This window comes from Canis lupus, chromosome 1, assembly GCF_048164855.1.
Source record: "Canis lupus baileyi chromosome 1, mCanLup2.hap1, whole genome shotgun sequence".
In the NCBI taxonomy this organism is placed as follows: domain Eukaryota; kingdom Metazoa; phylum Chordata; class Mammalia; order Carnivora; family Canidae; genus Canis; species Canis lupus.
In genome coordinates, this window is record NC_132838.1 from 26,792,491 (window position 1) to 26,864,579 (window position 72,089).

Consider the following 72,089-nt stretch of genomic DNA (forward strand, 5'->3'; position numbering starts at 1 on the left):
ATTCCATTTTATGTTTTTACTGTAATAACTTCCTCCTTCAATTTCTTCTATAAAGACAGAAAACAGTTACCCCTAGAAATTTACATAATTATAAAAGTCTACGCTATTGTCATTATTATTTATTTACTCTATAGCTATCCATAGGAAGTTTTACTTTAATGTAAGATCACATAGACTACTTGAACATTCTGTCTTCTGGAACAAGTTTACATTGTGCCACATGCAAAACAGTGCTTATTTATGTTAAACTTTTTATTGCTGATAATGATGACTAGTTTTGAGGTTCAAAATATTTGCTGAATTAATAGTGGTTGTGTTTGTTACTAAATGCTGCAATAACGTCTTATAAAGTTGAGTTATAGTCCTTATAATCTTTCAACATTTTTATATTTCTAAAGACTACATTAGGGATGGATATTGTTCGAGTCAATTCTCCATGGTGTTTCTACAGGTCGTGTGACAGCTTTTACTTCATGCTATATTTTTAGTGCTCATGGCACAGCACTTGAAAGAAAGAGATCTTTCTGGAATAGAGGGAGGATCTGCTTCCTGACAAGAATGATAAAGATAATAGCTGTTTCTGGAAAAGGTTGGGCAGATATGTTTAGCAACTCCTTGTAAGACTGGGGTTTCCTGAGCTTAGAATTCTCCAGCTGTGATAGATATCCTTAGGATGCAGCACCCACTTGGACCACTTTCATCACGCCTGTGGGACCTGGGACATAAGAGGAACCAACATGAACTTGAAGCTCATGTTGCCTGCTGTGCTGTGTGTAGTAAAGTCTCTCGTCTCTGACCCAGGAATCTCATGTCTTCGAAGAGCATTTATGACTGTGACAGGCTAACTTGTTAATTTACAGGTAAACGTCATAGTCTTTCCATAGTTCCTGACATTTCAAAAGGTGACATCAGCACCGTCATTTAATAGCATTTAAAAATGTGGAGCACTTTTTATTTATTTCTTAGAGTTCTGTACTTGCCCCTAATCTTTTTTTCCCTTTTCTTTCTGTTTTATTATTTTTAATTTCCAGGATTGAATTTAAACACCAAGGTATCTCAATCAACACTTAAGACATACAATGTATTTAATAGCCTTTCAGTAATAATATTTAAATGTTTGACTTTTAAAAATGACTTTTCCCCCATTTTTTTTTAAAAGAACAGTTATTTTAAGAAGATTTTTCTTCTGGGTGGAAATAGTAATTGTTTCTGAGTCACGGCAAGCAATAGATTGAATTTTGAGCTCTGAAGATCACATTCCAGCTAAATAATTTCCCAAGGAATAGAAAGCCCAAATCCTTTCCTAAATATCAAACAAATGAGAGCAGTAATTGGTAGAGGACTGCTTTGAACTGAAGATGGAGAGCAGCTTACTGTGGTTTACCAAATTTAGACTTGGCAAAATAAAACCTAGTAGGTAGAGGCAGAGTAGACACCAGGGTCAGTTGACGGGGCAGGCCAGGGAGAGCCCAGCTGGCTTCTTTCAAAGACTATATCCAAAAAGAGGGTCTTGGAAGTCATCAAAGAGTGAGAGACACGAGCAACATAAAATACTCTAGAGATGGCAAGGGAAAATTGCATCCTGTGCTTTTAGGATGGCAGGATGTGGGCTGACAGAATCAAGCATGGAACTTTCCTACTCAAAATGAGTCAGGGGATAAGACTGGTGATCAAAGGCAGGAAGTAAATAAAGGTCCCAATGCAGCTGGGACCCATGATGCATACTGCACGATGAAACCCAACTGAATTATTTCCCAACTGGTGAGGAAACATCATGAAACAAATGAAAGCATGCCTAATTCTGGAAAATGTGGTGGGTCTGAAACATCCAGATTAAAACTTTATCAGATATAATTATTAACTAATTACTTAAATATGCAAACATTTAAGGAACTCAATGTAAATTTAAGGAGTTAAAATTATAGATCATTAAAATATTTTTTTTATTGAGCCCATTTCTAAACAAAGGTGTTAGGAATGGATTCAATTTATTTTTAAATTTTTATTTATTTACTTATTTTTAAAAGTAAACTCTGCCCACTGTGGGGCTCAAACTCATGAGCTCTGAGATCAAGAGTCACACACTTTACTGACTGTGCCTGCCAGGCACCCCTGTTAAAATACTCTTGTTGTGAAGTGTACTAATTCAGTAATCATTGTATTAGATTTCTTCCTAAATGCATTAAAGTAAAAAAAAAAATCATAGATATGATAAACTTTTATAAGTATTATTTTTTTCGAGTGGGGATAAAATGCCAAATAAAGCTATTCTGTTGTCTTATTTTTGTCCCTGTTTATTAAAGGCATGTGGCCTTTGAGATCTAGTCTAGATGATGCTAGATGGGTACCTATTTTCTTGAGAAAGAAGTCAGAATGGATCGTTGGTGATAAAGTGTTTTTCCTTAATGCCAATTTAAAGGAGTTACCAAAAGAATCTTGATTTCAATTTTAATTCTCATGTTTATAGAATGTTGGCTACCCCACCAAAATAAATTGCCCCCAGAAGAAACGGCAATCAAATAAATGAGTGAGCTTGAAGATGAGAAGTTGTATGAAATTTGCTCCATATGCCATTTATTTAATGAATGTTTAATGCAAGACAGGTGCTTATCTATCTGTCCTTATGGAGCTCACATTCTGGCAGAGGGAGACTGACAACCAACAAATCAAATAGTATGCCAGGTGGTGATAAGTGTCATGGAGGAAAATAGAACAGGGGAAAAGGAGTGAGGGACGCCAGGGGTGGGATAGGGATGTTGTCTGTCAGATATTTTGAAAGCACACATCTGATAGCAATGTTCCCATGCTCAAACCTTTCAAAGCCACCCCATTACCTTCAGCACCAAGATCACACTTCTAAGCCTGACATACTCCACCGTGCATGGTTTAACCCTCAACATATTCTCCATTATCAATTCCTGCAATGCTTTCAGGCACACTCTTCATTTTGGCTGTTTTTAGTTACATAAAATGCCAGATTAGGCCATGCTATCCCATGCTTCCATGACTCTGCTTGTTTATGCATCTTAAAACACCTATCCTTTCCTCCCCAGTTCTGCTTACCTAGTAAACTTCTTCTTAACCTTTAAGACTCTATCTAGTATCATAGCTTCTTAGAAGTGCTTTCTGATTCATTGTTCTGCTATCATAGGTCAGTGTCAAGACCTTCCTCTGTTCAGGGCCCCGTAATGGTTCACCCCAGTTACACAACCTGCTTAAAATTCCATAACACTATACTCAATGCGTCTCTGTTTTAACAACTTTCACACCATTATATACAGAAGTTTAGAACTAGGTGGGCATAAGTAATATCCTCACTCACTTGAATTGGTTTTCACTGCATTATGTATTACTTGAGGATGGGGTTTGTGTATGTTTGTATCTGTGCATGATCACAGTCTCTGGCACATGGTATGCATTTCATAAATGTTTGTTTAATCAATAGATTTCATATGTCAACATTCCAATCAAACTCTAGATACTGATTGGTTGAATGGCAGAGATCCTCTATAGTATTTTCTACACACTAATATCAAGGTATAGTAACATGAATATATCCACCCTAATTTCTTTCTTTTTTTTTTTTTTTACTTTTTGCTATTATGGATGCCATGTCATATTCTAAGGATATAATAATATATAACATTCATTGAACTCATACCATGAGCCAAGCACTGTTCTAAACATTTTCTTGTAACAACTTATTCATTCCTTATGACAACCCTAGAGATGAGTTTTATCAATTTCCCCATCTTCTATGGCCACAAAGTGCTTAAATAACTTGTCCAAGATCTGTCATACAAGGAGGTTTCAAACACAGGTGGTCTGACTCCCATTCTTGTGTTTTTAACCACAACACCATGTTATCTAATTTTTATTAAGCCTCAGAAAGTTAAATTATTCATTCCTTAAGAGAAAGAAAATAAGCAGCTGAGAAATATTGGCAGAGAATTTGAACTACTGAAATTTTTAAGGGTTGTTTGGAATGGTGTGGAGGGTGCAAAGTACCTTAGGAATTGTGCCAAAGCTTTGAACCTAAGCCTTTAGGTACAGTAAATTAGACACATGATATTCTCGTCATCTGCTGTCTTCAAAAGTAATTCATTTAATCCAGTGAAGGATGGTAAATGCTTTGGAATAAATACAAGATGCTGTGGTTTCCATGGGGTGTAGTGAGAAGATTTAAAACAAATAAGCAACTCTTTGTAGCCTGCAAATAGTTTTCCCACTGTACCCTATCTGTCCTGTTGGTATAATAACAACAAACATTTGAGGTGCATGCTCACATGCCCTGTTTCATTTGATTCTTTCTACAAATATCAAGGTAAGTAGTGCATATATGATTCATATCTTAGGCAAAGACTCAAAATGTAAAAAGCATGAATGAGACATATGAATTATGACTCTTACTCATTTTTCTCTCCTCCTCATCCTGCTTTTTAAAATTATATCATATAAACAAGTTGAATTGCAATGGATGCAATTGCAGTTGCAACTAATTTATCTGAAATATAGTGATATCAAAATTAATGCTAAGAAAATGATTCATTGAGAAACCATCCCTGAAGTGATAAAAATGGATATATACAGGCCATATGGATATAGTCTCTTAATTTAAACTTTTTTTTAAAGATTTTATTTATTTATTCATGAGAGACATGCAGAGAGAGGCAGAGACATGAGCAGAGGGAGAAGCAGGCTCCCTTTGGGGAGCCTGATGCAGGACTCAATCCCAGGACTCTGGGATCATGACCTGAGCCAAAAGCAGATGCTCAGCTGCTGAGCCACCCAGGTGGCTTTTAGGAACTTTTAATTGAGGGTCTTACCTACCCTCATTCCAGCTATTCTGTACCCATCCTTGATAGCTCCTGCCTGTTACATTCCTATTTGGAAAGAGTCTGGAAAAACTAGGAATGGTGGTTCCTGGAAATCTGCATGAAGGTCTTAACGATACTTTAGTGATAGTGACCATAGTTCTCTAGAGAAAGTAAAATACTTCACATAGAATCATTCCAACAACCCTTTTAAGGTTGAATATTCCATATAGGTTTATAGATGAAGAATTAATTAGAATAATGTGACTCTATATTCTTTTTAACAGTTTCTCATTGGTCTCTCCATATATGCTTTTGTGAATTTAGGTTTGCTATGAAGCACAAGAAAACATTGCTTCTCAAACTTATCATTTCTCACTTTTCCTCATCAAATAAGCACTATTATTTAGTGCTTGAGTAACAAACTTAGGAATTTCTCTCTTAGGAATATCTCTCTTTTCCTTCTCCTGACATCAAATCCATTGGCAAGTCCTGATGACTTTATTCTAAATTGTAACCCAAATCTGGGGCTGTTGGGTGGCTCAGTCAGATAGGTGTCTCACTCTTGATTTTGGCTCAGGTCATGATCTCAATGTTGTGAGATGGAACAGGATAAGACAGTGGGTGGGAAGCATTCAGAGGGTGCAGGACAAGGGCTGCTTATCAATCAGTGGGGCCATATTTCAGTATTTTAACAACTGAACATTATATTATGACTTTATCTCCATATAATAAATATCAGTTACCATTTGGTCTAACCTAACATCATTGCCTCCAGGGTTTCTCAGTTTCCAGTAGCACCTAACTTTTATAGTGATGCTTTTAATGCAGTAGTCAAATCAAGTCATTCCCTTGTTTAGAATCCTCCAAAGGGCTTTTCAATACCCTTGTAGTAAAAACTCAGCTTTTTTTTAGCCTTACAGATCATTTTTTTATTCCTTAGTTCATGGTCCTTCAAATAGCTATTTCTCCACAAATCCTCCCATGACTGCCTTTTCTTAATCATTTGGGGAGAACTGAATGATAATCACACTCCTCTGGAGGGAACTTTTTTGACTACCCAGGATTATAGAGCTTTGCTGCTCATTCTCTTCTCTTCATGGGACTCCTTGCTAACTATTGTGTTTATATTTGTCTTTTCTGTCTCATTCTCACCACTTAAATTAGTCAGAGCCCTGGAATTTTCTCTCTCTTGCTCGTTGCAGTATCTACAGGACCACCTAGAACAGGACCAGGCACGTAATAGGCTCTTAAATATTTGTCTTTTGATTGAGTGAAGGAAACAGATATGCATCATGGGCTAGAGTGCCAATGAGTCTTGATAGTACCATTTCTTAAGTTTTAGGAGCTATTTGATTTTTAAAAAGAATTATTTCTTTTAGAGGAGTGAGAGAGAGAACAAAGTAGGAGGGAGAGAGAAGGAGAGACACTCAAGCAGACTCTGAGCTCAGTGTGAGCCCAAGGTGGGGCTCGTTTTCATGACCCTGAGATCATAATCTGAGCTGAAATCAAGAGATCCACGCTTAACCAATTGCACCACCCAGGCACTACAGGAGATACTTCATTTTTATTAATGTGCTTATGGACTGAATAACACAATAGAAGAAGTGTATGTATATACATTTGGAAGATGATCCTGCCAATAATTTGTTAATACTGAAGTATTTTTTAAAGTATGAACATATTAGGGAAGAAGATAAAATGCTTCTCTTATAATAGAGGCAAATTTTTACCTGAACCATGTAGTTTGGGAAATGTTACTGAAAAATATAAAAGATATCACAATACAAAGATTAGGAATATAGAGTGCTCTATTGAAATAAAGCAGGAAAGAAGAAGTCTGGTACATTTCTTATTCTATTTTAATTTCAATTTTGTAAATTCCAAGTGGTATCAGACAAGAGCGCATTATTCCTTCCTAATCCAGCAGCTTTGTGATTTGTAGACTATTTACTACATTTAAAAAAGGGCGAACAGGCAAAAAGCCCCCAGTGAATGCTGTATTCACATATGAATGTGGAACTATTACGACTCTGTTGGACTTGACTTGTCCTCAATTCCTCAGGAATAATCAGTTTTAGAGGGTCCGGGGAGAGTCTTTCCTGTTGAAGATTTTCTTTGTCTGTTTCCGTCAGCTGTATCAGATAGGAGTTAGTTTAAAAGTGAAACATGACATTCTGACAGTGAATCCAGCAGACAGATTCTTGGCTGCCTTCTCAGCTGCACTTGAACTTCTGCTAAGCATGTGATGAAAGAATGTTTTCAACTGCACCAGCTGTGGAGAGGTTAATAAAACAAAAGAGAAGAAACCAAAGTGTTCACTGTAGAAAGCTTCTGACTTTGCTGATTTTTTCTGGTTACAAACAATATGTCAGAGAGCTCTAACTGCTGCCTCGTTTTAGCCTTGAAATCCTTTGAAACAAGTTGGGCTTCTGAACTACAAGTTCAAGGATGATAAATAAGTCGCGCATCAAAATGCAATTTTACATATTTTGATCTGGGAACTCGAAACTTCTGACTTTGTCACAGATCCGTGGAAATTAGGAAAAATGTGTTTATTTTATTGGCAACCTCAGTAGCTCCTCCCACAAATAGAAAACTGCACATAGGCTTTCTGATCCTCAAGATATGTGGGAGCCAAGGTGGTCTTGTCTTATGGCCTGAGAACAGTGATTTGTTTCCTGTCCCCTCTTCCTGTGTCCTACTGCTCCAGGAGAGGTCCTGGAAAGTGGAGCCTTGCCCAGCCTGTGTCTCAGGAGGTGATTTTGCAATCCTGTCTTGTGCAAAGAAGGTCAATTGCTGACCCAAGAACCATTTAAGCTGGGAGGAAGAATTAAACAATCCCCCCAGGGGTACTGACTGCAGAGACCTTTCCCGACAAATTAGAGTGCAGTGTGCAGGACAGGAGGGCTGTCCACTAAATTTCCCAAATCCTCCGTAGGCCCGTTGCTCCTCATAGCTGAGGTCCAACACTCAACGTGCTAGTTGAGCTCATCTCTGATGAGCTCATCTCATCTCTGCTGTCTTGTTGCATTCTCCTGAGCTGAAGGGATAGGCTAAGGAGTCCCATCCCTTCCCACAATCATAAGGGTTCTATCAGGAGGAGAGACGTAAAACCAATCTTTTACTATTGATTTCACTCCTGGCTGTCAACCTGGAGGCCAATTACGTAAGTGTTCGAGGGTGCAATGAATGTGATTTACGTATGTTATCTGGGAGACATGGTGTTTATGTTTGTTGGATTAAATGGGGGCAGAAAAAAAGTACAAGCATATAAAATCTGTAATACGTGAGAGAGGCTTTGGAAGGTATTTTTTAAAGTGATATTTTAGTTATATTTTTAGTTGTATAGATATATTTAAAGTTATTCCTGTCTTCAGAAATTGCTGTCTTCATCGTTTCATCCATCAGTGATATGAGAATCAGAGAATTAGAAACCTCTGAGATACAACTGATTGTGTTGGAGACAGTTTCTGAATAGCTGCAGGACTCCATGCAAGTCCTAATGCTGTACACCTTCCCCTCCTTCTCCTGACTCCCAGAATTCTAGTTGCTTAGCTCATCCATCCTCTTTTCCTTAGCATCTTCTCTCCATTGGACAGAGATCCTCATGGAGCCTTCTTGGTGACTCGTGGTTTGGTTCTCTCAGGCACTAGAGCATTATGACAGCAAACATAGGAAGCAAATAACACCTCTGTTCTGCACCAGAAGACAGTCAGCTGTACCAACATCTTGATATATTGGGTTAATAAGTTAGGGAATGATTAATTACAGCAGTAAGGAATTTGTCCTTCTAGGTTGTATTTGCCACAGGATAAGAAATGTGATTCAATTGATGCAAATGTGATCTGCAGAGGTCTGTTTGGGAGTACTTTCAGAGCAAAGTGAGGTATCCTTTGGATAAAGTATTTGAAGAGGAGTGGAGCAAATGTGGGAAGGTTTTGAGATGGTTGGGACAGTACGTGGGAAGCTAAGTTCCCCCACCCATTCTGTATAAGGTAACCATAAAATTGTCAAATACTGATTTGTATGTCAAGACCATGGTAATTTTCACTTTGTTTTCACTCTTCAGCTAGCCTACACAAAAGAAAGCAACATGGAGAAATTTTTTCAACCTCCACCATGCCCTCAATAATCCAAATAATCTGGCATTTTACCTGTTCATGAGAAATCACTGGCAAATTAAGAAAAAGAAACAAAATGACAATTTCAGGTGAGACATCTTCAAAGATCTCACTTAAAGCATTAATCTTAGCTTCCAAGCAAACCTGTATTTTTAATGTGAGTAACTTATTTTTCTGGACCTCAGTTTTTTTATGTCTTAAATAGGACTAAGAGTACCTGGCTAAATATAAAGAAAATAATTTAATATATGTGTAATCAAGTTACCTAGCAGAGAATACACAAACCAATTTAAGCTTCTGCATCCTTCCATATAAGAAATATAACACTTACCGAAGTTGATAGCAGAGGTAAACATAAATTAATTCTCATAAAATAGTCTTTAAAACACATATAATCAATGAGTAAAATCAGCTTTGAGGAGACACCTGGCTTCTAATTCAGAGACTACTTCAGCTGTGCATTTCCTTCAGAACTTTTGGAATGTGTGAATATGTTCAAGTGGGCAATAAGCAAACAGAAGTTTCAAGTCTTTGGCCTGGTTTGGAAGAAGTAGAAATAGCTAACTATTGGCCCTGAGACTCTGTGGCTTTCCCAAGAGACAAGATGTGCTGGGCAAGGAGCCTTAGATTGTGGAGGGGCAAGATTACAGGGCTTGGAACAAAATATTATTCTACATGGCCCGACAAGACATGTTATCAGATACTTAGTACTGGCTGCCTACCTGGGCAGTGCACCAAAAAGGAGAAGACTGTGGGGTTAGAGGAAATAATTATTGGCGGCTGTTATTCAACACTTAACAATCCACGTGAGGGAGCCAGGGCACAGATCCTCTTTTGCTGCTGTCTGTAGTAAGATGTTCGCTTCTCCCATCTTCAGGAATACGTTGATTCAAATGATTATTTTAAAATTTTGAAATATTTTAGCAAATATTTAGCAAACAGGAGAGATCATCTCCGTTCCTGCCAATGTCAGCCACTGAGAGAGGACTGTTGAGGGTTGAATCAGGGAGAGGGACAAGAGTCTCCTCCACCATCCAGCCGGGACTCCCTTTCCAGTGGGCCCTTCCCCCGTGAGAAGTGAGTAAAGCAGGGAACACACAGAAAGAGGACTAGCCACTGGCAGGTTACCTCTGGCTTGGAGCTAAACAAAATAAACAAAACAAAGGGCCCATTGCAACATTTGAGAACTTGGCTTTGATAACCGAGAACCTGGAAAAATTTTGCCAGACAGATTCACCAGTTCGCTCTCCTATAAAAGCTTGCCTGCCGGCTTCCCTTAGTGTGATTTTTGTTTGTTCTAAAATTGTGTGTGAGCATAAACATTTCTCAGTATGGACCATGACATACAGAATATCTGCATGTCTTGGCCTTAGGGTTCAGATTGTTCCTGGAATATCTGCTGTTTAATACCACAAAACAAATACAACACCGTAGAACGAAACCTTACAAATAACTTTCTAGAAAGTACATTTGGAAGCATATTTCTTCTTTCTGGACTGTCTGCTTCTTTCTCAGAAGCAATTTTAAATGGTGAATTTTTAAAAAGGTTTTATGATCTCTTAATCATGTACCAGAAAGAGAAGGACATTGGAAAAACCAGCTTTACGATACGAATAACTCTCCGTAAAGTTCTGTAACATTGCTCTTAAAAACTCCTTATTAATTCAAGGCCAAACATAAGTAAAATATTTATAGACTTGTCAGATTAATTTCTGTGGGTCTTCTTTTAAGAGGAAAGTTTTTTTTTTCTAGAAGACTTATTTATTGAATAGGCAATATGATTTTTAAATTGTTGTTACTCTTTAAAATTTTTAGTTATAAGTGATTTTGTGTCAGTTACATCTGCTATTAAAGTTTTCTTCTGCTCCTCCTTCTATCAGTAAGAGAGCTGGGTAATATCCTTACCATTACATCCTCCTCCTTATCACCATCCTCTTCAATGCCATCACCATCATCATATCACTCACTAGGAACCATTATGTGCCAGGCACTTTGCGTGCATTATTTCCATTGTCAAAATAACCCTGTAGTGTTTACAGGTAAGGCTCAGAAACTTAAAGCTCCAAGGACCCAAGGCTAGTAAGTGATGATTCTAGTAGAATTTGAACTCAGGGTTGTCTCTTTCAAAATTCTTCACTGTCCCTAATTCTGAAATATGTAAAATTCTCAAAAGCGAATAAAATATTGCCTCTTTGAAAATGGCAATAGTTAATTTATAAGCCTTAATATATCCAGTGGAGCAAATCCTTTGCCTTTAAAGTATCCTGTTTGTTCCTCAGAACTCTGTTTGGTTTTGTTCTGTTCTCAAAGCATCCAATTCGCTGCCAGAAAATAGTTCAAACATGTTGGAAGAATCAAGCTTCCTAAATTGAGCAACGCATGATTTGGTTTAAAACTGATATAACAATCGGAAATTCTGTTTATCCACTGAATCGTATTGATTACACGCCAGAGTCTTGTTTTTTTATCCTAACCACACTCATCTCCTTTTTTTTTTTCATCTACAGAATTCTCATAGCCTACAAAGCAAATTTCAAAACAGATATTCAAAGAGATAAAAGGGCTTAGGTAACTTGATAAAAATTACAAGGGGGAAATTAATTTCAAAGATAACCATAAGTATCTGGAATATATAAGTAGTATCCAAGTTCTCGATAATGAAGTCATGTTATTTTATATTTTCAGAAAATGGAAAAAAGAAAAAAAACTCTCAGAATAAAAATAAAAGTAGAGATAAGGCCTAAAAATGGAAAGCAACCATGGAGATAAAGTGAAAGACAAACAAGAATGTTTAGAAAAATCAGATAACAGAGATCCAAAAGAGAGAACCCTCAGGACAGAGAAACCTACAACGATAAATACTGATGGAAAATAATCAGGGCATAGGGTTATAATTCAAAGTAAAATTTCTAAATTGCACATCCTGTTTGAAAAAGTATCTTGTGTATCTTGGAGTTTACATGTGCCTGCTGCAGTGGGGAAACACACTGGATCTGGAATCAGGGGTCCTGGTTTGGGATCTGGCTTAGCCATTTGTTATCTCTGTTTACTTGGACAAGCTACTCAGCGCCCTGTTTTCTTACATATAGATGAAAGAGATGCTGGTAAATGCCTTCTGGCGCTAAAGAACTTAATCTAGCAATGAGTAGAATTTTGAATGACACCTTATTATATGGCAAGACAAGCTGCACAGGACTCAATAGCATTTGGAGAATCTTTTCTTTAAAAAGAATAGCTTCATCCTATCACTGTCACAACCTTATTTTACTAATGTTATGCCAACAGCATCTTAGATTTTATTGTATGTAGTACATATCTGATCTTCCTTACTGATTAGGAACTGACTAAGCAAATAAAAGGTTGATATTTTAAGGTCTGTTGCCATTCTTGAGGTCTAGATTAAATCAGTGTACAACGGGTCACTACTGTAATTTGGCTCTTCTGTAGGATATACTTTAGCTTTCAGCTTAAATTCTCCCTGTAATTGCCAGAACAGTAAACCCTTTAATTTCAAATACACAATAATGCATAAAAGTATAGTGCTGTAGTTAGCATAAATTTTAAGATGGTCTAATGAAATGCATGTTAGAAGGAAGTAAAGGTAAGTTTGACATTGTAATTTCATGTAGGTTTTAAAGTCACATGGATTTTTTTTGGGGGTGTGTGTGTAATAAAGATCTTTCCCATCTCTTACTGTGTTTTTTTATGCAACCATCCTTGCCTGCATCCTAGAGTAATATAAAAGTAAGTCCTTCCTCTTTCCAGCTCTGCCTCCCCGTTCCATGTTCAATGTCTCTGTCTCTCTCTCACACACACATATACTCTCTCTCTCTCTCTCTCTCTCTCACACACACACACACACACACACACACACACACACTGCTGAGCACGTCAGTGGAAGATGCAGGCATTTCTTATGTCAGGGATAATGACCACAGACATTAGGAAAGGCAAGTGTTAAGCATGAACCCATGTTGGAGTTTGAGAAGCTGGTTTGAGGGAAGGACGCTTAGATGGGAATCAGTATTAATCTGAGCAGAACTGTACCTTCTCTCGCAGCTGCAGCTTCGTGACTTTGAGCTATGAGATCTTGAAACATTATTTAAACCCTCTGAAGCACAATATCCTATTATGTAATGTGACTATAAAAATAGTATCTATGTCATAGAATTATCAGTAATAAATGAAAGTAATTGCTTCTCTGCTCTGTAAGCTCTCAAAAAAGTAAACTGTCTAATCTCATTTTTTTTGGATATAAGTGGGTGGATTTTTTTTGTTAAATTAAAATAAGGGAATATTCAAATGAATAAAAGTAAGAAAAGTAGATGTGAAACATTTATAAAGATTGTAAGAGAGACTTTTGAATTCTAGAATAACGTATTTAGAAAATAGGAATTATGAAGACCAAGTCATGAACAAACCAGATCCTTCTATCTTTATAAAGAAAAATGTAAATCATTAATTATTCAGAAAGTGGTTGTAGATATATAAAAGTATTTACACAGGATTGGAAAAGATGACTTATCAGTGAGGCTGAGGCAGATTTATAGCAGAAATGCGGCTAACAGAAGCTGGTTCTTCTGTTCCTTTAGAGAGATTTACCAAATCAAAATGGTCCCCTAGTACAATGATGACTACTTAAAACTATTCTATGTTTGTCAGTTGTCTTAACTTCTTACTAGTTTTCCTGGCCATCATTGCGTAGGTAGATTAAAAACATCTAGTATCAGTTAACATTAAATAACCAGATTAGCACAAGGTGGTCTAAAAGGTGATTATCTCAGAGAAGGACTTGGATTAGTCCTGACCCCATTCGCTCCCACTCACTCATGTCTTCATAACTGCAAGAGCCTGGGGTAGGTGAACAAGGCAGTAGTTCAGGATTAATGAGTTTCCGGTCACAACAGGGAGGCTGGTGAGTCTCAGGTTGGAGAGGTATACCGAGAACAGAGACATGGCTTGCTGAAGGTAGTTTGAAAACCAGGAAACTCCTCCATGACATAGACGATCTGGAGCCTTGATGTGATAAAGAGCCCTTTCTATATCTCTCTCATCCTTGGGGCTCTTAAAAAATATCACATCCTTGTATTTGTATTACTCTTTAACATTATTCCATCCTACCTGAGGAAGTACATGCATGTCTATGTTTCTCATAAGCTAAGAGACCACTGTGAAGAATTCAAATGTTGCATAATTAGAATTTTATTTTTTCATATAAAATTATTTTTCAGATGGGTAGAAAATCAGATAGTTTCTTAGAAATCAGGTTCTTGAGTACCTTAAACAGTGGAAAAATATAGGAAATTGGTAGAAATGTAAGTTTTTATGTTTATATTTGGATATGTAATATCATCTACCCTCCCCCTCCACTTGCTTCTACAGGCCTGGTTAAATTAATTTTGCTATATAATTTAATTTTTTTAGTGGTCTAAAGTTCAGAAATACAAAATCTATATTCCTTCTGTATTACAAATTCTATTTTCCTAAAAATGAATACTATCTTTGCCTTTCTCAACAGCATAATCAGGCAATTAGGAAACACAGACAAGAAAAGATAGTAGGTTTCTTTACAAAACATTTATTTGGACTTATTTAATGTGTACCAGAAACTGTAAAGACTATTTATATACTTTGTATATAAATAAAGAACAAAAGCATTTATACTAAAGGAACAGAAAAATGAAAAAAAATTATAGCAGTTACTGGATTTTAGGGCTTTTTCAGTTGTTTCAATAATATTTAAAAATATTTTTCAAAATGTATAGTAATAAACTTTGTGATATTGCACCAAAAGGAATATGCTATAAGTAAATGCTTACGATGCCATTGGGATCAGCAGGAAACATCTTGTAATTTGTTCTCATGGTACAGGGTTGTTTATTTAAAGCATAAATGAATAATTCTTCTAACGGTCATTTCCAACCTCCATTTTACTGATAAAGACAGACCTGGGGAGAATATTGTTTACTGGAGTGAAATACAAAATTTTGGACTTACACTCTCAATTATGACTAGTTCTCACTTTTATTTTTTATGGTAGTGAAAATAGAAACCCAGGAACAAAAGGGAACACATTTCAGGGGGAACTCTGAGGGTGTGAGTTGGATTAGACTCCTGACCACCAACCAAGAGCTGAACCATGGGAACAGCAACGTGGCTTTCTCATGGGTATCTTTATTTTCAAGTTCTGGCCTCTCTTTCCTTTATAATATATCTGTTTCTCTGTCCCCCCCTACCCTTTTTACAAGTCTTTATAAGTTATGGGCATGATGTCCACCATAGGAAGGACTGTGAAGGGTTTTAATGATGTTAACTACTAATATTTCTTAAACACTAGGAGTTCGGTACTTCATTAAATTCTTTGTAAAGGTGCTTATCTTTTTTCTGTTGTTCAATGCCTTGGACAAAGAAGGAAGTTTTATCGAAATTGTGAGTGACACAAAATTAGGAGGATTAGCTAATGCATTTGAAAACAAAAATAATTCACTAGGAGTATTTTTAACGCCAGAAAAGTCAGTTGCACCAAAAAAATGGAAATGCAACAGGATAAAAGAAAAAAATCCTACATTTATATTTAAATAATCCATGCCTCACGTGGAGAATGGTAAAAATATGATTTGGTGATAAATGTTAAAAAAAATTGGGGGGTTTAAGGCAAGTTCATGTAACCCTAGAGTGTTCATCTGTTCCTTAATACCTAACTCAGTCATATACTCTATTAATTGAAATATAGCATTCGCATCAAGGGAATTATTAGTCTACCTCATTTGCTGCAGGTCACACAGGAAGTGCTGTATTGAGTCCTGGGCACCACATTTTAAGAGCAAAGTTGACAGCAAACTGGAACATGTTCAAAGGAAGGACCTTGAAGGGTCTGGAAACCATATCACATAAGGAGTAACAGGGGGAATGTGTTCATTTAACCCGAGAAAATGACAAGTTGTGTTAAAAATTTCAAAGGCTATTCTACAGAAGCGGAGGTAGATTTTTCTGCATAGTTACAGAACTAAAAACGAATGAGGGTAGTCACAGGGCGGTACATTTAGGTTCTTGCGAGAAAATGCTTTTATGATAATTATGGGCCCAGCACGCTTCTGCTGTGCAACTCTGCTGCTTTTCTGATAATTAAAGTTATTTATGGACAGGGTGATTTGGTAATAGTGAGTCACTGGCTACGGGGAGTATTGGGCAGGGTCTGTGTTCTCACCTGTGAGTGATAAGAGAGAGTCAGGGCTGCCAAGTCCTTGTGAGTCTGAGATAGAATCTATGGCAATACTTTTGTTGATTTCCTATAAGAAGCAGAGTTGGGGCCTCGGTCGATTTTTCCCATTTAGAAACTAAGGCCAATTTTCATTTCCATGATAATATGTGCTCAGGATGATCTCAGCCCTTTGGGGCATAAAGCTGAAGCCTCTTCTACACACAGGTAGACAGATGCGGGCACACACACACACACACACACACACACACTTCCATTTGACATATTTCTCTTTTTACCATCTCTCAGTTTTGTAGAAAGGGGAACAAGGTGGGTAGATGAAAACAGTAAGATGCATTTAAATCAAAGTCACCATCAGCATCTGTAGCAGAAATCCTTTCTCCGGGTTTATTTATGACTCTGACTGCAATAGTTTCTGATAACCTAGCACCACTGATGAGGCTGTTACCTGGTACCCTGTGTGGGAAAAGCTACACTGGAGAGAAAGAGGTAGACACTAATTTTTGTTCCATAACAAAAATCCTGAAGATGTTACATTAAATCACAAAATATGAAGTTGCAGATGCCTGTGGACTTTCTTGGGGATTGTAGAGTACAAACTCTACAAATTGTGTGGAAAGAACAGGCTAAATAAACTGTGCTATTGTTGGCTTCCATTTTGACACAATTTTCTGAAGATTTTTGTGCATGTGTACTAGTGACTATTGTATTCTTCAATGTAAATGCTTCACTCAAGAACAGGTCATTTATCTGTGAATTGAGAAATGGACATTTTATAGGTGAGACTTTCTCTTCTTTGATTCCTCCCTTCTTCCCCTTATCTCCCTCTCATCCCCCATGGTCTCCTCCTCCTCCTCCTCCTTTTCCTCTTTCTCCTTCTCTTCCTCTTCCTCATGCTCCTTCTCCTCTTTTTGTTATTCTAACAAAGGAGCTGGATTTCTTTGAGCCCTCTCCACAGCCCCCACACACAGTGTTGGGTCTAGCGAGTAAGAATGTTTTCTTGGCTTTAGCTCTGGCATTTTAACTTTTTTCTGTGAATTGCACTTTGCTGACTCCACAACTTTTCCATGTCTTTCTTTTTTTTTTCCTTTGTAGATAACAAACAGGGCAGCATAAACTATGGAGAAATTATTAATAAAATCTCAAGAAGTCAACTCAGCATCTACTGAATAATGACCATGGAATGGTTTCCCTCTGGTTGCCTCTCCAGCCCTGGCCCGGGTGGCTCAGCCCGCCTGCCCTGTGTGGTTTGGGACCTTTAACTATGGGGCAAGTCATTAACCGGCTGGTGAAGCAGCAGCACATTGTTCTGTTATTTTCAAACCACAACAGCCTCTGTGGAATCTAAGAGCCATAAAGACAAGTTCTGATGCTGCCTGACAGAGGCATAATTCATGAAGTCTATAATTTAAAAGGATTTCAATGCAATTGTAAAACTAATAAAAAATAAATTGCTTTTGGGGAATGCTGGTACCTTTTTAATCAATTGATTCTATTAATTTAAAAATACAATTGGCCTGGTAGCTCCGTGTGTGTGTGTGTGTGTGTGTGTGTGTGTGTGTGTGAAGATAAGAAAGATTAAATCTGATGCTGGTAGTTTCAAGTTCATAACGTTGCTGTTGGACGCAAGAGGGGGGGGGAAGAGAGAGAGAGAGAAAAGAAAAAAAGACAAAGAAAAGAAAAAAAAAAGAAAATCCCAGAACAATTTATGGCCTATAGCCAGTAACAAAGTGTTTCTCCCTGTACCTATACCTTTTTATCATCCACTGCCCCCCCTCAACTGTTGATAATGCCCAAGTTAAATTAAAAAAAAAGTTTTGATAACTTTCTAGAAGGTTTAGATTTCAGTCTGGATTGGGGAAAAACAAAACAAAACAAAACGCCTCAAACGAAGGGCTCTCTTTAATCAGATAATTGACCGGTCAGTAACTTTAGCCTGTCTGTGACACACCAGTTGGCAGGTACAGAGGTATGCAGCTCTGGGCCTTCACCTCCTATCCCTCTACTCTGCCTCCTGCCACTGTCACTGAGCTTCCCTGTCTTATTGCTGGTCTCCAGAGACTGTCCCCAAACATTCTGAAGTTCGGCAAAAGAGAGCCAGCTGTCAGAGGCGTTTATGCAGATGGCACAAAAGGGATTTCATCCTTCGGTTGCCCACCTGGGGGGGAAAGTAGGGCCCCTCCATACAGCTGTCTCTGATCCAGAGCACCCACGTTTCAAACTGATCCCTAGTTTCCTGAAATCCTGGCTCTAAAGTTGTTTGGGAGGCTTTGGTGGGGCTTTAAATACAAGTACATTAACCCTTCTCTGTTAACTCCCTCATCGTGAGTAATGGAAGCTCAAAAATGCTCTCTGTAAAGTCACATCACAAAAGGCTCAGAAAATTATCCCTTACTCCTATTGTCTGCCTGTTTTCTTTTATTCCTTCCCTACTCATCACATTCCCTGGCAGCCATGAGTGAAATGTAACATGCTAAATGACTGACATCCATTAAAGTTCCTCGACAAGCCTTGGACTGGGTTTTGAAAGGCCTTTGGAAGAAAAAGGATTGTGTGCTTTTTGAATCTTGGTCTGCTGAACGGCTGCCAAGTGAGGGCTGCTCCATTCAAAGGGCTGAGTGAATAAATGAGAATAACATCCTTGGGGACCCACAGGATCGGCTTACTCTGAAAATGCTCAGCTTCACAAAGGGTCAGAGTCACAAGGTAAATGGAAATGGCTATGAGGGGACTTTGATGGCTGAAACACGGTAACAGTAGAGGACTTGAAAGAAAACTTTATTTAAAAAAATTTAAAAAGAGGGAAAAGAAAGAAGCAGGGAGTGGGGGAACCTCAGAACTGCAAAGTCAATTGATAAGAGCAAAACGCTTCAACAGCAACATCCATGAATATTTGTAAATGGTACACGAGTGGTGCATAGACAAGTGCACTTGCTTATGGACATGAATAAACTCTTCACCTATCCACAACTGTAAACATCATGAATTAATTTTATTTTACACATGAATAAAAACTGGGTCAAGCCTGTTAGATTATTTTCCTGGTGGGCTATAATATAAGGATTCGAATTTTCATCGTAGTTGCAAGTGATAGAATCTAGTGAGCCATCCATCAAACAAGCCATTTCTTTGGGCATGCCTTGTTTTTTTGTTTTTTAATTATTATTTTTAAAAAGATTTATTTATTTATTTTAGTGGACAGGGACAGGAAGAGAGGAAGAATCCTTCAGCAGACTCATGGCTGATCTTGGAGCCCAACACAGGGCCCCATCCTAGGACCCAGAGAACATGACCTGAGCCAAAACCAATAGTGGGAAGCTCAATTGTCCGAGCTACCCAGGCACCCCACTCCTTGATTTTTTGTTTGTTTGTTCTGTGTACATGTGATTTCTCAATTTGAATGATTTCTACTTAGCACTTTAATGGAAGTGCATTAGAAGCAGTTTCTAGGCAAAAAAAGAAAAAAAAAGTCAGAAAACCACAGGAATTCTTGACATGTTTCCACAGAGACTTCGCATGGTACCTGCCACAGGGTCACTCTTAGGAAGGCTCTCTGGTTCCTGACTTTTTCAGCTCATTTTAGGATATATACACTGAAGAAGAATAAAGAAATCCTATTGAATTAGTTACATAAGATTGCATCTAGTGAAGATTTAAATGAAGTTCTGGTCCCTCATTTGATTCAGCAAATGGCAATGACAATGGAAGCTGTGGCTCAATGGAATGAAAACTTGTGACAAAAGGCGGTCTTGCCCCTCTGGGTATGATTTCCAGTAGCCATGATATGTTGCTTAAATTCAAGCTTGGAGAGAATAGTGGATTGAATGGTGCCTCCACCTCCCAAGAAGTTGTCTATGCAGAATCTTTGAATCTGAACTTGGAAAAAAGGTCTTTGCAGAAGTAATCAAGTTAAAGAATTCAAGAGGAGGTCATCGTGGATTAGAGTGTCCAATGACAAGTGTCCTCCTTCTAAGAGAGAAGAGCGAAGGAAATGTGAAGACAGTGGCAGACATTGGAGCCACGAGTCTAAAAGCCAAGGAACGCCAAGCATTACCAGCAGCCATGAGAAGCTAGGAAGGAGGCACAGAACAGATTCTCCTATGGAGCCTCAGAAGGAACGACACCACTGACACCTTGATTTTGGACTTCTGGCCTCCAGAACTGTGCGAGAATAAAGTTCTGTCATTTTAAGCCACCAAGGATGTGGTAGCTCCAGGAAATGAATACAGATGGCCCACAGCCCAATGTGCTACCACGATCATAAGGCCATCCAGCTTGGACTTGGTGCTCTTCGGTAGGAAGATCACGCAGCTATGGAGTCACCGGGTCACACTGGTTATAGGGGTTCACTCTGCCCAAGCTCTTCCCTTCAGTCATTTTCCCACGGCAATGCTGCCTGGTTTTCAATAATGAAACATGCATATCTCCTCAATACATTATTTAGATAATGTTTGTAAAGAAAAAAAGTTGTTCCCCCAAACTCCAGGAGTGAATGGGAAGAGACATATCTGTTATATTCCAAACACAGCTGGTATCAGGTCAAGGCTGCTGGTGTAAAGGAAGGCCACCGTACCTCACAAGACAACTATGTGTCAACAGCAAAATTAACTGCTCAGTAATGAGGAATAGATGTTTTCAGCATCTTGTATTCTAACTTGCTAGTTTGCTACCTATACTTAGTAATCATTGTGTTAATGATTTGATTGGTGTTTTGGGGTTATTATGTAGCACCTGTTAATCTTTTTTCAATTTAGAATAATGCAAAATTGGCTTTCAGATATTTTTTTCTTTCAAAACTTCTGATAATCAAGAATGGACAATGTGTGTTGTACAGGAGAGGTCAGTACATTTATGTGTGCATATATTCTAAAAGAGCACGATTATACTTATAGAAGTTTTTTGTTGTTAAAAGATGCCACTTACCTACCTTCACCTAGTTATCTGAGTCAGAAACTTTTGGGAGTGGCCAATTTAATATAGATTTAGAATTCTTCAGTGTTTTCAAGTTCTAATAGATTCTTCTTCAGTTTTTGTTTTTTTTTTTAATGTACTGGCTAAAAGAAACTTTTGAATGAAAGTTATTTATTTAAAACAGACTGTTTTTAGGACATAAGAATGGTAAGACAATACATAATAAGCTTGAGTTTTTACAAATTAGATTTAATGAACAAAATGCTATTTGTTATACAAATTTCAAGGAATACAACATTTGAGGAAATGTCTCAAGTATGACTAATTGTCAACAAAAAGTTTCTAGATGTCAATGGCCAGAAAAAGTTCATCTGTTTTCCTACTTCAGTAATTTCCAAGGAGTACGATATCGGAGAAAGTAGCTGGAAGTGTAAATTTATAAAGCAGGGGTTGTATCTAATAGTTAATATGTAAATGTCCATCTGACTGTTAAGAATCTGTATGTGGGAAGAATCCTAGTTCCCAAAACAAACAAACAAAAGATTTATTATCCAGAGTGGATATATCACTATTATGTGTTCTAAAAATCCTATCTTTTTTTTAATGCTAAGTAAGGCTGACACATGGAATTCATTACATTCTAGTTAATGGTTTCAATCAAATCTGTAACAGAGCTGAGTAGGCAGCAAGCATTTCTGGACTGGTGTCTCCAATCACAGCGTACTCAGAGACACAAGCCTTCACACACACAGGAAATTCAGTGTCCAGGCTACCAAGGGTTAATTCCTCTTCCACCCACCTTTTTTACTCCCGCTAACCAAATAAGTTGTTTTGTTTTAAAAATAAATTTAGTCTCTATGAAAGGCGAAAATAAAGGATCAGTAGGATAAATGATATTGCAGGATAAATGGTTTTGAATTTTTTTTAGCTTAGCACCATGATAAGTAGAGTCTGATGAAATGGAAGAAGAACCCTAGATTTCCTGATTGTGGCACTGCACGGTAGGTTCTTGAAACAGCTCATACGTGGAGGAGTAAGAAGGAATGATTTATTGACACGATGTGCAAATCTGTGTTCATTTTTTTTTTCATGCATCCAAACGTGATTTAAAGTTGATATATATCTAGAGGGTCTTTATTTATTTATTTTTTTTGAGGGTCTTTAAATTCTCATTTTTATTTGGAGTCTTTCGTTAATTTTTCTATACCATTTCATCTATTTCATTAACTTCAATGAACTGAACTTTTGTTTTCTTTGGGATGTGGAGATTGGCGAAAAGAACTCTATGTGAGTTTTTTTTTAAAGATGTATTTCTTTTCTCAAGGATGCTTTGAAGGGCATCAGAGACAAACTACTGTGCACCGTGGATTCTGTAGGGGGGGCGGGGTGCCCTTTGCCTGCGTATGCAGTTTCGGCCTGCAGGGGGCAGCCAAATGCAGCGCAGCTAACGGAGCAGCGGACGCAGCCCTGTTTTCAAGCCACTGGAGTAACCCTGGTTCAGAAAAATGCAGCAAAAGCCAAAGTAAGCCCTCGTTCCCCATCTGTCACGGTGTGGCAGAGAGCTGAGGCAGCCATATTTAATCAACGCTGAAGTCTCCCTCTGGGTGATGTTCGTGCCCTTCTGTAATATTTTATTCTAAGCCATTTCCCAGACAGCATTATTGATTCGTGTCATTATTCTCCCCCCAGCTCCGGGAGCTTGTGCAATGTGATACCAGCTGCAGACCTCTTCGTGGACATAACCTGAGAACCGAAAAGTAAGGTGACTGCCTGCCACGTTCAGACTCACCCAGATGGCATATAATGCAGTGCACTGTGGGCATTTTAAATCTATTGGTTACAGTGCATTTGCAAGCATAGAAGATTACAAAAAAAAAAAAAAAAAAAAAGAATGAGAGAGAGAATAAAAGAAAAAAGAAAAAGAAAGAAAGGGAAAGAAGGAAAGAAAGAAAGAAAAATTGAGTTTGGCATTTGTTTCTTATTTCTGCTTTTTTATTTGGTGACTAGTAGGTTTATACTCATACTGAGAAGATACCGTACTTTAGGTATTTCGTGTGGGTGGTTTGGATGAGAAACTGCCCTCCCCTGGAAGAGTCATTAAAATAATAATACATTTGATATTTATTTTGACTAGAGTTCTGAAATTCTTTCTTTTCCCTTCTCTCAGAGGCAAAGGAAGATAGTAAACATTTTCCTTACTGACAGATAGATACAGACTTGTTAAAAGGAGGCCCTGGTTTGTGGATGGGTGAGAGAAGGAAGGAAGGAAAGAAGGAAGGAAGGAAGCAGAAGCAGGCCAGCAATTTTCATTATTCCTAGAGGTCTTCCTACTCTCAGGAAATGGCCCATTAATCAGTTTTCTCAAAGCCATTTCAGTTGGAGTCCCTAAACATCCTTAAAAGTGTGCCTACTGTTATTTACCTTGCAGACACAGTATTCTGAGGAGTAGCAAATGCTCTCCACATCATCCCTCATCCATACCCTTACACACGTATCCTTGCATAAAGGTCTACAAAATACAACCGAGATATCTGCAATTTTAGCACCAAGTTTTGGTTTTGGTCTTGGGCCCTGGGGAGTAGTGAAAGTTGAAATGCCCACTCTTTCCTCCTGCTCCAGCAAAGGTTTTCTGATTATTGTATCAAAGGTCGCCCCTGTAGTACTAAATCTGCATTGCAAGCACTTCAGGAATCTTTTTGTCTAGTTCAGTTTATGTTTATGATTGGAATTTACTGGTATACAGTAATCATTATCAATCCAGAATTCTGCTTGCCACTTTGGTAAAACATAAAGTTCTTTTTTTTTTTTTTTTTTTAAGATTTTATTTATTTACTCATGAGAGACACAGAGAGAGAGGCAGAGACACAGGCAGAGGGAGAAGCAGGCTCCATGCAGGCATGCAGGGAGCCTGATGTGGGACCGGATCCCAGGTCTCCAGGATCACACCCTGGGCCAAAGGCAGGCACCTAACCACTGAGCCATCCGGGCTGCCCAAACATAAAGTTCTTATGGTAATTATTTGCCTGAATATCATGAGAGGTAATAATCAAGATGAGAATCATCACAATATTACCTATTCTCATACATCTATACTTTGGATACTGGATTGAGTAACTTATTTACATTAACATCCAATCCTCCCCAAAGCTATAAGGAGTAGATACTCCATGCAGTTCATATGTGCTTAAACTGTAGCTCAGAGAGATTAAATTATTATTATTGTTTTAATTACACCATGCAAGTTACTTCAAGGGAGATAACTATTTTCTAAAGAACAATCATATAAGAAAGCCTGGATAATTCTAAGAAAAAAATTAATGCAAAACACTTGCCTCAGTAGGGATGAAACATAATCATTAAAAGTAATATTATCACAGGAATGATAGGACTGAAAGGAAAATCTAATAATAAGCCCAAGTTCAGACAGGAACTAATTTTACCAAGGTGCTCATTATGCCAGATGCCCGGTTGAGTGTTCTGCATACTTTTTATCACTTTATCCTTGTGTGGTTTTAGGAGTCATTATTGTCTCCACACTTTAGAGAAACAAACTAAGGCCTAGATAGATTTAGGAACTTGTCCAAAGTTACAGTTAGTCCATGTGAACCTTTAATCTTTCCAATTCTAGCATTAAGCTGCTATGCCACTATGTCCTCTGTCTTTCTAATCTATCATAGTGTTTAGTACATGGTACTAAACATGGGATCAGCCAGTGGAAAAACAATACATTAGTCAAAAAGTGGTGCTGGCATAACTCTACAAATTAAGGGGAAAAAATTAAACTAAGTATTTACTTTAATCATACCAAAATAAATTCCAAATGGATCAAATATATAAATATAAATAATGAATCCATAAACATCCTTAAAAAGTTAGGATGAATATTTTTCTATTCTTGGGAAGGCCATTCTAAGTGTGACCAGAAAGCCAGGAATCATAAAGTAAAAAGGTGGTAACTGACTACAAAATATTTAAACATTTGATGGCAAAAGATATATATATATTTTTAATTTACTTATTTATTTATTCAGAGAGAGCGAAAGAGAGGCAGAGACACAGGCAGAGAGAGAAGCAGGCTCCATGCAGGGAGCCCGACATGGGACTCGATCCCAGGTCTCCAGGATCACACCGTGGGCTGCAGGTGGCACTAAACCACTGCGCCACTGGGGCTGCCCGCAAAAGATATTTTAAACAATTTAAAAGGCAAATAACATACTAGGGAAATATTCATAACATATATAACTAGACAAAATATTAATGATCTTGATATATGAAGAAATCTTTAAGTCAATTAAGAAAATCAACATTTTAAGAGTAAAGGGGGCCAAATTTATAAATAGGTAGTTACAAGAAGAGTAATACAAATAGTCAAAAAATATCAGTAATAATCAAAGAAAAGCAAATTAAAACAGGAATGAGACAGTATTTTTCACCTATCTGCTTGGAAAAATTCAATACTTTGTATTAGCAATAGTTTAGGGGGCGCCTGCATGGCTGATTGGTTAAGCTCTGTCTTTGGCTCAGGTTATGAGGTCAGGCTCCTGGGTCTGTGGGGAGTTTGCTTGTCCCTCTGTACCACCACCACCCTGTGCCCCCCCCCGCCACTTGTGCTCACGCTCTCTCTCTCTCTGTCTTAATAAATAAATAAATAAAATCTTTAAAGAAAAAACAAAAAAGATGGTTTAGGAAAAATGAGTATCTTAGGAAAATAAAATTGCCAATACTATTATTGAATCAGAAGTGAAAACGTACTCCATTTGTCCTAATAATTTTATTTTGAAAATATGAAGTTGCAAAAATCATTAGACAGTTAAATAAAAATACATGGATAAGATATTTAGAATGTTGAAGTAGATTTATTGCCACATTACTTATTACAGCACAAAACTGGAAACAATATAAATGTCTATCATGAAGCAATTTCTGTTAGACATTATAGTATATGGATACAATGGAATACTATGAACCATTAGAAAGAATGCTGCAAAGCTATATTTATGATCATGGAAATGTGTTCATGACATTTAACTTAAAAAATGCAAGCTACAAACCAGCTGTGAAAAATCGTATGTGAATACTAGTTTGTGTCTAAAGAGAAGACTAATGGCTATTAGTGGTTTTTCTTTTTTTTTTTTTTTAATTTTTGTTTATTTATGATAGTCACAGAGACAGAGAGAGAGAGAGGCAGAGACACAGGCAGAGGGAGAAGCAGGCTCCATGCACCGGGAGCCCGACGTGGGATTCGATCCCGGGTCTCCAGGATCGCGCCCTGGGCCAAAGGCAGGCGCCAAACCGCTGCGCCACCCAGGGATCCCCTATTAGTGGTTTTTAAAAAATTCCTTATTGTATTAAATATTTTGTTTGTTTCACAATGTCCTATGTTTACTACCAGGAAAGCAGCAAAAGGAAAGCTATTTTCCTTTTGGGAAACTTTTGGAAGAATATACATGGATTGGAATTGAATGAAGCAGAAATGGAAAGGAGGCAATTCAGAAGACTTTCTCCTCAGGCTTCCTAGGGGCTTTACAGCCTCATTGGAGCATCTATGCTCCTGCTGGGCAACCACTCTGTTCTTCTTCTTTTTTTTAATGCTAACATGTTCAGCTCTGCCATTATTTTGGCTGGTTTTTGGCTTTGGCCAGTCATGACTCTTGCTGTTCTGGTGCCATTTCAGCATTTACATTAACTGGCTATACTGCTCTGTGGGTATTTCTTACTTAAAATCGCAGAGAAAAGGAATTTGATCAAGCTATTTTTTCTTTTCTTCAGTCTAGATAGACCCTGTCGAATTATCATGGCCGGGCCTGTGGCTCGGTTATCCTGGAGTCAGGTGCTCACTTACTATAATTACTGGGGATGATTAGCATATCTCATGATATCCAGGCTGTAAGATCAGACACTCAAATAGCAGTTGGAAACAAGGTCATTTCCTTTACAAGGGCATTTTGGTGGGCAAGCAGGGAGTACCTGCTTGGCAATTAAAACTATCATGTAGGGGTGCCTGGGCGACTCAGTGGTTGAATGTTTGCCTTCTACTCAGGCCATGATCCCTGAGTCCCGAGATTGAGTCCCATATCGGGCTTCCTGCAGGAAGCCTGCTTCTCCCTCTGCCTATGTCTCTGCCTCTCTCTCCGTGTGTCTCTCACGAATAAATAAATAAAATCTTTAAAAAATTTAGACTATTATATAGAGACTATCCAACTTACTTCCTATGACTATTCATTTAACATTTTAGAGCTGGTAGGGAAAAATAAATCAGAATTTCCTCTATATAACTGGGTAAACTTGAAGATCCAGAAAGAAGAGTCAGTAGAACTAGATTTAATAGGGAAAGTTATTTTTGTATTTAAGAAAGTTTTGGTCTTGAAATAATCAAATATCTTTAGCAAATTTGATGGGCAGGTAAAAAAATACCCAAACCTTTGGGTACTCTTGTTGTACATTTTTAAGAACCATTCAGAAATTCTTCACAGTGCAAGGAATATGATACATTTTTGCTTCAAGTAATGTTATATGTAAATCTTTACAAAATTAAAACTCAAAGAAGATAAAAAATAGCATTTAAAATGATGATTTAATAGTTTAGCCTAAATTTCTCTGATAAAAATTTATAATATTAATTTGTCCATGTTGTACAATTTAAAATCTGAATTTCTTTAAAAATATTTGAATTTCATTTAAATTATAAATGGCAATGATCTGCACCGAGCCATTACTATGATTTACTAAGTGTCTCTGAATGTCTTATTACAAGTCACAAATCTTATTGATTCAAAAACTGAGATAAGAAACTTAAGTAATGATTTTGTCCAAATTCATATATTTAATCATTTGCTTGAACAAAGCAAACTCAAAGCTTGAATAATTATCCAGGGGTCTAATTTGCATGACCAATATAAAAAATGCTGTGAAAATTCCCTAAGCAAATAGAGTAAATGTTGATACTACCCTAAGAGACCAGTGTTTCAGCCCAGATCTGAGGATTAGATTCCATGATATTATTCACTTCCAATTATATTCATGAAAGGTTTTAATGCAAGTAAACATAATACTTATATTTTATCATTCCATTATATTAAAACCATGATTAAAATTCCCAATGTATCTTGGGGTATGCTAGCACTAGGGGTTGAGATTGAAAGATACAACCCTCAGTTTGAAGGAATTTAAAGTTCAGTAGAGGAGACAGACAAGTAAATAGCTTAAAGCATCTGCTTTCTTAGAAAAGTGCTAAGGATGTTAAGGGAGACCTGGACATTATTCTTTTTCTCATTCTTGTTGGGAGTCATCCATATATTAATATTTTCATGAACATTCGAGTATTTCAATATCCTGAGTTTGAGTGTCTTCTCAGTGTAGAGCTACAACACGTTTTTGGAGTTAATAGATAGTCTACACAAGCCTTTAGGCATAATTTCTACTGATATGAAACATGACTTTAAATTCTTGCCAAACAATACTTCTGTAGTGTTTTTTGCTTGATGAGAACTGTTGTATTGAGTTCTGACAGCAATAAAGGTGTTTCATCAATCCATCTCATGAAGTAGTGGTACCCATCTAATGCAACCAACCAAACACTTTATAAAGTTTAACATTCTCATTTCATTTCCAAACACTCACTAAATACAGAGGATTTTTTTTTTTAACACACCTTGTTGATTTTCTATGTAGGGTAAAAAGTATGTGCTTCATTCAAGTAATTGTATTCAATCTCCTACACTCATCTTGCTTAAAATTTCATCTCTTTTGTACTTTATAATATCAACTTACAAGTCATTTTGTAGTGCCCTGGGTCATCTTGTTTTATAGATAAAAATCATTTAATACAAAAAAAGGGGCAAAAAAGAAAAAAGTGAATTGATATAAGACCTAAGCATTTCCTCGATAGGCAATGCAAAAGACCTAAGGAATTTTCTTGATGATCCGTTTCATTTCCTAGTTATACAACTTAGAAAAAGATAACCTTCCAAAAAAATTCCATTGAGAAAGTGCTCTTCTAACATAATTGTGGGATTTCAATTTCAATTAAAATAGGACTTTTCTCCACATAGTCTAAAATTGAGAATGAGACTGGAATCGTCTTTCTTGGCAAGGGCTATAAGCCAGCAAACTCACCATGAAGGATAGAAAAATAGGTAGAATAAAACTCTGAAATCTTCAGAAAATGTGTTACTTCATTTTAAGACAAATCTCATGTAGGAGAAGAAAGAGCTTATGTAGGAGAAGAAAGATATATGTCTTTCAAATATATAAAACACAATTTGTAGCCACTTGCATCAGCCCAGCTAACAGAAATACAGTTAGACTACAGAAGACGAATAGGTGTTTTTCAGAGACAAAATATTCCAAGACATGTGAATTATTAGAAACTTAAAGGCAAAATGGTCATTATTAATATCCATGTTGTGACTTGTGTAGTAGTTAAAATGTTCCTGATTTGAATGCAGTTCTTTTTCTTTCCCTCCCTCCTTCCCTCCTTGCCTGTCTTCCTTCCTTCCTTCCTTCTTCCTTCCTTCCTTCCTTCCTTCCTTCCTTCCTTCCTTCCTTCCTTCCTTCCTTCCTTCCTTCTTCCTTCCTTCCTTCCTTCCTTCCTTCCTTCCTTCCTTCCTTCCTTCCTTCCTTCCTTCCTTCCTTCCTTCTTTCCCTCTCCCCTCCTCCTCCTTCTTTTGGTTTGATAAAACAGTGTGAGGGTGGATGGATGTTTCAGTTGTGCCCCATGTCTGCCCATTTTCTGCCCATATTTATTTTAAAGCCTGGGACATTACCCACCTACCAACTTGCAATTTGGTGTCCAATTAAAATAGTCTCATTGCTGAAGTGTCTTTTTAAAGAGTTAAAGTAATTCCTATCATTTTCAAGTTTAATCAATTCTTAGATATGTTGCCTGGAGACCTATTAAGGTAGAATAAAAATATCTCTGACCCACATGTTCCTCTGAGATTTTTAAAAAAGATTTTATTTATTTATTTGAGAGAGAGAAAAACAAGAGAGAGAGAGAGAGAGAACACAAGCAGAGGGAGAGGGAGAGTCAGACTCCTCTCTGAGCAGGAGCCTGATGTTGGGCTTGATTCCAGGATCCTGGGATCATGACTTTGAGCTGAAGGCAGATGCTTAACTGACTGAGTCACCCAGGTGCTCCCTCTGAAACATTTTTAATCGAATTAAGAGAAAGCTCAATAGTAAACCAAACTAGTAAGGAAGTTTTCTTACAAGGAATGAAAGTCCTTGGGAGGATCCTGGGCTCATTGTTCATGGATCCATGGCTCACTCTTCCAGTACTCCGCTCTGATCTTGATTCTTGCAGGCTATAGTTCCCAGGTTCTTTTTTTTTTTTTAAAGAATTTTATTTATTTATTTATGATATTCACACAGAGAGAGAGAGAAAGAGAGAGAGAGAGAGGCAGAGACACAGGCAGAGGGAGAAGCAGGCTCCATGCACCGGGAGCCCGACGTGGGACCCGATCCCGAGTCTCCAGGATCGCCTCCTGGGCCAAAGGCAGGCGCTAAACCGCTGCGCCACCCAGGGATCCCAGTTCCCAGGTTCTTATGCTACCTGGCTGCAGACTGGGTTTGATCAATGGGAGGCTCTATAGGGGGCAAGAGGGTGGGAGAAGAGAGAAGTGAAGGTATTTCTTAGCCCACTCTCTGCCTAAGGTGGCATCTTAGCAATGACTCCTCCATAGTGCTGGTTCCCACCATACTTACTTGCTCCAGCTTTTTCCGAACAATATTGGTTTTTACAATAGCATCTTCTCCCTTTGAACATCCAGCCTAGAATAGTGGCAATGATTTCCTTTTTGTTACTAAGCTCCTCACTATCACAAGTGGTTTCTCAGGTTCTCTATCACCTATGTAGCCAATTCCTGGCATTAAAATCACTTGAAGTAATTTCTTTTTCCTGATTAGATCTTTTTAAATTTATCTTTGTAAGTCATTGTTGAATGAATTTTCCAGGAGTTGCATATTTCAGAGGGAAAATAGGCTTGGTTATACCAACAATATTGGCTGTATAAAGCAAAAGTTAGAAAATAAATCAATGCCTTTTTCTTACATGATACCAAATAGCCAGTTTAATAGTATTCTTTTTCTTTCATAATTTAGTAATTTTTTGGATTTGTGTTGGTGTAATTTTATACCATAGTTGCTGTCCCCCCTATGTTACTTAGAGAAAGTCTACTCAAAGTACAGAATTTGGAGTTGAATGCCCATTTGGCTGTTTACAACTTCCTGGGGACATTTTGGCAGCAATCATACCCTTGGACATGTTGCATACACAAATAGACAGTGTTGGCTGTCTGACAATTTTGAAATGGTCCAATTTATTGTGAGCTTAGTTAAGAAAAGGAAGGAGAAAAGAAAAGGAGAGGAGAAGGGAAGAGAAAAAGAAAAAACACCCAGCTGAAACCCTCGGGTGTTGTGAAGCCTGGCTGTCACAAACTGCTACTTTGGGCAAATTATTTAACCACTTTGAGCCTCAATTTAACCTAAAGAGATTTGCAGGGGTTCAGAGGCATCCCAGGAATGAAAGAAGAGTAAACTCATCTAGTTTAAACATTAAGGACTATTTGTTATCACAAATGACAAAAGTCCTCAGGTGGCACTGCTTCAGTTGTTCAGGAGCTTCTGGCACCCCAATGGTTTGGGTTCTTTCCACTGTTCTCTCTGCCATCTTGGATGCCCCTGAGTCACCATCACACGGAGTTCAAGGCAGTACCTGCACAAGAGACAATTGAGCAGACGAGGCCTTCTCCTCTTTGAGTCTCTTTTTTAGACCCTCCCAGAAGTACCTCAGGTGACTCCCTAAGTTCGAATGAGTCACTCTGAAATTTGGACATTTTTTAGAATTAATTTTCATTGCTATATTTGCTTATAAATCTTAGGGAGTGAGAACCATCTAAAGTTTTGGATCAAAATCAGAATTGTTAGAAGGCACACCAAGGATAGATATCTTTCTTATTTTGAAACATACTTTAGGGTTGATATATAGAGAATAGTTTGGAATATTTCCTCTCTAGGAAATAGTAATAATTACTAAAGTTTACTGAGCATACTATATGCCAGGGGCCAGGGTAAGCACTTTAATCTTACTGTTCTTTACAACCACTCAAGAAGGTAGGGAATAATAATATCCACCCCCCTCACTACATAGATGAGGAATTTGAGGTACAGAGAGGTCTAATGATTTTTACACTGTTCCTTTGCTGGCAAACATGGCAGAAAGCTGGGATTTAAACTCTAAAGTTTTAACAGCAGAATCTCTGACTCCCAAAGCTACAGGAATGGCAACACATGTTTTATCCAGAATTACTTAAACAAAAATCTTGGGGTGTTATGGATTTTGCAGCAATTCTTTGCAGCTGTCTTGAAGCATCTTGATTATTGAAGGTTTTCTTTAAATTTTTTTTTATTCTAGCCCTTAAAAAGTGAATATGTATATATTTGCTAATTTTTAATTATAACAAATTATATATGTGTGTACATATACGTCATTTACTTCCCTAAATTAGCAACCATTCAAGCTGTTAGTTCAGTTCTTCTCAAGCTTTTTTTTTTTTTTTCTTTTAATATTTGGCTCACTCCCTGAGCCAAAGGCAGACGCTCAACCGCTGAGCCACCCAGGTGCTCCAGTTCTTCTCAAACTTTAATGTGCCCCACAACCACTTAGGAATTCTGTTAAATGCAGATTCTGACTCAGGACTGTGAGGTGGGGGCCAACAAGCTCTCAGATGAGGTTGATGTTGCTTGATGGAGGACCAGGGTCTAAATGGAGCAGTAGTAAGTGACCACTACTCAGTGCTCTGGGATGTCATGTTGAGAGCTTGAAATCCATCATGGTGGGCATATTTACACGTTGGAAATTGGAAAATACTACAATCAGGACTTTTCCCCCAGAGAGACTGTTGTTAAAATGCTGACCAGCATATCACTCTGGTACCTGTGTTGCATTTATTTTATGTTTACTGATTAAAAAAAAAAATCTGGTTGTCATTCTCTCTCTCTCTCTCTCTTTTTTTTTTTTTTTGGTTGTCATTTCTAAATATTAAACTACTTTACATGGAGCTATCTGCCTAATTTTACAGACTGGGTAAGAGTGTGTGGGAGGATCTTTTAGTTCCAATTAGTGAGTTAGCTGAACTATAGTTCCTGAGTGTGCATGTCTGTATGCTCATTTGGGGTGGGGCAAGCTAAGCACCCACTCTGTCCTGCCCTTTGGACTGGTTGTTCATGAGAGAGGGGAATGCAAGAACCCTGTCATATAGTCTGTGCTGGCACATAACTTGCTACATACATGAAATGCTAACTCACTCTATTGTTTGGTCTTGAGCATCCCCTCATTACAGTCATTTGTTCTGCGTGGTCTGGGCACAGTTTCTTATTTTGCCTTTGGCAGCTGAGAGCTATTATTGGACCCTGCAATATCTGTTTCAGTGACAATGGATCCCTGGTCAGAAAAACTAATTAAAAAAGAAGTTCCAAACAAAATGCCATCACTTGTGTTGTACATATACAGTAAACAGAGTTACCGGCAAAAGAAGGAAAACCCTTTCAGATGGTTGGAGCTGTTTACAAAACTGTGACAAGTGATGAAAGACCTGTGCTGGATTTGGAGTTAGGCTGCAGGAGAGGACGTGAATGAGCCAGCTCTCCTGATGTGGGATGCTTTGTGAAGGCCGTGCTAATTGGCAAAATCATTCTCTGGCATGATCCACTGTAGAAATAGCAACATGTAATGGGTCCCCAAACACTCACGCAATCCTGCTGGCTCATTCTTCCATCAAATTTTCACTCATCAAGATATAAGTACAAAGTGCTGGTGGTTTCCTGGAAGGCTAAATAGTTTTTCCTAACCTGGCAGCAACAAGAACAGGGATGTTTACATTGAGCTAATAAATTACAAATAAGAGACAAAACAGAGAGAGCTGTGGAACCTGTAAGGATTCTATCACTTTTCTTTCAGTTAGCTGCCTAAGTTAGAGAGGATGGCAAACAACTCAAAATCTCTCTTTCTCCCTCCTTCCATACAGACAGGAACATGCTTCCTACTCTTATTTTGAATGGAGCCTTGGTGATAATTGAAAAATGCCATGTGTGTCTGCTTTTGAGAAGCACCACTTCTTTTGAAAAGTTAGAGCATTTAGAAGCAAGCCAATGACTAATGCTAAATCTAGACTTCTTAAAGACCAACTGATGCCTATTCCTTCTACGAACTTTTTCTCTCCTGCAGGGGCATGAGGAACGGCTAGGTCATGCTAGCAATTGTGCCTGGTTTTATTTTAAGCCCCTTAACCCCATAGAACAGCTGCAGGAGTGCTGAGACCTCTGGGGAATACAGCCCACCTGGTTCCCTTCTTTTCCTTCCATCCAGAGGAGATTTTTAGTTTTGTAATTGCTAACAAGGCAACCACCCATTTCCATGGTTGACTGCCTTCATCCCAGAGACTTTGGAAGCTGGTTATAACTTAACCTAGTGGTTGCTTCTTACACCCATTTTGTGTTTAATGGTGTGAATCAGCATGGTTCTAAAGCAGTGGTGCACGCAGGTGAAGGGTGTAGACACAGCTTAAACCGTATGGGTTGGAATCCTGGCTCTGCCATTTACTGGCTGTGTAATTTGGATAAAATGTGAATATTTTTTGTTGTTTTGAACGATGACTCGTATGGAACTCGCTACACATCAGGCACTGTTGAAGCATTGCATAAATACTAAGTCATTAATTTTCACAACCCAAGGACAGTGCATTCATTATTCTCCATCTTTCAGAAGGAGGAACTGAGGTACAAGAAGCTAGTGGGGCATCCTGGGTAGGAGCATGGGCTCCAGAGTGGCATTGGCTGGGCATGGATTCCAGATTTGTCACTTTCTGGCTGTATGTGACCTCAGGCAGCAAAACAGTAACATGTCTTACCCACCCTATTACCGCCATTCTATTCCTAGAGAGATTTTCCCTTAATACCCAGAGAATGAAAATGGCATAATATTAGAATAATTGGCAAACTCATAAATAGAATGGATTCAGTGTTTTAAACGACTGCATTCTTATTTTGTAATATATTGATAAAAACTTTGGCACGTACTGGTAAAAATGTTTACACCAGTCCAGACTGGCATTTGAGAACCACTACTTCACTAACGTATCTCTGGAGCATCATTGTTATTGTAATGAATACTACATAGTATGCAGTTAGGTAATTATTGCATTTTTAAATCATTATTGGCCCAGTCTGCTCAAAAAAAAAAAAAAAAAAGACAAAAGGAAAGGAGTATCATTCAAACAAAGAAACACAAACCCACTTCCTCTTATTTGGGGAGCAGTAGTACATATTGTGTAACTTTGGTAATAGTTATGGAAAATTCTAAACTTAGTCATTTCAGAAGGCACATATTCCCACCATAAATTTTATCTCCCTTGATTTCTGGATAGCACAGAGCATGTCTTTGAGCAAGCACAGCTACCTGGGACTCCCAGTAGTTCTGCTCTGTAGGTGTGTGCCTGCCCAGTGATCCGTGGCTAGCCCATTGCACTGTGCGATACCCCCACCGCTAGCCAGCCAGCCAGAAAGCCTCGGGGATTTCTCTGGACATCTGAAAACACTGCCATGAGAGGAGCCTTTGCCTGGATATTTTCCTCTCTCCCTGGGAAATATGACCAGTTGATTGTGGTCCTATCCTGAGGCAGCAGAAATGTGGCAATCTATTCTTTTTTCTACCGAATTTTCCATAACGTTTTCCGCCAGGAATTACTAGCTACTCTCAACCTTCACGAACTAATGGGAAGGCTGCTCTCTTTGCCCCATGTCATCTTTCACAATCTGAAAACATGTCAAGACTTGACAAGATGGTGGCACTTTGGTTTTTCTTTTAAGAATTGACTGGGATGCAAGACTTACCTCCTTGGGCAACATTCTCAGCATTGGAACTGATTTGGTAGACGTTGCTGTTAATTAAATGGCATTTTTCTTGTCTCATTTAGAAATTGTGAGAGACCAGATTTTTTTGTTTTGTTTTTATTCTTTCATTTTTTTAATTCACTCTTTTTGAATTTTTTAGATTATGTATTTATTCATAGAGTCCTTCTAACATATACATATAACATTTCACAGAGTGAAAGGAAGTGTGTGGGTTGCTCTTGAGTTCTCACTGTGGACATTCGGCTGACATTAAAAAAATTCCATTCGTGCCTTAAGATTAATAGAAAAATCAGTGCTTTTAAAAATGGTTTTATTTCAGCAGTTTGCCTGCCAAATATATAAATACGATTTAGTGTAGATAACTCAGAGTTATGCATAGAAGGAGTTCCAGTGAAGGCTTTCTTGGACTCACATTTTTTGTAGGTTAAAACCTTTGGTTTTGTATGTCATTGAAATGGGTTGGCAAACAGCATGGTCAGTAACCATCCCGTGCTCCCCCAGTGGTATGGTACAGGCCACAATTCACATTTTTAGTTTCCATGTTGAGGCTACACAGTTCAGAGCCTAAGAACAGAAGCATTCTTTTAAGATAAGTTTTTTTTTTTTTTTTTTAGCTTTGCCCATTTTTCAGTAGCATTTTTGTTTCATGTCTTTATGGTAACTCAGTGGAGTCTATTCATACAGAAGGAAGAAAAGGACAAATTCTTTTCTTCTACCAACATTTTTCAGTTGGTAACTTTACTGAGATAGGATTCTCTAGCATCTTCCTTAATTGTTGCTCAAAACCCGACTCAAAGTTTGAGAATATTTGACACCGAACCAGGGTTTTGTTCAGCTGCCTGCTCTGAGACAGAAGGAGGCAATATAATTCTGTTCCTTGGAGAACTTGCTTATACGGAACCAAAATTTATATTCTTGAGGTTTTGATCTTTGGGTCCCCTAGAGCAAAAATCCCTTTTCTGTGTGACAAACCTATATAAAGGAAGTGATCACATCCTACCGAAGTCCACTCTTGAGGTTAAAAATTCTCCAATTGTTTAAAATTTCCCCAGAAACATAATTTTGAGGACTGTTTCTATTCCTAATTTGAGTTGTCTGTCTTTTGACTTTAGCCTTTTGCAGTATAGCATTGCTCCCAGAAATGAGCACCACTCCCAGGAATGTCTGGTTAGAGTAGCACTGTGAGGGATTCGGTCTCCCTCATTCAGGAACGCTACATCTGTGCAGGAGGCATGAGCTCGTGGGGAGTGCCTAGTCACTTAAGCCAATTAAGCCATTAGGCATTTTTTGTTCTGCTGCAGGCCACATTTCTCTGTCGCCAAGAATATTTTATTCTCTACCACTTTGACTGACTTGGTGAGTGTCAAGACTGACTCTTCACTTGCAAGTGAAAATTTGCTGCCTTCATCCTCCAATAAAAATGTAGAAACTGACAGAAGTGAGAATGGAACCCTGTGAGGTAACCCTGGGCCTCCCTCTGCGGTGATTGGTTAGCACTGAGCTTCCACCTAACAATCCAGTTCGCTGTAAAGCAGTCAAGCCAATCCAACCATCTTGTTTATGAAATCACTTCCCTCGTTCGTGAATTATCTCCCTAAGAGAAAAGTGAACTTCGTAAGTGTGATTTGGTTCCCTGTAAATACCTTGTGTTTTGTGGTCATTACTTCTGCATAAAACTCAAGTGTTCATCCTTTCTTAGCTATTTTCACTGGCTGGGCAGCAAAATTTCTTACTTGCCCTATTATCATGTCTCAGTGGGGGCTTGGGTTCATTTACAGACACCAGATGGTGTTTCTGTTATGTCAGACTTCAGTTCTTTTTTGGCTTTTTCTATTCTCTTTCTTTTAGTTCCAAGATCACTCTTGTTTTCAGAAAGTGGAAGAGTTCTCACCTTTCAGCCTTTTGCCCACATTCACCATTACCTCAAGCAAATGCATGGATCTCTGATATATATATATATTAGTTATTAAATATATATTTAATTATATAGATCATAAATATATAATAATTTTATATATTTATTTAATATATTTATAATATATAATAATATATTTATATATATTCATGATCTATATTATTAAAAATATATATTTAATAACTAAAATCCCTTCCTAAATATAGTGACTTTTAGTACTCTTCTTCCCATGTTTTCAAAACAGAGCTTTGCAAACTTATTTTCTGTCCCTGCTAAAAGTCTTTCTTCCATCTTTCATGTTTTCATTGTTAACGCTGACCGTATTGGGAGCTCCCTGGACAGGACTTTTCTTAGCTACATGTTTCTTTTTGTCCTAATTTTAGTTTCTGGAGGCTCAGGCTGGGATAATGACTGTTATCTCTGAAATGCTTGAAGTCTTTCTTCCTAACTTCCTTCTAGGCCCACCCACTCTGTGCTTTCCCATGGTTTGGGATCACATCTGTAACCCCTTTCTCTCAGGTTCCTGTCATTGTCATCTTGCTCACCAATCTCTTGGTCCATAGTTGGTCCAAGGAGTGATGCTCTTGATTGTTTCCTAACATTTGAGGTCTGAGGGAGGGGTCAGGCTTAGGGTACAGAAGTATGCTTCTGTGAAAACACAAGGAATGAAGCTATCGTAACATTTCCTTTGCTTTTCAGGTCATTGAGGTTCTATTTTTTATATTTCCACCTTGTTTTTTGAATGGTATCATTTGATAGAGACCAGAGAACACTAAACAAGGAGAGCCAAATGACTATTTTCTAGATATAGAACAGCCATACACCTGCTATGTGACCCAGGACAAAAGCTTGGCCCCAAGGGGCCTCTTCCCCCTCACCCTCTCTCATAGAATAAAGGAGTTTGGCAAGATTACTTCACCTCATTAATCCTATAAACTTTAAAAATGAAGCCTGAAGAAGAGCTCTTGGTTCTGGACCTTTGTTTAGGATCCAGGACCATATCAGTTCCAGTGACAGTTGGAACCATATCAGTTCCTTGTTGAACTGCCTTATTACTGGAACTTCAGGTTTTTAAAATTCCATACATCTTACTTCTATTATTCTCAGTAGGGAAAAATTTTAATCAAGGAGAGCATTGGAAAAAGATACCATTGATAGAATAATTTGCACAAAATATAAAATGATACATTAATGCATGTTCATATTTCCTTCTCAGAAATTTTTGACACCAGACATATTTCAAATTTAGAAATATATGATCATTGGAGAGCTTCAAAATCAAACATTTCTGAAGTAGAACAAACATTCAGACAAAGTGAGATAAAGACTAATAACATTGATATTTCCGAGGCAAAATATCAATGTGCATATAAGGTGAGATAAAGACTATTACATTGTTAGTTAAGATCAGGGTGTTTCCACACTTATGGAAAAACTATCTTTTCAGATTTTTTTTTTTTTTTAGTTTCAGAATTGTAGATAAGGGGTTATGTGTGGCCCTAGATTAGGAAAAAAAAAATTAGGGCATGGTTAGTAGAGATCAAAACTGGTTTTATTTACTGGTTTTTGTTTTTATCAGAACAGAGGGTGGGAAATTGGGTATGATAGATATCCACTTGACTTTATGAGATTCATCCAGAGCTTTCAAATGAAGGCCACATGGATGACACTTGTGCTTCTATTATATGCTGAACAAATTCTTTAATTTAATAGGTATTTATTGAATTTATACTGGGTGCCTATTCCTGAATTAGGTAAATGGGGATATAAGAGTGAATATGTTAGGGGCGCCTGGGTGGCCCAGTCAGTTAAGTGTTTGACTCTTGATTTCAGCTCAGATCATGATCTCAGGGTTGTGAGATCAAGCCCTGCATTAGGATTCATGATGAGCGTGGAGCCTGCTTAAAGATTCTCTTTCTCCTTCTCCCTTTGCCCCTCTGCATGCATGTTCTTTGTCTCTTTCAAAAAAGAGAAAAGAATGAATATGTTTATTTACAACTCTCCTTATTAAACCCACCAGTCAAGAAAGGAAGAGAAGTGTTATGCAAATATTTGCAAATTAACAGGAGAACTTAATCTTGTCTTATGGTTCAAGAAAGAATTCCCTTAGAAGAGGCATTCAGACAAAAACTTGGAGGATGACATGGCACCAGCCAAATGAGAAGTACAGGGGAGAAGTAATGTTTCAGGAAGTGGGCATATGTGATGGCACAGGTGAGAGAAATCCATCCAATGAGGCTGAAGAATCTCGAAAGTTTGGAGCAAAGAGGAAGACGAAGCATAATGAGAGAGGGGAGTTAGGGGTCAGACTGTAGAGGACCATGTAAGCCATAGTAAAGAGTTGAGAACCATTGGTTACTATGTCAATTTTCTCCACAAATGAGCTGTTCTTTGAGTCAGAGACCATATTTTATTCTGTATTCCAGAGCTCATCACAATGACTGGCATGTGGTCATATATATTTATGAAAGGAAGAAACAAAAAGAAGGAGGAGCAGGAATGAATTTAAGAATGAATGATTAAGGGCAGCCCGGGTGGCTCAGCAATTTAGAGCAGCCTTCAGCCCAGGGCCTGATCCTGGAGTCCCGGGATCGAGTCCCATGTCCGGCTCCCTGCATGGAGCCTGCTTCTCCCTCTGCCTGTGTCTCTGCCTCTCTCTCTCTCTGTTTCTCATGAACAAATAAATAAAAAAAAAAAAAAAATGAATGACTAAGGGGATCCCTGGGTGGCTAGTGGTTTAGTGCCTGCCTTCGGCCCAGGGCATGATCCTGGAGTCCCGGGATCGAGTCCCACATCAGGCTCCCTGCATGGAGCCTGCTTCTCTGCCTGTCTCTGCATCTCTCTCTCTGTGTGTCTCTCATGAATAAATAAATAAAATCTTAAAAAAAAATGAATGAATTCAAATGCATTAATTTGAATGAATGACTAAATACAAGTGGGATGGGGGGACTTGAGTATAAGATACCGTGTTCACCATTTTTAGGAGTGGGGAGGTGGTTTCTCAGCTCAGGATTGAGAATCTGGGTTTTTAAATAAAGCTGCAATGTATTCTATAACTGCAGCCAAATAGCTTTGCCCTCAAAACCCTGCAAAATAAGATAGTTCATCTGTTATCTCTTGGTCTGAAATTCAATAATCTATAAACAGAATTTCCAAATAGCGTGGGGCAGATTTCTATCATTTAGAACACAACTGGTTGCAAATTGCAGTGTGATTCTTGTGGATACCACATCACGAAGAAAGAATCCTGGGAAGAGTCTGTTTTGGGACGGTATATGCCCACATACGTCATCTAAACTTTTGGACTCATCTTTGATTGAATATTCATCCTACAATATAGTTGGAAGGGCTGTTTGTCCTCAAATTTATAACGCCCTCGACATTTTTCAAATTACTGGTGTGAGTTAAGACAGGAACAAAACAAGAATGTTAAAAATACATTGTATTTCTATGCCATGGCCGCAAAAACTGAACAGCCAACTTGCCAGGGAAGGCTTTCTTTTCAGGGAACATAATTTGCATGTGGGGCTTCATTTAAATAACTTTGAAAATGTGTCCAAGGAAATATAGCAATTGAAATGATTATCAAAAGCTGGTTGTGTTTCATTCTAAATCACACTCATTTCCAAGACACTTTTGGTCAAGCTAGAGGAGGATCAAGAGAGGGTATTTGGAGCCCACTCTTGGTCCTCAAACATACAGGAAATTTTTTCTTATTGTCTGAGTTTGGTCTATGGCAACTTGACCTATTTTCCTATTTTCTCCAACGAGAAAGTACAGGTAAGATTTATATTATTTGGGCTTAGAACTTTGAAGAACTTTTGTGGCTGTATGTCCTTAAGACATTTTAGCATTTAGTAGACATCGTAGCTATTCAGAAAACAAGTTTGGGAGCTTATGGGACCAGTGGGCTTGATCATAATTTTTTGAACTGGGTTTTCTATGTGAGACATGCAAGATAGAGGCAAGATAGAGATAGGTATCATACAGGGGCAGACAAATTTCAATATCTTGGTTTTTATAATGTACCTGACACAGTGAGCTGCTGAGGCAAGGTGGAGAGGTTGAAGCCCAATGTTACCTGGAAGGCCTTGACTCAAGTTGCATGATCTTGGGAAAGTTCATTCAGCCTCTCTGGGCCTCATTGTCTACTCCTGTATGATGAATGAGACCATGCAAAACCCATGGTGTCTCAGTTCTAAAATTCTAACATCTTATTTTCTACAATCTCAGGAAGACAAGTTGCTTTATGTACAAAAATTTGAGAATTACATAGTTTTAAGTCTGAGCTAAAATATCATAGAGATTCAAGCTTATTCTAGTAAAAAAAAAAGCTCATACATCCTACTCAAGGAAAGACTGTCAATTTCCAGCAAAAGAAGTGTAATAGCATCTAAATCATGAATTGGGGACACCTGGGTTGCTCAGAGGTTGGGCATCTGCCTTTGGCTCAGGGCATGATCCTGGGGTCCTGAGATGGAGTCTTGCATTAGGCTCCCTGCATGGAGCCTGCTTCTCTCTCTGCCTGTGTCTCTGCCTCTCTCTCTGTTGTCTCTCATGAATAAATACATAAAATCTTTAAAAATAAATAAACCATGAATGGTCTTACTTTTCACTTTGGGAGAAGTTTCATTTACTTTCCTCAATGCGTGCGTTTTAAAATCTCAGCCCAAATGTGAAGAATCATGCTAATTATAAACATATTTGACTATTATCTTTCATATGCACATACCCCATATATGCATATATATACATATATATTGTATACATATATACATATATATTTACATGTTAATATTTGGTTTGTTATTTGAAATATTTTTACTACTAAGAGCTAATGTCTTCTTTATGGTTTAAGCAATAATGCTTTCCAGGCACTAGCATTCATGACAACACTACTAGTTTATAAGAAGTGAAACAGTGAAATTGTTACAATCTGGGGTTTTTAGGAAATTTACTCCAAGAAGTCAGTATTACTGAGAGTAAACTGTCTATCTGTGTTAACACTATGTCTAAAACATATTGTCCAAGTCTGCTAGCCTCAAGAATAGAGCCTCTAACATATCATGAAATGATTAGTAGCTATGAATAATCTTTCTGATTTTATCTGTTTGCTTGTTTTGCCCTGAACTACCAGCTTGGCACTCTGTTTAGCACTGTAGAATTTCAGAGTAGATGTGTACAGTTTTCTTCTATAAAATGAGAGGAAGATGGGACCTAGCCCACAAAAGAAAGAGGCTGTAAGAAAAACAGCTCAAAAATATTCTCAGCTCTCAGAGGAAGGCAACACATAATATAACTTGTTGTTGTTTTCTTGATTTTTAAATTTAGTCCCCACTGATGACCAAAAAATTTTTGATGTGGCTAACAGTAAAATACATCAGGGCAATGAAACAGAAAATCATCAATTTCAGAATAAGAAGGCCTAATCTAGAGGGGAGAGAAGAGCAGGAGGTTTTTGTTTGCTTTCTGTTTGCTTATTTTTCAAAGAACTGAAGATCAAACAGTGAATTATTACCCCAAGGAATTTTTGCGTCCTGACAAACTTGGCTTCTTTGTGGGAGAGGGCTATTCAGTGGAATCATGATGGGATATACAAGTCTCTTACTTGGAGACTGCCAAGCCTGGCAAGTAGTAAGTCTCAGCAGTTACCCTCGGACAGTTATTCTGTGGCTTAAGGAAGATGGCTTGTAGTCACAGTCCAATCCCTGCTGGACAGGTATTCACATCCTAAGAAACCACCACTGAATTTGGCACTAAGACAAAGTATTATTGGCGGTAGAGAGAGAAGGCCTGAATCAGCGTTCAGGGTGAGAGCTCTGACCATCTAACCTGGCCATTCTGGGCCAGGCCTGAGAGAGGCAGCTGCTTAGGGTATAACAGGAACACTGAAGAGATCATGGCCTGATAGCATTTGACAGTCTATGGACAAAACGGTCATTCTGATTTATAGGCTTTTTCCATCTGTCACATTTGTATGCCCTTAATTTCATAAAGAAAAGGAAATCTCCCCTCCCCTTATATTGAATATGATCTTTTAATCAAAAAATACAAAATATAGTAGAGGCACCATTTTTACTATGTAACCATGTATCTAAGCACTCAGAGTTCTTTTAAACATAGTCGCTGTGCTGAGAAAGCTCTCATTTTTAGAGTGGTGAAGTGATGATGAGGAAATGCAAAGAAATCCATGGCCGAAGGTCAGTCAGCCATGAACACATGCCCTTCTGTGAGCTGCTCAGTTCCTGGGCAGTTAGTTGACTATTGCCCCCTTCAAAGGCAAGAGAGGACCTCTGGTGGTTCTATCCAGATGGTGGAGTTCTCCAATTCTTTTCCTGGTATTCGGTGTCCTGATAGGCCCTGGTATCTACTGCAAAGAAGTATAAATGGTTTATTCTTCCAGTAGGCGCTTACTTTGTTTCCTTCACTTTTCCATATCTGGTTATTTTTATTCAACACACAGTAAAATACATCCCTGAATGGAGAGAGCATACTAATGGATCAAAGGTGTTCCAAGGGCATTGCCACCAATATGTCAACAGTAGAATTTACCTGGCCCACGGGGCCCAACAGTCATTAAACAGGGTAGCGGTCTGGGGCGCCAATGAGCTCCACAGTATTATAGTTAACATTGACCCCGGTGGGGTGGGTGCACCTCCTGCTGGTCGATAAATGAGGTAAATTTAATGGCAGCCTTTGAGGTGAACCAATGTTTTATTCCTTGGCCAAGGCTGAAAACCGTGGCTGGCCATAAGGAGCAGAGGGTGATATTTTAGGAGTGTGGAGAGGCAGGCAAAATGCTTGTAAAGAGCTTGGAAAATGCTTATAAACGTGGTTGAGAAGAGACAAGGCACTGGAAACAAAAGCAGATTTTCCAAACCAAATCTCTGAGATGCAATTATTTTCTTTTTTCTTTTTTTTTTTTTTTTTTTCTGGAGACAAGCTCTGGTTGAACTGTGTGGTACAACTGCTAACAGCCTTTGCCAGAAGGAGTCAAGTAAACATGGCAAAGAAATGTTTTTCTCCTTTAGGGAATATTGACTTTTCTCTTTCCTGTGACTGTTGGTTTTCTTTTTTTTTTTTTTTTTTTTCTCCTTACCCTACCTGGAAACAGTTATAGTTGCTATAATCATATCAAACTAAATACACGGAGATGAATTAGCCTTGAAAGTACTTAGCATTAACACATGGTAGAATCAATGTAGTCAACATGATTTAGAATAATTAAACTTTTGTGAGACTTCCCATTTTCCTTTACCCTGTGTTTGCTTAATTTCTTTGGATAGTCATAACTTTTGGCACTTCAATTTGAAATGTTGTACTTGCTTTTACACTAAATCAAAGACAATTTTTTACTAAGTTTCAAAGTGAAAGGAATGGAATAAGCAAAAAACAGTGGGGCTGATGCGATCAGGAAAATATAATGTAATTGCCAGCTTAAAAGGAAATTATCATGATTGAGGGTAGAATTTGATTTCTAATGACTCATGATTCTTAAAATATATTTTACCTGTCATTCAATAGCAAAAAAATAATTTTATTTTTCACACCAGCTGACTTTTTGACTTTCAGAGTTTTCTCTGTAAATGATTTTTAAATTGTAGGAAAGGCCCAGTAAACTTTTAATGCTTTCTTGTATCTCAGTGTATATTTAGGAAACATCAGGATATACGTTAATCTAATATTTCTGGTAATTTAAATTGGTCATGTGCAAAGGAAACACTTCTATTAAATGCCTGAACACTTCCTATATTATCAGTCTTATTTCCTCACAATAATGAAAGTAGAAGTCCTTGCTATTTCGAAAATCCTTCGACTTGAAGCAGGCTAAGGATTTATAGTGTTTATGCCCATAAAACATCTAATGAATGCAGCTTTTTTTTTTTAAAAATCGGAATGTTCAGTTAAGCCTCTAGAAAAATCAGTGTCTTCACAACTGTAAGGTCACAACGATGAGTGCTTGGTTTGCTTTTTTTACTCTGTGAACAGCAGTCTGGGCTCTACAGGCAGGCTCCTACAGTAAGCCTTCTTATCTTCCAGGGCCACACGGTGAAGGCGCGTGTCACAGCCGTAGACACCACCAGGGGGGGCCCGAGGACAGCACCTGTTTGCATAGTAGGCTGAAGGGCCCTGCCAAAGGAGTGGAAAAGATCACCCCAAAGTGAGAGAACTCTAAGTTGGATCCACCTCAGCCGTGGTGATGTCACCTCTTAGGGTAATGGCCTTGTGCAAATCGTCTTCAATCACCAGGAATGGACAAGGCCGTTGCCATCATCAGGTAAACCTCTTTACTTTGTGACCGAATCTACTGAGATCTGTAGAGAGTAAAGGACTTGTCCAAAGCTCTGACTGTGGGCTGTGGTAGGACAGGGACTAGAATGGAGGTCTCCAGATTGTCCCTTCACAGCTTCTTCTGCTCGACCATGCTATCTCCTCGTATTGAAAGTACCGCTAGGGAAGTTCATGCCTTGCCTTTGCCCTGGCACCATTGTCCTTTTCAACACCGGTGAATAGAAAATCATCTCTGCCCCTGAACCTCCAGGTTTTAATGAACAGATATTGAGAGCATTCCCTCTGTACCCCTTCCTTAGAGATTCTTGTGGAAGAGAACAGGATTCACTTCGAGGACTTTGTGTTCTATTTAGGGAAACCGCATTCCTACTGGAGTGTGTCCTAAGTCTTTCCTCACTTTTTATCTCTACTTTTCCAGTGTGCGCCAGCTGCAGGATCTTTCTAATTTCTATAGTAAGGACTTTGTTGGCCCCTTGTCAAAACTAACAAAATCTCTCATGCCAAAAAATACATTCGAAACTAATATTTTAAAATATATTAAGATGTCTGTGTTACAATGCATGTTAAAAACCCATTTTCAACTGTTCCAGGTCCAAAGTCTTCAGGTAAAAACCTATGTTCCTGCTTTGTTCGAGAGCCTTTGCTGTCTTCGTAAACAACCGAGGTTAAGCCTATATTATGGATCTGGGGGAAGCCCACTGCACAACATAAATTAGAATTAGAATCATAACGGAAACCTCTTAGAGAACCTATCGATTTTAATATGTCTGGTCCATAGAGGCGACTTCAGTGAGTGCTTCCTCCTCCTCTGACAGCTGCTCTGCTATGGCCAGAGCTTGGACTAATGAGGTTACAGCTGTCAGGGTTAATCAACAGCTCCAAATATGAACAAGGAATTGGGTAGCTGGTTCCAGTTAATTTGTGCAAATGTACAGATTGGGTGGGCAATATTTACACTAGTGACTCAAAACAAACTTTCAGGAATTGAGCCAAGTATGATCTCACTAGTTCTCAGTGCTACCCTGGGGAGATAAGACACAAATTACAGATACAGGAGATGGAATACAACAGAGTTCATAGCTCAAACTACCCATGAAAAGCCCATTTATATCTAGCATGCTTTCCTCTGAAGTGAGTATCTGATTCAATTTCCAATACTTGAGTCTGGTCATCCCTGAAAAAGTTCTCAAAACATCCTGATGATTCAGCTGGGGATTTGTGCGTCTTTTACCCTTGCCACGGGACTTTATGTAAGAGCACTTTGAGAGCATCCAAAGTGAGCACCACAATTGCTGCACATCCATTTTGTTATGAAAACATCATTCTATTAATATAAATACAGACTGCATCTGCCAGGGCTAACTAGAACAGGTGCAAAGTCTTTAGATGCTTGCTTGTACTGAGAAATGAAGAGAGTGGACAAACAGTTTTCTGTGGTGGCGCTGCTGGTGTCAATGTAACATTCATCTCTGTTGCATTCCTTGATGTTCATGGAAGGTAGCCCGGGGAAACTCAATACCACTGGCTTGTAGGGGAGAGAGGGAGGAAGGAGGAAGAGAAAGACAGCGACGACATGGTCTCTAGGATTCTGTTTACGCAAATACTCTCCTCTTGATCTGGGGCTCGCATGGGTTATGTATAGAGTGAATTCTGTTGGATCTCCTGCTGCAAGTTATGGGATGCTGCCAACATAAATATTCTGCTGGTTCTGAATTTAGCAAACAGCTTACCGGCTCCTGATGTTTCTGTTCTTCCTCCCCCCACCCCCTTTTTTTTTAATCTTATCCATGTGACTGCCACTGTGTTGCCCATGGTTTCAAATTCACTTTGTAGTTTTCCAGGCAAGAGAAAGTCATTGCCTAAAAGACACATCTGGGTTCCTGTCCCTATGATCAGAGTTATATCAAGATTTTACTTGGTTTCATGAAATGAAAGCATGAGACACCTACCATTTATAGCACCATCTTAATAAAATAAGACAGCATGATCTGCAACATCATTGTGGATCTTAAGTGTGGGATTTTACACTTTTGGGGAGCCCATCCTCAGAAGTGAGCTCCTCAGGAGATAGGAGTGTGCCACAAACAGCGTACATATACACGCATACATATAGGATAGCCTAGGGCAGGTTGTTTTCAGTCCCAGCATGGCAGTCTCTCCCACAGCGGTAGGTGCAATTCTAAAATGGCCGGATGCCTGGGGGGCTCAGCGGTTGAGTGTCTGCCTTGGGCTCAAGTCATGATCCTGCAGTCCTGGAATCGAGTCCCTCATCAGGCTCCCCACAGGGAGCTTGCCTCTCCCTCTGCCTGTGTCTCCGCCTCTCTCTCTCTGTGTCTCTAATGAATGAATAAGTAAAATGTCTAAAAAAAAAAAAAAAAGGAATTCTAAAATGGCTTCCAGGATTCCTGTCTCCTGTGGCACACATCCTGTGTAATCTCTTCCTGTGAATGTGATGGGATACTGTTCTTGAGATTCCCTTGTGTTATGTATGGCAGAGGGGGAAGCATTTTGAGGATGTAATTAAGGTCCCTAATCAGTTGACCTTGAGTTAATTAAAAGAGAGATTATTCTAAGTAGTCTGACCTAAAGAAGCCCTTTAAAAGAGAACCAGAAGCCTTCCCTGAGGTCAGGGAGATTCTCTGCTGGCTTTGAAATCATCTGCTACACTGTGAGAAGGCCCCATGGCAAGAACTACAGTGCCCTCGGGGGCTGAGACAGACCTCCAGCTGCTGTCCAGAAAGAAAGCAGGGACTTGGTCCTAGAGCAGCAAGGGACTGAACTGAGTCACAACCATAGGAATTTAGAAGAGAACCCCGAACCCTGGGTGAGCTCACAACCTTGGATGATGCCTTAACTTCCGTCAGCTGAGACCTTGAGCCAGGAACCCAGTCAGCTGTGAAATGATAGAGGAGTGTCACTTTATGCTACTAAGTTTGTGCTCATTTGTTACATGGTCATAGAAAATGAATATACCTATGTATATTCAATTCAGTACAAATTGTATCTAAACTTTGAACATCCCCAGTTGTTAGGAAAGAAGAAAGTGTACCCACACTGTGGACACCACAAATTACCTGGTAGAAGGAACTTCAAATTATAAATGGTGGCAGTGGTTGCGACATTCTTATCAAACATCTCATTTTCTTCTCTGTCTTAGGGTTAGTCTCTACTCTTTCATTTCTCAAAAGGGATTGGCGTTTGTTGGAATTCTGATTTAAGGCTTTAAAGTGCAGCATCGTAATTAAGATGCATCATATTTTTGTTACGGGATTTATTAATTATTTATTAATTATTTTGTTATGTTATTTGTTATGAGGGTTCCTAGCTTTTCCTTTGAGCCAGCTTCTTTGTCTTCAGTGTTATACTATATGTTGGCAAATCAAACTCCAATAAAAAAAATATACAAATAAATAAATAAATAAGAGATAATATTTTGGCTTTATAATGAAAAACTCAGAAGGAAAAGACAATGGCAGGCACAAATGCCAGGTTTGGGGACTTTGTTTAGAGGAATTTGTCAGGCAGGGACATAAGTAGGGATTCCATATACCTGGTGCTAATGGCATTGTCCAGCATGTAGGTGATATTAATAGATTAAAAAAAAAAAAACTACGTTAAACATGGACATAGATGCTAGGCAAAAGTGGGATTTTAAAGAGGCATTCTTTGTTCTGCAAATCCTCTCAATGGTTTTAAAATTTGAAATAAATGACTGAGGGGTTTTTTGAGGGCTTACTTTTGTAAGCCGGACTCTGTCCTTTGAACTATGTAACACTCAAAGTCTGGACCACAGAGGAGCAAAGATTTGTACACATAAATTGGACACAAAATCTTGAGTGTTTATAATGGTCCTGGCACTGAGTCTCTATGGCCACTGTCATGTATGAGAGGCAGGTCCTGCCGCAGTGCTGCTGATATCATGGGGGCCACACCAGGAATTCTATCTGCATCTGTTGTTGATAAAGTCAGCAGGACAAGGGCCAACTCAGACACACCCACAGGCTTTGGCAGAGGCTCCTCCAGCAGAGCTCATGCATGCCCAATTCGTACTCCTGAGCAGAAATGAAATGATTTTTTCAGCTTTGATTTCATCTCACAGTTTGCAAGTTCAGTTTAGTTGCTACTATTCTGAATCATATAGAGGAATGTAAAATTTTAAGGAAAAAGGATAAGATATGGTTTATATTTGAAGTGGTTATTATTATTTTTAATGAAACACCAATGTACAAAGGCGAGGTAGCAATATGTGAAAAGGGAAAGCTGTGTGTTCTTTTTAGAATAAGCATTAGCAAACTACAGCCTGTGAGCCAAAGCCAGCTAGTCCCTCTTTTTTATAAATAAAGTTTTATTGCAACACAGCCATGTTCATTTGGTAATGTAGTACTTATGGCTGTCTTCATGCTATGATGGCAGAAGTGAGTAGTTGCAACAGAGACTGTCTGGCAAAGATTAAAATATTTCTACCTGTTCCTTTATGAAAATATTTGCTTACCACTATTTTCAAAAACCTTCCCTTATATATTGTTATCATGGAAAGCCATTGAAAGTATCCCTGCAGTAGCAAAGTTTGGTCATTTGGAAAGATTTAAAGAAAGCATTTATATGGATCAATTTGGAAATTGTCCAGCTCTGAAAACAATAATTAACAGTAACTGTGCTTTTACCCAAGCTAAGTGTTTTGCAAGCATTACCCTATTTCATCCCCAAACAACTCTATCAGGTACTATTATTTCTATTTTACAAGATTAAGAAAAAAAACAAAACCCTGAAGCTGTGTTGGGACAAGAAACTGGCAACAGACTGCTCCTTGTTGCATTGGGGATTCAAACTCATGTACCCATGTCCATCTGAATCTGGAGCCTGGGATCTAAATATCATACTACAATAATGTGTTAAGATGGTTAATAAATACTGGCACCCTCTACACAAGGCAACCAAAAAAAAAAAAAAGAAAGAGAAATTTTCTATTTTTTGGGTCAAATGCATATTTTGGAATTGAAAATACATAGTATAAAAATGGTATAAAATAAAAATAATAGATTTATTTTACTCACTAAAGATGAACTTACCAATATAATAATTTTATACTATGTTTTGCCTGAAATTTTTTATTTTTATTTCTTATCTCTGAGGAGCGAGAGCCATCACTGATCCAACAAACATTTACTAGTGTTTATTTTGGCCACGTGCCCCACAGCCATGGAAGACCCCCTTTCCTCTAGATGGAGGGATGTTAATTCACAGAAGCCTTCATTTTTGCCCTCAGGACAAGGAGAAAATGATGCTTACCACATCGACCCACTTCTTAGGTTAGAGCTTCCACATATGAAAAGGCAGATTTCCAAGGCTACTTTAGTTAAGATTTGTGTGGCAAGGAATCTCCAGCCTAACCTAGGATGTCAGTGAGAAGCCCTCCATAAATGCTAGTAAATGAGATCGGACAGGATTGGTTTGCCTGTGAATAAAATAAGGCTTTCATTTACTAAAGTTTGGAAAGAAGTCTCTGAAGGCCATGAAAACTGGGGATTAGGGAGCATCAGTTATAATTTTTTTTTTTTTTTACATTAAAAGTTTGCAATCATTCCTTGAAAATATAGTCAGAGCAGTAGTTCTCAACTGGGGGTGATTTTGCCTCTCAGGGAATATTTGAAAACGTCTGTGCCTGTTGTCACAGGCCTGGGGGTGGTACAGCTGGCATCTAGTGAGTAGACATCAGGGATGCTACTAAACATCCAAAAGGTGCATTTGACAGTCCATGCCGGAGAATTATCTGACCAAAAATGGTATTGGTGCAGAAGATGAGAAACTCCAGCTTAGAGATTTTCTTAGTGTTTGGGGGCAGTGGAAAACGTATGCAGTTTAGATAGTTACATAGATGGAAGGAGGGAACAAGTCTAATTTGCTGAAGAAGAAGCTCACATCACAGCAGGGTAAAGCTAGCTTATACTCCTACAACTGCTACTGACTTCTTTGTGGGCAAAGAATAACTTTTTAGGTCCAGTTACTGCTTTTAAATATCCTGGAACATATCATTAGCATTTATACCAGCTTCCCAGGGCTGCCCTAACAAAGTACTACAGACCAAGAGGCTGGAACCGCAAGAAGGTACTGTCTCACAGTTTGGCAGCCTGGAATCCAAGACCACGGTGTCAGCAGAGTTGGTCCTTCCGAAGGGCTGTGAGGGACAATCTGGTGCATGCCTCTCTCCTAGCTCCAGGTGGTCTGCTGGCAATCTTGGCCTTCTGCCATTGTATCCCAGTTTTGCCTTTATCATCCCTGAGCGTGTCCAGTTTTTCCCCTTTTCATAAGGGCAACAGTCATGTTGGGTGAGAGCCCATCCTAATGACCTCATTTTCATTTTATCACTTTTGTAACATCTCTATCTCCAAATAAAGTCACATTCCGAGGCACAGGAAGTTAGGATTTGGACATATATTTCTGGGAAAGGGAGGGACACAATTCCACCTATACAGCACCACAGGCCAATACTATTTTAGAAATGGCCAGTTCAGTAGTTATGCATTTACACAATTTACTAGGCACCCGCTTTTCTTTTGAGACTCTACAAAGGCAGATATTTTGGAGCTACTCAGTGGGAAAGATTTAAATCAACTTTCCACTGATAAAATTAATATGAAAAGGATTTGGCTTTCAGTTCATTCATGGTAACTTTCTCTGCCACGGTAAGTCATCATAAAACTCCTTGCAAACCATCAGCAATGCAGAGTACATAAGCAAAAAAGGAAGATAAGTTTGTTTGCAGAAAGCTGCATTTGTCCTGCCCCTGAATATGAGCAACTTTAATTTCTGCTGAAAGGGACACTGAATTGGGCAGACTTGCCTACATTGCTGCCTGTTCACTTTTCTAAATGGCCTCCCTGCAGCTTGTGGTCACCTTTGGTGGTCGGGGGGCTATTTAAACAAAAGAGCCCAATGTGCTCGCTGCAATCCTGCCACCCTAAAGTGACCAGCCAAAATTACCTGTGACCTTTCCCAGGAGTATGAGCAGAAAAAACCTTCTCGAAAGAGAGAGCGATAAAGAAATTTGGGCTTCATTCTTTCATGGGTTTGCTCATAGGAATGTTTATTGGCAAGCTGCTAAGAATAAACCCAGTTATTGAAGAGGGAGTTGAGAAGTTGACAAGCATGGCTAAACCCAGCAGAGAAATTTGATGAGGAAATTAGATGCTGTGTAGATGGTGTGTAGTGATTAGTCTTCTGAAAGCCAGGATTATTATATAAGTAAGTGGGGGAAGGGCAGCTTATTGTGTCCAGCAGATTCCATTTATACAGGTAGTCTTCCAGCTAATTAGACCCATAATGCTGCACTCGTTTATAAATTTCTAGCAAACTCTTTTCTGTGGAGTACTTTAATGAGATAAAATACCAAAGCAGCAGCATTTTCCCTTCAAAACTAGATCTCAGCAAAAGGAAATAAAAATTTAAAAATGTACAGCTAAAACCTAGTCCTGTAAGAGGTTTTTTAGACTTTATATATTCACTAATATTCGGATTTGTGTGCACTGACAGCAATGAAGAACACTGGCTATATCAGGAAGAGCCCTACAGTCCCACAAAGGAGAGAAAAGGGATGCATTAAAAACCTTAAGTGAGCATTTAAAAATCTCATTCAGTGCCTTGTATCCCAACCAGCCCAAACAGCTCATCTTTGCAACCTCCAATTCTCAAATAATTGTTCATTCTGAAAGGCTTTTTCTCAAGGGAGAATAATACCTAGTGGGCTTACCTAGCACAGCACTTGGCACATAATAAGTGCTCAAGAGTGAATTCTTTCCTTCCTCATTTTAATTCCCATCTTCACCCTGACTACCCCTCACATGGTCATGCACTGAATGCAAAGTACCATGTGTTGGTGAAAAATGGTACAAAACCAGTTATCTTGGCTGTGTACATGGTGTGACACTCTGTTAGTACTGTGCTGTGCCCTCTGCATTGTCACAGACAACCAGAGCAGCTGCAGATTAAATGGCTTGTTTAAATCACAGTAAATTGGGGATCCCTGGGTGGCTAAGTGGTTTAGCGTCTGCCTTTTGCCCAGGGTGTGATCCTGGAGTCCCTGGATCGAGTCCCTGGATCGAGTCCCTGGATCGAGTCCCCGGATCGAGTCCCCGGATCGAGTCCCACATCGGGCTCCCTGTATGGAGCCTGCTTCATCCTCTGCCTGTGTCTCTGCCTCTCTCTCTCTCTGTGTCTCTCATGAATAAATAAATAAAATCTTTAAAAAAATTGTGGTAAACAAATTTTATATGTGGATTTCTTTTTTTTTTTAAATATATATTTTTTTCAATTTTTATTTATTTATGATAGTCACAGAGAGAGAGAGAGAGAGAGGCAGAGACATAGGCCGAGGGAGAAGCAGGCTCCATGCACCGGGAGCCCGATGTGGGATTTGATCCCGGGTCTCCAGGATCGCGCCCTGGGCCAAAGGCAGGGGCCAAACCGCTGCGCCACCCAAGGATCCCTATATGTGGATTTCTTTGATGGCCATCATGACCCCTTTGTGTGAAAAACTCAGCTTTAGCAAGCCAAAACACTCAAGTGAATTCAAACGTGGTCCCTGTTTCTGATTGTACAGACCAGTGTTTCTGCCTGATGTTACAAGACAAAGTGACAAAGGATCTGCTTGCCCAGCATCAAGCACAAAACTAGCAAAACTACATCTTGGGGAATCTCTTAAAACCATTGCAGCCTTGAGTTTTTAAAAATTGTGCACTTCATCTGGTCTTGTATTCTTTGCTTTAGATGAACTCTTTGCTTTTGCAGGTTGACTGTTTAAACAATACATCTACCAGGTCACTCAAAAGAGGAGAGATATAGATTAATAATGAATTGATTTCTGGAGCTTACTTAGCTAACAAGGACAATTCATAATGAACCAATTCTCATCATAAGCAAGACATGCAACAAAGACTTCTTCAAGTTTTTCTGTGTTGAAATTGCACACACTGGCATGGATACCTTCAGTGGGTGATAGACATCATCAACATTATAAGTGGATAAATTTATTTTCCTCCTCTAACCTAAGTACAACCCCATATTTTGCACATATATGCATTGATTGATAAATGAAGCCGAAACAAACAAAAACCCCAATAAATTATTCATTACCAGGGATTTGTTATTTAAATGAAGTTAGCTTTTAAAAATATAGACTATACTTAATGGATACTACCCAGATTTTATAAATTCATGCCACTTGCAATAATAATAGCACTCAAATTGCACACATTGCAAAGAACTTCAAAGTTCTGTATGTATCTTTACCCACTCATTTCTTACAATGATTAAATGGGCCAGAAGTATTTTTAGTTCCATTTTACGGGTTAGAAAACTGAAGCCCAGAGAGCATAATTAATTTTCACAACATCACACAGCTAGTAAATGAACTGAGTCAAACCCAGGCAGTTTGGATCCAGACTGCATGCTCTTTTTTTTTTAATTTTTAAAATTTTTTTATGATAGTCACAGAGAGAGAGAAAGGCAGAGACACAGACAGATGGAGAAGCAGGCTCCATGCACCGGGAGCCCGACGTGGGACTCGATCCCGGGTCTCCAGGATGGCGCCCTGGGCCAAAGGCAGGCGCCAAACCGCTGTACCACCCAGGGATCCCCAGACTGCATGCTCTTAAACATCACATCACCTCTTAATGGAAAAGAGAGAAAGATAGAGAGCTCACAGTGGAAGGAAATTCTCAAGGAACCATCTCCAGTCAACTATGTAAGCTTTCACTTTAAACAATGAGAAAAAGAAGAGAATAATAAATCCAAGAGGTAGAAAATAACTAAAAGGTCAGAAACCAGTGAAATTGGAAACAAAACAATAAACGAAATCAGTCGACTAGCTTAGACACAAAACTAGGCAAAGAGGGTTAGGGCCTATTCATGACTTGTATTGAAACAATTGATTTTAGTTTTTGACTCATAAGTTAGAAAATTCATTTTTAGGACCTTAATATAATGTTAGCCCTAGTACTGAATCATCATATCTAGTTACTGTATTTATAAACTACTTTGTAGTTTACATTATAAGCTTGAGTGTTTCCTTCGTAGCCCATCAATTTCACACTTAAATAAAAAGCATGTGTTTTGAATATGTAGTAACTTTTTGTGCACACCCATTCTTATTTCATAGTGGTTTCACGTATTATTAAATTAATTGTTTTCGGCATAAAAATCATCAACTTTTTCTGAAGTGAGCATCTTGCCTCACAAAAAATACGGAAGAAGTCCAGAGCCATTGAATTAGTCACGAATGCCTGCTCTATTTTTCTTGCAAACCCTGCCAAACCAAAAGTGTTTTCAGGGGTTTATTTTACCTTTCAATGGAAGGACCAATTCCTTGGAGGGAAATTATATTTTGCACATTACAGTTAAAAATTATGTTTATTTTATTTTTGCAGCAGAGGTATTGTGACAAAACCATTTTCTCTTTGCAGCCACCATTTGCCAAGATAGCCTTGAAAAGTTTGTTCATTTTCCTTTCTAAAGACTCTGTTATTTCAAGTATGTTTTTTCTCTCTCTCTTTTTTTGCCAGCTGTGCAAATTTTTATAAAACAGCTTCAATATGAATCTTTTATGACTGTTCTTCGGTCATCTGAGTTATACTGAGCACGAAAGGCATAAGAGATACCCACATTGGATACTGGCTAAGAGAGAGAGCAGCATGCAATGCACACAAAGGAAACTCAATCCTCTAAGAGCTAATTAAAAAAGCATTACTTTCCACCAGGGCTGACCTCCAGCCAAATAAAGGATAAAGATGGCTGTCTGTCAATCATGTTTACCTAACAAATTCTGGCACGGGATCATGATGAATGGACAGATCTAAAAAGGGACGATATTGCTCAGAACTCCTAGGTACTCTTAATACCACCTTTAAAGAGGCAGAAGACCTCATCAGTAATTCGAAACCCCTGCCTCAGTGCTAGGGATACACCAGGGCTAAATTTGCCAAGGGTGCGTCAGATACTAGTTACAAGAAGGCAAGAGAAATATATTTTCACATTTGCAAAGATTTTGATGTAAGTGTATTTAAGATATCATAACAAGTTCATGTACCAGTGTGTGTGTGGGGGGGAGGGGTTGACTTTTTTTAATCACTTGGGGATATACCAGAGACCTGACTGTAGACTGTTTGTTCTTCCCTGTAATTATCCCAAATCAACCAGTAGGAAGGAATCCTTGAAGTCATTTAGTCCATCCCCTTGTTTCCAGGCAGGCCAGCAAGTGCCTTTACTTCTTAGTCATAAAAATACTAGAAGGTGAGTCAATAATTTACTTTCCTATGATACTGCGGAGACTGTAGATTTTGACAAGAAATCTCTCCTAAGTCTAAACTAAATCCTACCATTTTCAAAGCAGCATTTCATTCTACCCTTTCCTAGAAAAAAAAGTCTTTACCATCAGCTATAAAATATCTCTTCACAACTTTTCCCTATAGGGAGAAGCAACTATGAAGAGAACCTGGAAAAGTTCACTCAAAGTTCATGCAAGGGAAGAATAGCCAGTCTAGATCCTCTCTATCCAGCAAAGATATGTTTATCCCTGTGGGCGCTCTCTCTCTTTTTTCTTCCTTTTAGTTGAGGCATAATTACCTGTAACATTATGTTAGTTTCACATATACAGCTTATTGATTCGATATTTGTATATGTTGCAAAATGATCACCATAGTAAGTCTAGTTAACATCTATCATTATTCAGTTATAATTTTTTTCTTGTGATGAGATCTTTTAAGATCTACTCCCTTAGCAACTTCCAAATATGCAATACAACATTATGGACTTTATTTTTAAAAACTTTTTTAGTATTATTAACTTTAGTCACCATGTTGTATGTTACATTGTATGTTACATATCCAGGACTTTTTTATTTTATAACTGGAATTTTGTACTTTTTGATTCTCTTCATCTATTTTACCCACTCTCCAACCCCCTGCCTATGGCAGCCACCAATCTCTTTTCTGTTTCTGTGAATTTTTTACTTTTGCTTTAGACTCAACATGTGAGATCATATAGTATTTGTCTTTTTATATCTGAGTTATTTCACTCAGAATAATGCCCTCAAGTTCTATCCATGTTGTTGCAATGGCAATATTTTTCTTTTTTTCTAGCTGAATAATATTCCATTGTGTAGATATACCACCTATTCTTGATCTATTCATCCATTGAAGGAATCTTAGGTTATTTCAGTACTTTGGCTTTTGTTAATAATGCTGCAGTTCTATAGGATTTTTGACCTGTGTTTTTTTGACAGTCTTCAATATGTCCAGCCTGTTCTTATCATTCTTGCTGAGCTTACCTTATTTGCTTCAATACTTATTTTGGATCACAAGGAAAAATTGATTTTTTGCCATTCATTTTAATAATGAAAATAACAATAATACTACTAATAAAGCAGTGTCTGGAGAACAGAAAACTTAAATTTACTATTTGGATGGTTTTCACCTATATTTGAGCTACAGCTTCATCCAGCAATGGCACAGTGACAAAGAATAATCTAAGTATGTTGGTAGGACATTCTCAAGATTCTTATTTCTTAGGGTTCTATTTACGATTTTTTGAACTCATTTTAATTTATTTTGCTAATCCAGATTGAGACTATGATGTATCAGATCTATTTTGAAGTTCCCTTATTTTGCATTTTGCCCCAATTAAATATTGTGGATTTTTTCAATCTTTGACCAAGTTCCTTCTTCAAGATGCATATCCATTCTCCACATTTTCTTGACATATAGCTTTTGTAATACATTTATAATTGTTTTCTAATTATTTAATGTAACTTAGTCTTGCTATTCAAAGTCAAGAGGTAGTAGAAAGTAGTGGCTCTGATTCATTCATTCCCTGGGGCAAAGTATATAACTTCTTGTGCCTCAGTTTACTGTTATTGTGCCTGTTAAAACCAGGTGTCATTACAGTATTTTCTCACAGGATTATTATGAATTAGGACAATTTCTACTACATAATAAACACTGTATATATAGTTATTATCAAGAGCTAACCATCCACCTAATGTAATGATATCATTGGAAAGCCTAAGCAATTGATAAAAAAAATTCTCTGAAGACAATTTCTAGGGTTTTGTTCAGTTTGCATTTGCCATATGTGTTTCTCTATTTTTCCCCTTCTGGCTGATTTCTAGCATGGGAAGTTTTCCTTGGTCAGGCACCTTCTTAGGTGTATACTCCCTCATAATTTGAAAAGCTGCCTTACCCCAGTTATTTCAGTGCATGGATATGACATACTTAGATAATTGTTTTCAGAACCAACTTATCAACTTATACCAGCATTCTTCTGATTTGTGAGATATGCAAACCTATGAAAAACATTATCACGCCAATTCATTTTATCAGTCTCACTCATCGCATTCAAATTTTTCTTCATCCAGTGGTTTTGATATTTATAAATAGGTGGTTGTATGATGAGTTTTAGTATATTTCCAACATTTTGTTTATAATTTTGATGGCCATGACCTGTTCCATGTCACTCTCTTTTAACTGGAGAATGAATCAGAGTCAAACTTTGGTCTTTTTCCTAATTGCAGTAAGAAATTAAGTTGTAATTATCTACATATTCTGATGAGATTATACCTCCTCCTTTATTTCACATGTCCAGAATTTGCTATTTTATTGTGCAAGGAAATGAAATGAAGATATTTGGGGCTTCGACTTAGTGATGTGAAGTCAGTGTCATCTTAGCGTTGTGTGTGTGTGTGTGTGTGTGTGTGTGTGTTTGAGATTTTCTTGCCATTCCTAAAGAAGGAAAGGGAATTTAGGTAATTTATGACATATTAATGATGCCTAGTTGAAATATATCTGTGACTTGTAGTGTTTAATAGTGGTGAGAAAGTTTTATTTGCTCTCGTTTTTATCCATGTTATAAAAAAAGAATATTTGAGTAGAAAGAAAGTGAAACACTAAGCAGGGAATGTTATGTGGCTCCTTTTCATTTGCTTTCCATGAGCTTTACCCTAAAATTCCTGTAAATGCTTGTCCTCATAATGGCTTTTGGTACTGTTATTTTTGGGTAACCTAATAAAGAATGCAATACAAGAAATAAATGTAAGAGTTTTGGGCTCTGCAGACAAATTTCTGTAATTAATCATGAAATTTACAACAGATACTAAAAAGAGAAGTGATTTTACAGAGAAAGGACTTACTTAGAATGGCATAATGTCATCATAGGAAAAAACTCTAAATGGCATTTAGTTCCAGTGTACTCCAGAAATACAACTGATATTTCATAAATCATCATTATAATATTATATATAAGGGTCATAAACATTGGGGAATTAATGAATGTAATTTAAAGTATTTGACTTCAAAATAAAGTCACTCCCTTGAGATTGATAAGCATAGCTGTCTCCTACACAAAATTTCATGATGGAACTTACTTAATTTCAGAATTACCATGCAGGAAGAAATTTTGAAGTGTTCAATCAGTGACTCATAGATTGAAAAACCCAGGGAGTTATTTTCTATAGCATTCTGCTCCTACAAGTAAGACCATACAACATGATTTTGAAGGGATTAGGGAAAGAGTGGACCAGTTGTCCAGGCTCAACTTCCAGGGAGGGGAAATACAGTATGGTAGAAAATGAGTTGGATATTAGACAACCCATGAATTGGACACTAGGCAACTATAATAACTTATATGGAAAATGTTAAATGAATATTTTAGTTGAGGCATCAAGACAATCAGTGCCACGATTCAAAGAGACCTGTGCTTTCCCTTTTTAGTTTCACGGGAAATTCCAAACATTTACAGAAGTAGATAGAAAAGTACAATGAATCCTTAGTATCTAAGACTTGGTTTCAACACATGGCCAACACATATTGCTCTGTTTCATCTCTATCCTTACTCCCTCTACTAATACATTGTTTTGAAACAAATTCCAGACATTGTATCACTTCAACTACAAATATCTTAATGTATATCCTTTTTTTTTTTTTTTTTTTTTTTTTAAATTTTTATTTATTTATGATAGTCACAGAGAGAGAGAGAGAGAGAGGGGCAGAGACACAGGCAGAGGGAGAAGCAGGCTCCATGCACCGGGAGCCCGACGTGGGATTCGATCCCGGGTCTCCAGGATCGCACCCTGGGTCAAAGGCAGGCGCCAAACCGCTGCGCCACCCAGGGATCCCCTTAATGTATATCCTTAACGGATAAGGACTCCTCAGTGTTTAATATATCCACAATATCACTATCTCTCTGAAAAATGTAACTGTGTTTCCTTAATATCACCAAAATCCAACCAGTGTTTACATTCTTTGATTGTTTCATAATTTTAATAGGTAGTATGCTTTAATTAGGATCCAAGAAAAGTTCATGAATCATATTTGATTGATATATATATCTTTAATCTCTCCTTTTATTTCTTCCTTCTAATTATTTGTTGAAAAACCTAGGATGTTTGTCTTGAAGTTTCCCATATTCTGGATTTTGCTGGCTTTATCCTTGTTTAATTAAAATTATTCTGTTCTTCTTGCAAACTGACAATAAAGTTTTAAGCCTTGAATAACACATTCTCAAAGAAGATGGCAAAACTAATCCTATTAATGCTTCACTCATAAAGAGGGTAGAAAGAATAAGGATTAGAAATGGAAGCATGTTTGATGAGAAGGGTTAGTCTATTATGAGTCCTTTTTACCTCAGATCAAGAGACAGGGGCCTTAATGAGACCACCCTGAGAACTTAATATAAGCCCCTGACTAAATGCAGGGTTTTATATTATATTAACACCTGAAAGGTCAGTAATGGAAGGACTAGCTTCTTTGATGTGGAGCCAGGAAGAGCTGACTGGGTTAAGATTCAAATTCTTGAAGTTTGTCAGACTATAAGATGTATGAAATCATCTTATGAGACAATAAGGGTGAAAGAGTGTCATGAGATTAGTTTAGATTCTAACAAGAAGGTTACCAGGAAGTAGGCATTGGTGCCTCTGGGAAGAGGAAGGAGCAAGAGATTGGCCAGAATACAGATGGATTTGCCCTAGGTAAAGGAACTTGAAAAAGAGATCTGAAGCCACTTATGTGCTGTAGTTTTAAGAATATTATTCTCCTAAGGACTGATAAAACGTCCTAAAAATTCCAGTTGGATCATGTCTTTTGTCTATTTCACTGTCCAATTGAGAGGAGCAGTTTGATTGGAGAAGTGAGCTGATGCATAGTGATTGGAGCACATTGAAAGAAAGACTAAACTTATAAGAAGTAGGCACAATGATTGTTTAAATGCTTTCAATACAATCCAAAACCATGATGATACCTGATGTTTATTCTTTGGTTCAACTCACCATGAGTCTGGAATTTAAGCTCTAATATGGATGGCAACTCTTACATACATCAGCTGTTACAATAGTGCCTGGCATGAACAGTTGCTCAGGAAATATTTGTCGACTAGCTGGCTACTACTTTAACCTATGGGTCTGAATTAAATCTTAAACATTGGTATCACTTCACCAGTGCTTTGCAAAATTTATTTAATGGCTATCAAGTTGATCTCTTTTGCATTCTTTGCAAGAAAAGAATATTAAGTTTCTTAAGTGAATTTTTCTTTTATTTAACCTTGTGTACTCTAAGACATAAATTTGAGAATTTCAGAGATTGAAAAGAACAAAATCAACCCTCCTATTTTACAAACAAACTATCTCAAGGAGGATAAGTGTCTTATCCAAAGGCATAGAAAAATCCATTAGAATATGATTTTTCCATTAAATGAGTTATTTGCTATTTCTTCTATTTATGTTAAATTTGTTCTATTAATTGGATTATAAGATTATTGTTGATGCACTAATTTACACTTCTCTATAAATCTCCACAGCATGTATCCTAGTGCTGGGCATAAATGTAGTCTTTAAAAAAATATACTTAATTGAGTTTTTGGAGCATCAGAGTGTCACTCAAAATAATATCAAGAAAAATTACATTACAAAAAATGTGATTCATTCAAGTACCTTCTTTCAACATTTAAATATTATTACAATGACAATTATGTTAAATGAAATAGCATTTTATAATCAGAACTGTCTTAACATAAGTGTGGAAACACAAGGTATTCAAGAGAACATTTACCCAGAGTTTTGTTTGCTCTTTGAGTCATGGTTATCTCATTTTAAAAAATAAGGGAAAGTCAAGGAAATAAAGAACAACTAATTTGAAAACATGTTTCTTAAAAGGAGTACAAAACAGCAAAGGGTCTAAATAATTCTCTTTACTAAGGATGAATTTAATTTAGTGGAAAGAGCATATTACTCAGTGTTGGCTTGTAGACATAATCATCATGAACTAACTGTGTAATGCTTAGTGCAACTTTATGTGCTTTTGTTTTCTCATCCCTACTATTTCTATGCAGAGCTCAGGGGGTAAAATACAATATTAAAAGTACTTTTGAAATGATAAAAGTCAATTGATATGGAAGGTTCTATGTGGCCATGTGAACTTCTTGGTGCTTAGCAGCTGAAAAGAAAAAGTCATGCTTCTGTGACTATCACCTATTTAAAATTATAGATTCCAGAAGGAAAAGGACATTAAAGGTCCCACTCTATGCTGAAATGTCTTCTGCATGATATTTCTTAAAGTTGAAATGTATACCACTGGTGGAACATGAGGTGATCTAGACAGTATGTGAATGAATGTTTTTAAGTTATTTAGAATGCTTATTTAAAATGTTTAAAGTATTTTAGAAAAAAAAATAAAATTTCACGATAGTAAGCTTTTACTGTGACAGATAATATTGCTTTTTCTCTCAACAAAATTACTTGAGCAAAAAATTATCATTTTAATGTAAAAATTAAAACATGGTACATTAATATGGTGAATTAATGATACAAGTTTTTAAGTGACTAAATCTTCGGAAATAGTTTATCACACTTAGATAATGGTGAATTTGTTAGCATTTCTGGGGGAGAAAGGGCCATTCTAAATTTTGAAATGATATTTCTGTAAGATGTTTTCAGCTCTTTAAAATTACAGTTTCCTGTTTACTGAAGGCAAGCAAGCAAACTTGAGTATTTCAGCCTCTCATTGTCATCTAAACTTAGTTTACATTGGAGCTTTTGTTTTCAAGCTAAAATTGCCATATTTCTCTGGGAGATGACACTTATATTAGGAAAAAAAAAGAGTTGGTTTAACTTGTACATCACCCTATTTTATTCCAAATCACTTCCTTGGACTGAGACTTCTGAGATTTCAAAAATTCAACAGCTTTTTTCTATGTATGCAAAGGAACTAGAAAATAAAAACAACATAAAGGAACAACGCCAGGCCAGGACATCAGACTCCTTAAGGAATGACTGCTTTCTGTCTGTTTCTTTGTCCAATTGAGAGGAGCAGTTTGATTGGAGGAACAGAGTTGATGTCCTATGACTAGAGCACATGGAAAGATATAAGTTGCAAGAAATAGAATTAAGTAACTTACTTATTAAGTAATTCACCCAGACCCACAATATCATTATAATTCTGCCAATCCTATGCAATCTTGATGGGAGATAAGCTGAATGACTTCCCAAAGCAAACTCATAGGTCATAAGGGACCTCAAAAGCCATCCATTGCTTGTGAGTTTTTCCAGTGAAAGTGAGTTTTGTGTCTAGGGATATTACTTTAAAAAGAAAATCTTAGGGGTGCCCAGGTGGCTCAGTGGATTAAACATCTGCGTTCAGTTCAGGTCATGATCCCAGGGTCCTGGGACCAGGCCCCACATTGGGTTCCCTGCTCACTGGGGAGCCTGCTTCTCTCTCTCCCTCTGCTGCTCCTCCTGCTTGTGTTTTCTCTCTGTGTCAAATAAATAAATTAAAAATCTTTAAAAAAAAGAGTCAATCTTACTGCCCTGATTGGGACTTTTGCTAAACTTATGACCTCTAGAGCAAGAAAGTCTGTAATGTTATCCTTATAACTGGGATGAACTTCTGCTGCATGCCTGCATCCCAGCAACAGAGACTGGTTGGGATGGATGATGAATTGAGGTTAAAAAGGGATATGGAGAAAGGGGGCTGAGAAAATGACTTGGCTAAAGGGACTGGATCTCCAAAATGAGTAGCAAGTGCCTAACCAAATAGTGTACAAAAAAAGGAGTGAACTTGATCTTCATTCTGGCAGAAGTTAAATATTATAAATTAGTTTAATGGATGAGGCAGATCAAGGGAATGGGTGCTATATTAAAATCAGTCAAGCAATGACATTGCATGATCAACCATTTGATCAGCCATTTATAGTGCATCTTCACACACATCTGTCAGTGTACATTTTCGTGGCCTCCATTTTATCCAACTTCTCTTCCTCCTACACTCTCTTTGGCTCAATTCACTTCAGAGTCACTGTCTTTTTTGGTGTTCCCTGAATCCTGAATATGTAAAGTGTTCAAGCTCCCAGCTTAGATTCTTACACATATTATTGTGATGCTTTTTTTGAACCATGATACTTTAAATTCGTATTCTCCTTTATTCAGTGCGTGCTATTTCTCTTCCTTGCTTTAATTTTGTCCATAATACTTACCACATTCTGATATGATATATATTTTGCTCAATGTGTTTCTTATAGTGATCTTCACACTAAAATGTAATCCTTCCATGAGGGCAAGTATTTTTGTATGTTTTATTTACCTCTGTAGTTCCAGAACCCAGAAAAGTACTTGGAACATGGTAAGTGCTCAAATATTTGTTGAATTTTCACTTGAATACTCCTTATTACCTTTCTTTGTCTCTAGATCATTTCTCTTCCTTCTCGCTTTCTGTTACCTTAAAGCTGAGGTTAATCCATAACTATGGTTTGTTCATGGTTTCTATTCTTTCTATAAACTTTCTATAGGCTTCCTTTTAGATTTGCTTCTGTTTCCTACAACCTGAATCCCTTCATATTTCGTAGCTCGAGTTACTGAAACAGACTATTCAACATTGATTCCTGTGGGACCATTTTTTTTCTTTTGCACCTAGCAACTGGTCACCCTGTAAATCAACTTTCTTGGATCCCACATTAAGATCCCTCAGCTGTGGCTTAAGATTCAAACCACGGTTACCAAGGGCTATCTGCCCTCTCTCCCTTGGGAGAGGCAGATACCAAATATATACAGGTGTTAAAATTACTGGTTTTATAAGATGTAAATGTGATCTGAGTTGGATATCAAATGTTTTCAAAATGTGTTCATTTCCATTACCCTTTCTTAATATACTTCTAGTTAATTCTCTTTCTTTTTAAATGTCCCTTATCTCTTGTAAATGTCTAGCCACCCTGGCTAGAGATCTCAGTCCTTATAAATGATTACCATCCCTTGTCAATTTTATTTCTGAAAAATCTTGAATGTGTGTCTTCTCTGAATTCCTACAAAAATTCCTTAGATTTCTCTAGACCTAACTTCTCATTTCAATAAATATTACACATTTCTACCAGAATGCCTTTTAAAAATACTGATACAAACAGGCCATTTTTTTCTTCAAAATCATTTCATGATCCTAGGTAAGGATCCTTCAGTAAGATAAGAAATAGAAATAAAATTTTGTACCATTTTTAAAAAGAAGCAAAAAGTAGATTACATGATTGTGTAACTAGATTGTGTAAATAAAGCAAATTCTGTTAGATTATCTGCAAATTACCTAATAGAATCAATAGGTAAATTTAACAAAGTTGTTAGATACAAGGTAAACATACAAAAATCAATTATTTTAATCTGCTAGTAACAAACAATAGAAAAATTACAAAATAAATCAATTCCATATCAGTGGGGGTGACAAAACATGAGAGACACCTAACTCTGGGAAATAAGCAAGGTGTAGTGGAAGGGGAAGTGGGCGGGGGGTTGGGGTGACTGGGTGATGGGCAATGAGTGGGGGCACTTGGCAGGAGGAGCACTGGGTGTTATGCTATATGTTGGCAAATTGAACTCCAATAAAAAAAAATTTTAAAAACCCAAAATAAATCAATTCCAGTAATATTAGTATCAAAAATTAAATATTTAAGAATTTAGTTAATAAAAGACTATAAGATTTCTACACCAAAAGCTAGAAAACATGCTAGTGGGTGTCAAACAAGTGTTTATTAAATTAACACCAAATACTTGTGTCTAAAAAATATTCTCCAGTGACTTTTGGAGATGGTATACATACTCAAACCAAAGTAGAAATGCAAAAAGTGTTATCAACTTACTTGGAAATACAAATGTGCTTTGCTCATCCTTAGCAAAATAGATTCTTATACTCCTGTGGGGATAGTAAATAATTTAAAAAATATCTTAGTGGCAGCCCACACATTACATTTTCTTTTATTTTGTCTCCATGAATATTAAATGCATAGAGAAATAAAGCTAAGGGTCATGCACATTTCTATACATTTGAATATATATGTTTGTTGTGGAAAAAAACAAGCTGCAGATTCAAAGAATTGTTTCTATTTCTGGTAACATGCTTTCTTCATTAATAGCTGTGATTTTAGTACTTGAATAAATGCATTTTGGTAAAATGACAAAATTATCAAATTTAAAATACAAATTTTAAAAGGTACATGAAATAAGATTTATTTGTTTGCCTTTTCCTTGAATGGGGCCCGGTCAAGCACTTGGTTGGGCTCAACATTGCTGAAAGTTTGCCCTTGATTGTGACTGCCCTCTACAAATGTAGGAGAGAAGCCAGTTTCAACACATGATTCCAGGGTTCATTTAAGGTTTTGATGGCAGGGTACAAAATACATATATTTGTTGGTGGTGGTTTAACACCTTAATTGGCATTTTTCTAGTTTTATGACTATGTGAAATTTAATCTGGATATTAAGCTGTTTGTACATTTCCTATTTTGAAGAAACTAATTAGGTCTAAATGACTAATCCCAGTTGCAGAGTCATGAACACAAAATATGATTCATGGAAGTAGGCATGACTTCATATCCAGGACATGGTAACGCTTTATTTGTGTGCATTTAAGGAAGACAGGGGCAGAAGTTCATTCGCTGCACCTGTTACAAAAAGTTGTGATGGCAAGTAATAGTCTGGAATCATCCGTACATCATGCCCAGTGGCACTTCAAGAATGACTGCATACGCCAGCCACATGCTGGCAGCGCTGCTTCTTCAGTCTTACCATGACTCATACACAGTTAGTACGGAGCAGGGAGAAACTGAAGGAAGGGACTCAAAATCTTCACTGGAATCAGGATTCTAAAAAGAAGCTGTTGAGGTGGGGGTAAAAAACATATTTTTCTCTCAGTTTTATAATAAATGATAGGTTTGTATTTTTTGGTTTAAGAATATTTACAAAGTACATACATTATTGTCATTGTTTTTGCTTCTGAATTTGAAGGAGGGATTACCTGCATCCCATACATTTTTTTTTTAAACAAACATTGGCATTTTTTAAGAAATTCAACATCAAGATTTTGAAACAAATCTTCAGTGCCTAGTGTTTTGTAATTTTCAGTACCTTTTGTCATGAAGAAAGGAAACATAGAGCAGACAAGCATTGCTTACTGAAACTGCTGTGTAGGTGGTAGCATTTCTCAGCTGAGATCCATGGATCCACAGAGGTTATGGATCATGTCACTCCAGGATGCAAGCTGCAGTCGACACAGGTTTTGCTTTATTTCACTGTTCAGCCTTCATCTCCCTTTAACCCATCATTTCTTTTTATTTTATTTTATGCTTCTAATTGAAATGGAATTGGCATCTAACACTGAATTAATTTTAGCTATACGACATAACGATTTGATATGTGTATAAGTTGCAAAACAATCACCACAATAAGTTTAGTTAACATCCATTGTCACACATAGTTATGATTTATTTTTCTTGAGATGAGCACTTTTAAGATCTACTCTTTCAGCAACTTTGAAAATACAATACGGTATTGTTAACTGTAGTCACCATGCTACACCCTACATCTCCATGACTTATTTATTATTTCTGGGATTTTGTATCTTTTGACCACTTGCACCAATTTCCTTTCCTTTCCTTTCCTTTTTTTCTTTTAAACAGCATCCTTACTGCCATTATCATAGGCCTGATGTCTTCTGGTCAAGGACAAACCAAGACCCATTGGATGCTTTGTTTTAGAATTTTAATCTCAAATAAAAGAACAAACAAACCAAAATGGTTAGATTTTTTTTTTCTTTCCTGTTGATGAGGTCCTCATTATCTTTGTCCAGCTTCAGACTACTGTGGTGATTCCTGCTTACTTTTGGAAGCTTCCTTTGTATGCCAAAGCCTTATTCTTCCTCCTCTGATAAACTTTGAATCCTAATTTCTCTCTTGATGTCCTTACAATAAATTCTATGTCTGTAGCTTTCAATGAAAGAGATTTAACTGATATATTGTTCATAATTTCATTTTTATGATTTCATGCAGAATGCAAATAATCATAACGCAAGTGACATTATGAATAAAAAGCAAATCACTCATAAATATTTAACATTAATTGTTAATAATGGATAATTTTCTCAGAATTATTGAAATAAACATATGTCAGAACATTGTGGTTGAAAAATGCTGATATTTAGCCTTAAAAGCTATTGTGTAATGGCAACCTGTTTCTTGTTAACTCTGAATAAAGATGGTCTCTGGGATGCTTTATAGGTCTGGGGCCCCAGGAATTCGATGATAACATAATCATACCATTTGTAGGAACCTGCTGGAGCTGGGGGAAACTCTACTGTCTAAGCTGAAGTGGAAATGAAGGGTGTGTGTGCGAAAGGCTGGAGGAAGAACTCAGGGGCATGAATGGTGGAGGTAGAAACTGAACAAACAGTTGTATCATGTGACTTTGGGACTTCTCCCTTATGTATATCAGATTTTTGGGTTTTCTTTTTTCTTTTCTTTTCTTTTCTTTTTTTTTTTTTAGAATTCAACTGACTGGTTTTATTTTATTTTTTTAAAACAAGGCTTTTTCAATGAATAACACAACAGTACACTAACAAATACTGAAATAGGGGTTCTGTTTTTATACAAGGATGACAGACACCTTCTAATTGACGATGCTGATATGTTAATGGAAAAAAAATTGTGATTGATTTGATTTACATTTCAGCACAAGCCTCTTATCTCATGTTGGACCCAAAACAAATGATTCAGATCTGCTACTTAAGCAGCACTGGTCATATCATACGTATTTTGTACCTTGCTGCATATAGACTTAATGTTCTTGAATGTGCAGTTTCCTTAAGCCTCACTTTCTTCATCTATAAAATAAGGATAATTATGTATTCTGCATAGATGTTTCATAGGGATTAAAATTTTGAAATGAATGCCAGGACCTGGTACATGTTAGCTCTAAGTAAATGGTGCCTGTGATTGTTATTTAAGTTATTTATACAGATATAAATAACTGTATCTATTAAATTATTTAAATGTATATGTGTGCATGCCATTGTAGCAGAATGTATAGTTAATTATAAAATTTTAACATATTTATTTATTATTATATTTAATTATAAATACGATTAAAATAAACATTTAAGTCCACTGAACAAACCTTTAGGAAATCAATAAAAAGTTTCTCATAGCAAGATACAGGCTTCAGAGGATATGAACAAGTCCTTTTTTCTTTTTCTTTTTTTTATTTTAAATGGCATTTTAGGAGGAGGGGCAAGGTGGCGGAAGAGTAGGGTCCCCAAATCACCTGTCCCCACCAAACACCTAGATAACCTTCAAATCATCCTGAAAATCTACGAATTCGGCCTGAGATTTAAAGAGAGAACAGCTGGAATGCTACAGTGAGAAGAGTTCGCGCTTCTATCAGGTAGGAAGACGGGGAAAAAGAAATAAAGAAACCAAAGGCCTCCAAGGGGGAGGGGCCCGCGAGGAGCCGGGCTGAGGCCGGGGCGAGTGTCCCCAGGACAGGAGAGCCCCGTCCCGGAGGAGCAGGAGCTGCACCGACCTTCCCGGGAGGAAAGGGGCTCGCAGGGAGTTAGAGCAGGACCCAGGAGGGCGGGGATGCCCTCGGGCTCCCTGGGACAGTAACAGCAACTGCGCCCCTAGGAGAGTGCGCCGAGCTCCCTAAGGGCTGCAGCGCGCACGGCGGGACCGGGAGCAGCTCGGAGGGGCTCGGGCGGCGGCTCCGCGGAGGGGGCTGCGGGGCGGGAGCGCGAATCCAACAGCGCAGGCCCCAGAGCACAGGGGGCCGGGACACAGCCCAGGATCCGGCCTCCCCCCGGGACAGGCAGAGGCCGGGGGAGCCCAGGACAGCGAGGACGCTCCTGCCCCAGCTGAGCAGATCAGCGGCCCCGCCCCAGAGCCTCCAGGCCCTGCAGACGGAGAGCTCCGGAGTTACTGCGGGGGCTGACTCCAGGGCTCCAGAGCTGGCCCCGCCACTGGGGCTGTTCCTCCTGGGGCCTCACGGGGTAAACAACCCCCACTGAGCCCTGCACCAGGAGGGGGCTGAGCAGCTTCCCCAAGTGTTAACGCCTGAAAATCAGCACAACAGGCCCCTCCCCCAGAAGACCAGCTAGAGGGACAAGCTCCAGGGGAAGCCAAGGGACTTAAAGTATACAGAATCAGAAGATACTCCCCTGTGTTTTTTGTTTTTTGATTTTGTTTGTTTGTTTTGATTTCTGATTGCTTCCCCCACCCCTTTTTTCCCCTTTCTTTTTCTTTCTCTTTTTCTTCTCTTTTTTTTCCTTTTTTCTTCCTTTTTTCTTTTTTTTCTTTTTCTCTTTTCTTTCCTTCTTTCTCTCCCCTCTTTTGCTCCTTTTCCCAATACAACTTGTTTTTGGCCACTGTACACTAAGCAAAATGACTAGAAGGAAAACCTCACCCCAAAAGAAAGAATCAGAAACAGTCCTCTCTCCCACAGAGTTACAAAATCTGGATTACAATTCAATGTCAGAAAGCCAATTCAGAAGCACTATTATACAGCTACTGGTGGCTCTAGAAAAAAGCATAAAGGACTCAAGAGACTTCATGACTGCAGAATTTAGAGCC

At 38.0% G+C, this 72,089-nt stretch overlaps 2 long non-coding RNA genes across 3 annotated transcripts; both read left to right on the forward strand.

The window, feature by feature from the left end:
- The first annotated feature begins 7,686 nt into the window (after positions 1–7,686).
- On the forward strand, positions 7,687–17,630 carry LOC140632217 (uncharacterized). 2 transcript variants are annotated; one of them, XR_012029740.1, is made up of 3 exons: positions 7,687–7,983; positions 8,887–9,027; positions 17,253–17,630. It is a non-coding gene; the product is annotated as an uncharacterized lncRNA (long non-coding RNA). The 2 variants fall into 2 exon arrangements; XR_012029741.1 differs by lacking the exon at positions 8,887–9,027.
- A 19,710-nt stretch (positions 17,631–37,340) lies between these two features.
- Positions 37,341–40,245, forward strand: LOC140632225 (uncharacterized). The gene is made up of 3 exons (XR_012029746.1): positions 37,341–37,592; positions 39,110–39,267; positions 39,989–40,245. It is a non-coding gene; the product is annotated as an uncharacterized lncRNA (long non-coding RNA).
- The last annotated feature ends 31,844 nt before the right edge of the window (positions 40,246–72,089 follow it).